General features: G+C 38.6%; 1 protein-coding gene across 9 annotated transcripts; it reads left to right on the top strand.

Annotated features, from left to right (window-relative positions):
• The first annotated feature begins 13769 nt into the window (after positions 1-13769).
• LOC144030649 (PTB domain-containing engulfment adapter protein 1-like) lies at positions 13770-69463 on the top strand. Of its 9 annotated transcripts, none has more exons than XM_077537117.1 (12): positions 13770-13956; positions 51016-51093; positions 53883-53993; positions 56713-56774; positions 60717-60788; positions 61421-61519; positions 63131-63268; positions 63379-63495; positions 64895-64981; positions 65059-65283; positions 65384-65522; positions 66478-67306. In XM_077537117.1, the coding sequence occupies exons 4-12, from the start codon at positions 56724-56726 to the stop codon at positions 66678-66680; spliced, it is 1131 nt and encodes a 376-aa protein (XP_077393243.1). In that variant the 5' UTR covers positions 13770-13956; positions 51016-51093; positions 53883-53993; positions 56713-56723; the 3' UTR covers positions 66681-67306. The 9 variants fall into 9 exon arrangements, with proteins under 9 accessions (XP_077393243.1, XP_077393241.1, XP_077393240.1 ...); XM_077537114.1 differs by lacking the exon at positions 53883-53993 and adding an exon at positions 67315-67475 and having other exon boundaries at positions 13771-13956; positions 66478-66572; XM_077537116.1 differs by lacking the exon at positions 53883-53993 and adding an exon at positions 68767-69463 and having other exon boundaries at positions 13772-13956; positions 66478-66572.
• Positions 69464-72089: the final 2626 nt, after the last annotated feature.

Genomic DNA, 72089 nt, shown 5'->3' with positions numbered 1-72089 from the left:
GTCAGGTTGATTTCTATTTGTGCAGTTCTAGCACCCTCTAGTGGCTAGTTTATTCGTGCAATTTAATTTTCATTAGGGATGTTTTGGCCTTCTATGTTTTAAAATCTATGCTAATTCCGTACTACTTGGACAGCTAAGCATTTTTTTTCTTGGCGGTAATTGACCTAAAAAGTTTGATAAGCACTGTTTTAGTGTATTAAATCCAAGAAGGCATAAAAATCACGTCCTTCAAAGCAATGCGATGCAGCTCATTTAACACAAGTCCTTAATGAGGACCTCGTCACTCGGGTCACGGTGGGAATGTTGCACTGTCTGTGTACTATTTCCTTCCTTGAACAAAAATAATAATAATAAGCTTGAGGCTTGGATAGGGCCCGACTGCCGGCCCATGCCAAACCGTGAATGCCTCATTCACCCGAAAGGAATTGGTGAAGAAGAATGTGTGCAGCACTCTTTTGTTTTTGTTTTGTTGGATGCAGGTCAGTTCACGTAATTGTCTGGTGGACTGCCAACATTCATTAGGGCTCGTTTTTGCATATTTCTTTGAACGTTTCAGACTTTGTTGTGTTGCTTTTTTTTTTTTTTTTTGGTCCATTTCTCAGGTTTGTCTTCACAGCGAACATATTCCTCCGTCATGCCTGTTCATTGGGAAATGTTGATAGAGTAGAAAATTGCCTTTGTTGGTCCCTGAAGAGAAGCTGTGAAATGAGATATCCGCGTCCACGCTTCCTCTTAGCAGTTCACAAATGCGTGGCAGCTATCGACCAATCGGATCCGAGACGAGCCTAAGGCCCCTGTTCAATAAAAAAGCAAACAAAACATCTAAGTGCATTCAGACTCAGATGATAGCGAGTGCTAACTACGTGATTAAATCCAGTGAGAGGCAAAAAGAGAAAGAACAAGTTGGGTATTGAAAAAATCTCACAGCACCAAAATATATGGAAGGCAAAAATAATGACAATTCAGATGAGTCGTAACATGTACATACACGGGCAATTTTCAAGAACTTGTGCAAATGTTTTTCATGGCGAGATTGGTTCAGGGAGGCCGAAAGGCTGTTTCATGCTTGACTGCAAACCTTTGGAGGATTTGCGGACTCCAGAGACACCAGCAGCTTCAAATCCCTGCTTGCTGCTCATCAGTCCTCTTTCAACAATTGACTTTCCTTAATAGACCTTGGAGTCACACTCTAGTACAGACCACTACAATCATATTCTTCAAATGCCCTTTTAAAACAAAAAAAAAAGCAAAAAATGCAAGGCACTGGAGTATTCCAGGCTTTTAATAAGCATATTCTTTTCCACCCCTCAATAATCATAAACATGGTGACCTGCTTAACTATGCGGAACGTCCCCTCAAGTCATTTCCATTTAATTAGCCTCAGCTGAGTAAGTCATTATTAAACCCATTTGAAATTTTACATCAGTGATCGAAACCGACGGGAGATAAAACCACGTGCAAAAACGTCCCAGAAAATGAAAGGGAGTCCTCGAGTTACGTCGGATTCCGTTACTACGCTTGCGATGTAACCCGAATTTCAACTGAAGTCGAATTTCCATGGTAATTGCTGTTCTTTTGGCTGGACCAACATTGATAGCTTTCTTCTTCTTTGGTGCCATGATGTGAAAAAAAAAAAAAAAAAAAGAGGGCGAAAAAGCCAAAGACACTCCCACAAGTGCACAAGCGCTAGCACCAGCTAATGGCTAAATAGCGGACGAGGGGAAAACACTGCGGGCTATATATAAGTGTTGTAAAGCCGACATCGCCTTGGGTCGAGTGCGCCTAAACTTGAGGACTCCCTGTGTAGTCAATCATTTGAAATAGGAGCAAACAAGCAAAGAGAATTTCATTATTTAAAACAACCACATAGCTTTGTTTGAGATAATGCCATTTAGCTGAATGCTAACAAGGCAAAATGGCATAAATGGGGGTAACAGTGTGCTTGGATATGAGTCAGCTATTCTTACAAATTTTGCTTATCTGGGTGGGGGGGTAAGTTGTGTCACGATTGAGGTGTGGTGGTGGACCCAAATGTAGGGAAACAGGGCGATGAGCCAAAGAATGTGGTTAAAAAAAAAAGTTTAATTAACAAAAACAGGAGGAAAAACAAATTAGCTATAAACTAGGACACAAAAATAAAGTCCAAAAAGGGTAAAACGAGACAAGGCGCGGAACAAAACCAGCAGCATGACAGGAGGAAAATGACAATGAATTGATGCAGACAGAGGGGAGACAAGAGACTAAATACACACATTAATTAACACAACGAGACACAGCTGGGGAAGACACAAGTGGCAGACGGTGCTGATTGGTTGACACATTAGGAGGGGGGGTAGGCAAACACAGGTGGACATACTCAGGTTTGACGAGACGGGGGAAGCCCACAATGACAACATAAGAACTCAACGAAAGAGGAGGACAAAATCAAAACAAACCAAAATCAAACCCGAGCCATGACAAAAGTAAAAAAAATCAACCCAAACCCAACCCAAACCATGACAAGTTGTGGAGGAAATAAATTGACGTCCAAGAAATCAATGGACTGAAATTTTGGAATCAGCAATTGTACTTTTGATCACCATACTGCAAATATTGATGAATATTTCCGCATGTCCAAATTATACTGCCCCCAGGTAGCCAAGGTGACTATTGAAATGAAGAAAAAATGTGGTAAAAATGTAATTCTTTGTTATGTTCTGTATCTTTTTACAAATTGCGCTTTTTTATTTATTTAAAAACATTGCATTTGTTGTTTTTAGGGAGAATAGATTGTATGAATGGCAGCACTCGAATATGAATGATCATTTTGAACGTCGTGTTTACCCGAGCGGTCGACGCAAAAGTGCCGACTGGCACATGTACAGTACGGCGTGCCAATCCCGTGCGAGTTAATAAATGCTTGAGCTGGCCTTCGTCATCATCACGCATCATAAACTGAATGACAGCAAGGAAATCTAATAGGAGTTTTATTATGGAGATTTCCATTATGGCAGCAGCCTGATTCAGTGAGCAGATCGAAGTGTTGCGAAGCCCCTCCGCCACCCACCCACCCCCCATCGCCCCGTCTTTTCCCTTCACACATTTCGTTTTGATGAAGTCTGATCCGCTGATTGCTCCTAATGAGACAATCTGCTGGCCCCTGTTGAAGAGAAGCAAAAAAAAAAAAAAAACGTCACTTGCTAATGTGAACCACGTTGCCTCGATGAAGAATTGGAATATGACCCCGCTAATATTTTTTATGGAGTGCTGCAATTTGAGAGGAAGAAGCAATTACAAGCAAACTCTCTTGTGGTTATTCAATCTTGTCTCCTCATTTTTACATCAGTAAACATACGAAACATTGAAAATATGTTTAGCAGTACTCAACCTTCAAAGCTTTTAAGAATTTACCAAGGTTAATTTGGTTTGATCCATTTCGAAATGGTTTCCAAGTCATCAGTTGCATTTACTTTTTTGGGGGGGCTGTATTTCTGTTGATTGACAGGTAAGACAATTTTCTTGTTTACTTTTGTGATGACGGACAGCAAAGACATTTTCCAATTCCTTTGTTTCATCTCGATTACCACATTTCTTGTTTCTTTAAGAAATATACAATATACAATTTATCCAAGTATTTGCGGTGACTGACTACCCATCAAATGTGAGACTATGGCCAAGCTCCGCCCCCTGCCTTTCACTGTAGTAATAGGCTTTTTGGAAGCCTCCAGAATATCCAAAAATGAAAATCGGTGCTTATCTAGCTATTTATTGTATTGGATTTTTGCATTGTTTGTAAAGGACCAAAACATTTGGACTTTTTAGGGTTTTATTTGTTTCAAGAAATCGACCCGATTCACCCCGGGTTTTCACCGGTTGCGGTTGCGGTGCGGTTGCGGTGCGGTCCGGCGACGCAAGCAATTAGATTCCATTCATTCGAATGGTGCAGTTTACACCGCTTGCGGGTGCGTTGCGTGTCGACTGCGGAAGGCCTGCGGCGTGCCGCAAGCCTTCCGCAAGGATAGACCTATTTTCTATTTTTGCCGGACGCCGCAGCGGTAGGCCTCCGGCAAATGGCAAGCTAGCACAAAACACATCGAGCGGGACAGGAAGACCGAGGCAGTTTCAAAATAAATTTCCGGTTACCTTTCAGAATAAAACACTGGCCAGCTCCTATTTCGCAAGTTTTTCAGCAAAACGTGACGTGGGCGTCGCCGGGCCATGTGCTCATTCACGGTTTAGACACCAGCGAACATGGACGAGGAGAGGTTTATATTGGAGGTGGAAAACCACAAAATAATATATGACACGGCACATCCTTTTTATAAGGACTGTAATGTATTGTGAGTTTGATGTTCGCGATTGCTTGTTGTGCCCGTCTCGCTTGCCGTACTGAGCGGCAGCCGGACGCGGAAGACAGAAATAAAGAGTGGACCCGCACTGACCCGACTCTCGTTATTAATATACTTTACAAGGACAACCAAAAAAAGGATGCTGCATGGAATCTCATAGCAGAAGAAGAAGAAAAGGTTAAATCAAAAGAAGTCCACCTCTCGTTGTGAAATGCCACATGATCGCGCGCGCGCGGTTCCGCGAGACACGTTGGGAAGTGGGCGGCGACGGAGCTGCCGAACCGCAGCTGTGCGGAGCCGGTGTGGATTGACAAAAAAATTGACCCGTCCGGAGCACGCAGTCAAGACGCACCGCACCGCAACCGCACCTCAACCGCATCCGGTGAAAACCCGGGGTCAGACATGTCCCAAATTACACGTGAAGATTTTGAATCGAATTTGGGCACTCGGCGGGATTACGACTGTGTCTTATAAGGAGAATCGCTTTCATTAGCAAGGGCAGTCCACATGCCTGCAGGACTCTGATAACAAGAACATAATTGCCAATGAGCTTTACAGGTCACTAAAAATAAAAGCGATGGGCGTTCTGCACCAGGCCCTTGGACACCCAGCCATAATAACACTTTTCAAATCTAATATTCAACACATTCATTTGGATCTGTCCTGTGGATTTGCGTCCGAGACACGTTTACAGGGGGAATACACATTTGAAGGTCCTTGCTTAACGTTTCAATAAATCACCAATCCCACAGACGGCTACTAAAGATTACAAGTCACTTGTATCCACTTTTCCAAAGCAAACACAGCACAGGGGACCCCTCGGTTTATGACGGTAACTAAAGTATATGAGGTTACAAGCAAACAAAAACATACTTTGTTGCCCATTTATAAACAGGAAGTGATTTCATTCAAATATTGACTGTATTGTAATTATGGCTTTTCGTCTGATTTTGTATTTGCTGGCGACAGCACGTTCCCGACTTGTAAATGAATTTGCCAGTGTAGAAATAGAACGTCATAAAACTAAGACTCTGTAACAATATGAGGGACTGAGTGACAAGCGGATTTAATTGAAAAAGTGGAACTGAAAGACATCGATCGGTCTTGATTTCATTTATTGAAATGCAGGGCAGTGAAACAATGCTGGTGTCTTCAAACAAAAGCTTGTTTGATGAGGCCGTCTAATACAATAAGCCAGTGTAATTACTTTGTCTAATACATTGAAAACTCTTGTCTCAGAAGCATTTTTTTAATGAGTCGTGTCTAAATACAGAAATTAGAAATGCAAGCCTGAATTCAAAATGTTAGCAAGTAGCTCATGCTAACGAGACACGGCCCCTTGTGACCACTTGATCTCCTCTAATTTGTGCTGAAATTCTTCACAGGGTTGGTTGGCAGTGCATCGCTCGCTGCTCCTGTCCTGTCCAGTCCTATTTGCTCCCACTTCTTCACAGGGTGTTACCTTTGCCTTCCCAGCCCACATCGAGATAATATCACACTCCTTTGTCAAGTTATTCTCGTCTCTTCTACTGTTGATGCAGTATACTTGTGTTGTTTTGTTCCAGCACAAAAAAAAAAAGAATACAGATGCACACATACACAAAAATGTCAATAAGTTATACAAGAAGCTCTGGTTGCGAATAAAGAAAACATTCAAGCATATTATTCTTTCCCTCTTAATATGTTTCGAAGATCTTACGAAAATTTGTAGAATGCTGTAAAGCCGTTTATTGTCCTTTAACTACTTCTGCATTTCATTACCGATTCAAACCATTCCAAGTTTAATATGTTCCATAAGTTCACACTTTGTGGGCTATTATTGTTTTCATTCCAAGCATTCAGTGTTTTCCAACAATTCAACATTTTTCACCCCAAATATCCACATTGTACTTTATCTTCTGCCGTTGTTTTTCGTCCTTTAAATACTTCTAAATTTCTTGACCGATTAAAACTTTTCCAACTTCGACATGTTCCAAAAATTCAGGCTTTTTCTTATTCCAAATATTCACGGTTTTCCAACAATTCAGCATTTTTCACCCCAAAAATCCCCACTAATTTCCAATTAGTCTTTCAACAATTTGCTTCCATTTGAAATTTTAAATATTCATCAATTTTCAACATTCCCCCAATTCCTACAAAGCAAAAATTCCACATTTTTTCACTTAAATTTTGCACTTTTTTTTTTTTTTTTAAACCAACAAAATCCCCCACTCCTTTTGAGGGTATGACTCAGGCTCCTATCATTCCTACTCAAAATTCAAAATGTTGTAATTCACCTTGTCATTTAATCTGACATATGTAACCAGTGCAAAACCTTTCCACAAGCTACATAACTCTACGTTTTTTTACACAAAATTCATTTCCAATGACATTCAACAATTCATTCCGATTCAACATTCAAAATGTTCAACTTCAGCTCAATCAAGTTCACCTTGAGAACAATTTTCAAAATTCCCACAGAGCATAAAAAAAGGCATTTTGCTCTCACATACTAGCTCCTCATGCAAGTTTGTCTCTTCAGTCGAGATGCGCAGTATCACATCAACAGACTTCCTTGACACCAATTCCAATCCTTACAGAGCTTTGGCGCAGTCATCATACATTCTCATCAAACGAGCACAAAAAACAAATTTCAGCAAATAACAAAGGCTAAGTTAAACAAACAACACATATTTGCAAATAGTGAACCGCAAATTTACTGTAGAACATGAAGTCTGACTTTGCAGTAATATATTTCCCGTTTTCAACTATGACAAAAAACAGATGCGCAAAGAAGGTTATTTATGACTCATAAAGATGAGCGCGCAGCCCCAGCATCCCTGAGCTTTGACAGCTCCCGCGTACTTCCTTTTTCTCCTACGGCCTCAAAAAGATGTCTGTTGGGAAACAAGAGGCGAAACATCCAAATAAAGATGTTTTGCGACAGGAAGACATGGCAAAAAAAAACAAGAGAAATAACAACGATGCAGCATTTACGCAGCAAGAAAGGACTGACAGCAACTCCAAGCAGCCTGCTGGCACATTGTGTCAGAGACGTATTTCTCTTCCCCTTCCGTGCTCCTATTTTGCCGGCTGCTGCTGTGTTAGTGCTCTCTATTCATGGCTTCCTCACAAGGGCATTATTTTCCACCCAGTGAAGCTATTAGTATCCTGCCACTTCACCAAGCTTCGCTCCTGCTGCTTGAACCCAAAGTACAGCAGCGGCGATTGTCGCTTCCATCGATTTTTTTGGTGGCAGAAATTCCCATTTATATTCACAAGTCGCATACTGTCGCCGTTTTACAAAGGCACGAGCCAAATATAGAAGTGTCTTTGCTTTGGTTTTGACCCCACGTTTAAACTTCGTCATTGTCTGCCGAAAAGAAAAGGCGAGTGGTCGTCATTGACCCCCTGCAATCATTGCGTAACGTGGCGACGGCTCAATCCCGCAAGCTCTCTCTCGTAATGCGGCTGCATGGATTTTAAATCCAATTACCGCGGCGGCACATCACAAGCCTTGAGAATTCCAATAACCTGTGGATAAAAACTCCAACGTGGCCTGATGTAAGCTCATTAGAGCACCTCCTACAAACGGAATATGCATCAAAATGTCCCCATATTCGTTTCCGTCTCCAAGCAAGCTTGTGCTGGTGTTCAATACGGATGCATGCATGTTGATGTGTTATTTCTGAAGTGTTTATCTGTTAATATTTTGTCCTTCACTCCATTTATTAATGTTTTTTTAATGCAAAAGTATACAGAAAGCTTTGATGCAGCTTCTGACATGAAGAGGTGGCTTAAAGCAGATATTTAAAAAAGTATTTATTTAACTCTTTGACCGCCAAAAACGTGTAATAACAATTAGTAAAATCACAATGTATGCCTCCATAAACATTAAATGATGTCAACTACTTTTTTTTTTTTTTTTTTTAATCAATGGGCAGTTCACCGTCTAAGTGCAGCACGCGCTGCCTTGTCAATGAGTTGTGGAATCAAAAACCCTCACTATCTATAGCCAGCACATGGCAGCATTGCCTCTTTTCAATGGTCTCAATGTGTCTGAAATTTGATAAAACAGAATGTTTTCAAGGATGATGTAAATGATCAAAGCCTTTGTCATATTAAAGTTTTCTTTTTTTTTTCTTTTTCTTTTTTTTTATAATGTGGCAGTAAAAGAGTTAAAAAAGAAAACGGCCAGCAGGTGGCAGCAGAATATGTTGCAACAAGCTCTTTTTGTTAGTATTTTTCACCAGGAATGTGAATATTGATGAAATTTAGCTACATTTGAATGCTAATTGCTGCAAAAAGGAAACAATACAAATACACTTTTTTTTTGTCTTGATGAAAGAAGAGACTCTAATCTTTCTTTTGGTAGGTTTCATTTTTTTTATAGCAATATAAAAAAATCATGAATGTAATTAAAATTGCAAAATGTATAAAAAAATATATATATAATGTGATAATGCAAAAGATGTTTCTGCATGGTGCTATGTGATGGACAATAATTTGATATCCACATAACAATATGAATCCCAATCTAAAATGTTCTCCATTTACTTACAAAACACTTATTTTACATGTGAAAATATTAAATGATGTAATACAACAACAATACAAATTACTATCTGTTGGAAAAAATTACTTTGGAAAAAAATCTGTTATACTCCCCAGACAAGACTAATTGATTCAAGATAAGGAAGTAAAGTAAGACTTGTCTTAAGTGTGAGTTGATATTTGGAGAGTGAGGCGATGATAAAGATAATAATTAGAAGAAAAAAATGAAAAAATAAAAGATGAGATAAAAAAATGAAAGATAATAAAGGGACTGTTGTGTTGCCATCTCAGGAATGAATATGTGGACTCGTCAGACAAACAACAAACGATTCATAGGAATCCAATTGCTGCCAAGAGTTCCGAAAAATGTGTTTTTCTGTTTTCGCTTTCCATCCCTGATTATGATTCCGTATTAACTCATCAACTCATTGGAGGTCTTCAGAAAAAAAGTACATAAACCTTTTGTCAAATTAAAAGGGAAAAATGCCAACCAAACTGATTTAAAAGATCGAAGGAACATTTGACGAACTCTTCATTCATTTGAGATTTTTCTTAAAAACAAATACTTGATGACACTCGACATGTTAAAACCAACTGCAGAAGTGTTTGTCTCGCCTAAAATAGATTGTGACTGCGGCTGTTTTATTGAGCGAGTGAAATAATAACTGAGCTCATTTACTGCAGTCGAAGGCACTCACGGATGTAAAATGCGTCTCCTGTTTTGTTTTTTTTTTCCCACATGGAAACACCACTTGAGCAACATCAGCCTCCCTTCATTCCCTTAATTTATGCTTCTGTTTTGTCTGTACTGTAAGCTGCCTTGTTTTGCGGTGTATGAAATAGAAAATATATTTTAGAGTAAGTTGTTTACATAAAACATCACACGTCTGTGTAACGTCTTGTTGCCTTATTTGGGGGATGAAACCTACAGATTGACAGTTTTGACGTTTTTTTTAAATTACAGTCAACACTACATCCCTCTCTGCTTTTAAAATAAGTGAATATGGATTCATGTGTGACCTGAGATGGAAATGCTGTTTTCCAGCTGACGGCTTATGTAAGCGCATGCTTGAATGACCTCTTTTTCGATTGTCATAAATTGCCTACTCCGATGCACATTATGGTCAGAAAACACATCAGAAACTATCGTTGTGATATATTGCTGTCAGAACACAAACACTGGCCATGTAAAGGAAGAAAACTTGTATTTACTTTTTTAGATGTGCCCTCTGGTGAAGACAAGAGCTACAATGTGACAACGTACCCATGTGACAACAAGCCCCTATCCACCCCCCCCCCCCCCCCCCCTTTAACCAATTTGCCTGGGATGCATCTTTTATTGGTCCATTCTTTGCCATGTCACGTGACAATTAAGCCCAAAACGAAAGAGACATGTGACAACTTACCCATGTGACAACCAGCCCGTCCCACTACTTAACCAATTTGCCGGGGATGCATTTTTCATTGGTCCATTCTTTGCTTTGTCATGTGACAACTAACCCCCAAAATGAAAGGCATGTGTGACAACAAGACCATGTGACAACAAGCCCATCACCGTACTTAACCAATTTTCCAGGGATGCATTTTTCATTGGTCCATTCTTTGCTATGTCACTTGACAATTAACCCCAAAATGAAAGAGACGTGTGACAACTTACCCATGTGACAACAAGCCCGTCCCCCGACTTAACCAATTTGTAGGTGATGCATTTTTCATTGGTCCACTCTTTGCTATGTCACGTGACAATTAACCCCAAAATGAAAAAGGCATGTGACAACTTACCCATGCGACAACCAACCTGTCCCACTACTTAACCAATTTGCTGGGGATGCATTTTTCATTGGTTCATTCTTTGCTACGTGACATGACAACCAACCCCAAAATGAAAGAGACGTGTGACAACTTACCCATGTGACAACCAACCCATCCCCCTACTTAAACAATTTGCCAGGGATGCATTTTTCATCGGTCAATTCTTTGCTATGTCACGTGACAACTACCCCGAAAATGAAAGAAACGTGCGACAACGTATCCATGTGACAACAGGCACCGTACTGTAAAACTTTTGCTCTCATGAAAAATAAGTTGGCTCAAAAGCAAAGGGCATTTATCTTCTAGGACAATAGAAAGGAACTGGCCTTACTGTCCCAATACTTTCTGGAGGGTTAGCGCACGAGCCGAGTCAACAACACAGTGAAAAGCGCAACATCATCAGAATTCTTTCTGAAGTTGGCCAGCGTGGTGACAGCATTGGGGTCATCACGATAATAATGCAGCTTTGGCAAACCGCAAGTCCGAGAAAGTCAACTTGACAATCTGCCAGCTTCCTACAGAGAAGGCCCGGCCGGCCGGCCGGCCGGCATGCCCACGTGGATATTTGAAATGATTATCTTGCTCTTTGAAATACAATCATTAAATAGTGCTGAGCACATCACGTCGATATAGTTCAAGACACGCAATATTGCAAAATGTCACTTAACAACTTGTTGTATGTGTTTCTCTTTCTGAATAGCACCCACTAAAGTTTTTTACTGTGATGAGTTTTTGAGGTTGTTGAGATTTTTTTTGGATGGATGTTAAAAGCATGCAAATTTAAAATGATTTGAAGAGCTAAACAAGTAAAAATACTCTATATCGAACCACTTTGGTCTGTCAGTTGCACACGTGTTATTAATAAAAAGGAAAAAAAAAATGAATCATAAACTTTTGGGACTGCAATCATTTTTGTTAAGACATTTCAGATAACTGGATCGATAAAACTAAACTACAACATTTTTCAAGTTTACTTTTATTAATATGTACAAAAGTGTGGAACTGCCAATATGGAGTTAACCATTTTTGGACTGGTATGTTTATGTTTAAACGTACTTACAAATAAAATGTTTTTTTGCAAGTACATTTGAATATACAGTACTTGTAGGCTACATGCATTCCCCCCCCATAATGCCATATGATATTGATTGTGCATGCACATACCCAGTGCATTATGGGAAACAAATGTAGAGTGCAAATCATGCACTGTAGACATAATAATAAATAATACTAAATAAATAAATAAATAAATAAATAATGAATAAACAATGGTTGCTTGATGCTTGTTTACATTGGTATAATTTAGGCCAAATGTAAAAATGTAAAAAAAACAAAAAAAAAACATTTTTACTTACTTACATACCTGCAAATATGTTTCTACGTATATAAATGCGTATTTATATGTATGTAGCCCGTAGTATTGTGACCCGTTTTGGGCTTTTTGGTGGTTCTGACCAAGCTATTTCAAAATAAGATACTGCCTACGGCGTAGTATATGAACCAAAAAAAAACCCACAAAAAAAACCAAACAAATTGGTATAGCTGTTGGTCAACAAAAAAAATACAGTCATGTCCACTTGCGAGCAAATTGTGGGTGAATGTTAAACCTGAACTGAAATTTGTTGAACTGTTTTAAGAGATAAGCTTGGTGAAATACTCACACATTGAGAGGTTGACCCACATTTTCAATTTAGCTGCCGATTATTTGTGAGTGCACCGTCCGATTCATTGTCCATTAAGCCTTTTGGTTCACCTGGAGGTTAAACCAAGGAAAGGTGCGCAAAGTCATGCGGACGGAATCACTTCCTGGTTCGAAGCAGTGTTATGACAAGTCTTTTTGTGGGCTCTCATGCAGTCGCTATCGCTTCCTTGGAGAAGGGATGAGCCATGTGGAAAAATGGGTTAATTCCGCTCAGGCTCGGCTTTTGTTGGCGGCGAAGCGCTACGCGACAGAGACTCAGCTGTATTTAATGCTACTTCCCCTACATGTCTGAAAGGGACAGCTCCAACCATGTTGGCACTTGGAGATGCACTGCAGGGAAGCTTTCATGTTGATTTTTCTTCAATTTCAAGAAGCAGATTTCGGAGCATTGGTGGCTCAAATCGTCGTGCATTGGAAAAATATTGATACATCAGGATATTTCATTTATAAATAATATCTGGTGAGCATGTCTGCCTCAGTTATAAGAGCAATGAATATGAGATATGTTTATTATTATAAGTTTATTTAATTATTTATTAATTATTAAGTATTTATTTAATTTAATTTATTAAGTATTTATTTTTTATTTAAATATTATATAACAAAATATTTATTATTTTTGTATCGATTTTTATTTATTTTTTACTTGATCAATATTTCATTTTTAATTTTCAAAGGTGTACATCAGGGTAGGATTCCGAACCCACTCATTTTTCATGTAAGCAAAAAGAAGTGGCACATGCGACTGACGTGTGTTTTGTTGTTCTGGTGTGTCCGTTGTCCAAATCATAAATAGAAATTGGATTATTTCTATAGTAAAAGTGCAAATGTGCTACAGAGTTTTAGTTAGTTTTAGTGTTAGTATTTTATTTTTCTTAATATTTATTACTTGTGGGCAATATTTAAAAGACACGGGACGTCATCTGAGGGTACTTTTCTATTGGCTGCTGCTGGATGACGTCACTTCTGCGTGACACACCTTCAAACGTCCCTATTCCTGTTAATATCAAAATAAATCTACTTAAAATCATCGCAATAAAAAAATCAACCCAGAATGCCTCATGTATTAAATTAATCACCAAATTTTGCTATAATTCTAGTTAGTTTTGTTAACTTTAATGTCGTTTCAGTTAGTTTTCGTTTTTTTTAAAAAGCAGTTTTTTTGTTTTTATTTTATTTTTGTTTTTATAACAATTTATTTTATTTTTTTTTTTTACTTTTATTTATTTACTTTTTTAAGTTAACTAAAATAATCTTGGTTGCAAGCGAAGATATCGCGACCCAAAAGCAGCAGGTTGGCGCATGCGTGTACGTTATTATTCAAGTTGCTCCGCGCCTGGAGGCTGCGTGAGCGCCTCAGTGACGTCACGATCCCTGCTCGGAGGAGGAGGAAGAGGGAGGAGAAAGAAGAGGAAAAAGAAGAGGAGGAGGAGGAGGAGAGTGAGTAGTGACACTGTTGGTTGGATGTGCCCGGCGAGCAGGGGCGGGAGACACCGGACCGGACCGGACCGGAGCGGAGAGGCTCGTTTGGGGTTTTTGTTGACCGCTGCCGCTGGGGATACTCGATCGGACGCGCGACCCGTAAGTAAAACCAGACGAACCCCGACCGGGTTCAATTCCAGTCAGAGCGTCTTGTTGTGGCAAAAAACGATGGAAAAAGTTGCAAGTTGATTGTTATTGTCGTTGCTGTTGCACAGCTTGCTGTGCACGTTTGTTGCTGAGAAGCTCAAGCGGTGACGGAAACTTTGTTGCGCAAGTCCGGTAAAGGTGGACGAGCGGCTTTTTGTTTTTGTCTCTGCACTGTATAACGGCTTCGTTATTATAGTTTCTCTCCGATTGTGTGCGAGTCGAGCGAGTGTGTGCGATTCCAAAAAAACAAAACAAAAACAGCAGATCGGCACGCGAGTGCGACGTCGAAGCATTCAGTGTCATTTTTCAACCGAAGTACACCCATCCTTTCTACATTTGAGATGATCCCGGTTCGGTTTTAGGGTCTGGGATGGGTTTGCTGCTGACACAGTGTTGAAATGGTTACTGAAACGGTTGGCTCGCAGCTGAGAGGTTCTGGACTCAAATCTATTGCTTTACAGTACAGTACAGTGACGTGAGATACGAGCTGCATTTGTTCCGTCCCTTCACTTGTATAGCCTATTCATATCCCAAATAGTCTTTGGTCATTGAAATGAATGGAAATGACGTTAATCCGTAGCAGTCTCTCCCTGCAAGAAACAAAAACATTCTTTGTGTGTGTGTTTGTGACAAATGTCATGTGAAGAACTTGACAATCTTGGCACGATTCCACTTGTATTATTTCACGATGGACATAAGCATATATACTAATTTTAGAACAATTATCGCTCTGCGTTTTTATTTTTTATTTTTTTTATTGCTGTTTGTTTAGGTTGTATCCACTCAATTCAACTCACGTTGATAATGTTTGTGTGAGCTAAATGGTGGTTACAGTTTATTTACCTTAATCGCTAATGCGCTAATGCTAGCCGCGATTGCTAACCGTTTAGCATAGGCTAATTTTGATGGTGTTTAAAAATAATGCCTACGTACGACAATTAATGAGTAGTCATATCCACTCAAATCAACTTGCGTTCAACCTTAGTGGATTAACAATAAATGAATAAATAAATAAATAAATAAATAAGGCAACATTCATGAAAAAAAAGGGGGGGGGGTGGCTTTACGATTATTTGTTTACTCAAAATAATTGATAGAATAATCAATTTGAAAAAGAATTGATAGTGACATCCCTGGCTTAGACTGACAGTGTTTTTCTTTTTTCTTAAAAAAACAAAACAAACAAAAAAAAAAAACACATTTGTGGACGTGTATGTGTCACAGACTGGTGGATATAATAAGTCTGCATACCCCTGTTGCAATTCCATTAAAAAAAAATGACACCAGGATGAATAATTTCTGCTCAACTCAAAAAAAAAAAAAATTGCGAGTAAAAATAAACCGAGATTTGGTTGCAAAAATGTGCACACCCTCCTATAATTGGGGATGTGACTGTTGTCAAAATGAACCAATCTCGTTCAAACCCATTTTACAAACACACCTTCCATCATTTCAAGTGTGTCTCATTCAGCCAAAATAAACATCAGCTGTTCTAGTAGGCTTTTCCTGCCATTTTCTATTTGCTCCCCGAGGCCTGAAGGTTTTTCACTCTTTTGAACTGTTCATAATTCACTCCGTCTCGGCTACAGCCACAACAGCATTGAAATGTTGACACCCAAGCGTAATGCTGCCACCACCACGCAACACATTAGCATGTTGTTCTTTTTGCATACTAGCATGTTGTTCTTTTTGCATACTAGCATGTTGTTCTTTCGCACGTTATCATGTTGTTCTTTTTGCATGCTAGCATGTTGTTCTTTTGCATGTTAGCATGTTGTTCTTTTTGCACGTTAGCATGTTGTTCTTTTGCACATTAGCATGTTGTTCTTTTGCACGTTAGCATGTTGTTCTTTTGCACGTTAGCATGTTGTTCTTTTGCATACTAGCATGTTGTTCTTTTGCACATTAGCATGTTGTTCTTTTGCACGTTAGCATGTTGTTCTTTTGCACGTTAGCATGTTGTTCTTTTGCATATTAGCATGTTGTTCTTTTGCACGTTAGCATGTTGTTCTTTTTGCATATTAGCATGTTGTTCTTTTGCACGTTAGCATGTTGTTCTTTTGCATATTAGCATGTTGTTCTTTTGCACGTTAGCATGTTGTTCTTTTTGCATATTAGCATGTTGTTCTTTTGCACGTTCGCATGTTGTTCTTTTGCATATTAGCATGTTGTTCTTTTGCACGTTAGCATGTTGTTCTTTTGCACGTTAGCATGTTGTGCTTTTGCATGTTAGCATGTTGTTCTTTTGCAAGCTAGCATCTTGTTTTTGCACGTTAGCATGTTGTTCTTTTTGCACGTTAGCATGTTGTTCTTTTTGCACGTTAGAATGTTGTTCTTTTGCTGCTTGTGTTTTAGAGATTTTCCGCTATATGCCGTGTTCATGCAGCCGTAAACCCGATTATCCGGCTGACATCTCGACGGATTCCTTAAGTCAGATAAGTGTTCACGTTTTTTCTGTTGTCGGCTTTTTTCTTGACTTTCTGCAAAAGGCTTCATCCATCCATCAACAAGATCGCACGGTGACTGATAACATCGTCACAAGGATTCGGCCTTCGCCATTTATTTCTTCACTGTCACCCAAAGCTCCGTGGCAGCGGGCTCCAGTGTTCCATCTTTAAGCGGTTTGATGTCAGCTCAGTGAAGCCAACAGCACGCGCTGAGCGGCAACATGAAAGCGCTTTTAATCAGCAAAGATTTTTGCATCTGTTACTTGCCGGAAAATTAAAAACGGCAAGATTAGAGGGCGTCTGACTACCGCCTGGCTTGCCTTGCCTCAGTCTAATCCTGATTTACGTCAAAACACCACAAACGCTTCTAATAAGCGAAACGCCCACCCAAGTCTGGCCTAACTGGAGATAATGAATATTTGTGAGCTGCCGGGCAAATTGTTTAACTTGTCATGAGAATCTTGATGCTGGCTGGCTCAATCAATTGTCAAGGACAGGCTGAGAAAAGCAGCAAAAAGAGCGCCGTCAGAAATCAGGCGCTCACTCAGCAATCGGCCACTCACGTTGTGTTTTAGGAGCTTTGCATGCATAATACCTTCGCTGTGGATCGTCGCTTTTGTGTATTTAACAAAGCTCTTGATTACATTTACCCGCTTAGTTGATTTTCAACCAAGATCTCCGGGAATGGTCGCAAACAACAGTTGCACTTCCGAACAGGAATGACCTCTCACTTTTTTGTTGTTTTGTGGTAGAGGTGGGCGGGTCGATCCAAATATGGACATTATCGATACAAAGTCAGTATTGCAGTATCGGCCGATACTATACCATACCGATACCTACGTTTTTTTTTTTCCCTCAACATGAAAAAGCTGTCCTGCTATTGGTTCAGAGCATTCAAGGGCCAATAGGACAACTTGGATCGGCATGCAGTGAGCATGTCACATATCAGTGAATGTCGTGCACGAGCAAAACACAAGATGCTGCATCCAAACTCCTATGTTAGTGTCGGAAATAATGGTATCGGCATGTTACTTGTAAGTACTCACCGATACCGATACCACTGTTTTAATGCAGTATCGGAGCCTCTGCCGATACCAGTATCGTTATCGGAACAACACTAGTAAAAATCATTCAATTGTAAAGGTTGTAAAGACTCAGAATGATCCATCTTCAAAAACATGCTAGCCAGTATTTGGGTCCCACAAAAGTCAGACTTCATATTTCACACGTTAGCATTTATGTATCGCATTGATGTTCTCTTGTTTGACCCAAAAAAAGATGTTCGTCGTACAGGTTTGTTACTGTAACTTTTTTACAAGACGATCACAGATTCAGGTCAGTGTTTTTTTGCCCTGACATCTTTACAAGATCTCTTCAAAGTAAATTACTGTTTCAACCTTGTCCAACATGTTCCCCGTCCAACTCAAGGAGTCCCATTGTGGCTGCTAACCGACTGCTTTCGATGGCTCTTTGACTTTATTAGTCATTCAAAGGGAGCCAGTCTTGTCAGCTCGAGACTGCAGATGACTGCGTGTGATGATGAACTGCTGGGAATTATTTTTCATTTATGATGAAGCGTATCCTCGTCCTTATTGGCTTGAAATGTTACGGTTCGTCATTTGAAGTGTGTACGTTGCAACTTTAATTAGTTTGATGGCTCCGAACGCCTCAGCTCAGGGCCAGCAAACTGCAGATGATGTTTTCAAATGTAGCTGTATTTGCATCACATGATGCGGTACGATATATATATATATATATATATATATATATATATATATATATATATATATATATATATATATATATGTGTGTACACACCGTATTTTCCGCACTATAAGGCGCACCTAAAAGCCTTCAATTTTTTCAAAAGCTGATCATGCGCCTTATAATCCAGTGCGCCTTATATATGGATCAATATTGAGCTGCAACAGGTCTCGCTTTCAAGACGCTATCGGTGACCCTGCACGATCGGTGGCTCGCATGCGCATAAGATCCCGCCACCTTGGATCGCTAGCTAATACTAATACTTTACCTCAGAGAAAATAATAAAACAGCTGTTTATTCATTTTGGTAGTGAATGGAGTTGTCAGAAAGCTGGTTTGTAATCTATTAATAAAGTTTGACTGACCTATCTGACTGTTTTGTTGACATTCCCTTTAGCGCAGCACCATCTAATGGATGCATAATGTAACCCCAGCCTCTACTGTAGCGCCTTATATATGGAAAAAGTTTTACAATATGTCATTCATTGAAGGTGCGCCTTGTAATGCGGTGCGCCTTATAGTGCGGAAAATACGGTATATCGTATTTTTGCGACAAGTGATTTTGAGGTTGTCACCTGTTCGTATGTTCATTTATTTTTATTTTATTTATTTTTTTTACCAGCACGGGCAGTTCATTCGTAAGTTTTAACACACTCAACGGCTAGTAAGACCTTTTCCCAAAGTACATTTTCCCGCTGACCTTTAAAAAAAAAAATGGTTTCATGTGTTTTTCATTCGACTGGGCTCGACGCGCTGCCGCCTCCCAGCCTGCTTTTTTTTGCTGCCCGGCTTTTTGCCATTTCAGTCCTCCCGCTTGTGCTCAATTCATCTGTCATGGTTGCCCCTGCAGTCTGGGAGGAGCAGACGGTGACGGATGCTAATCACTTTGCCTGCGAGTCCATCCGACCTCGCAGCTCAAAACAGGTCCCCCCCCCCCCCCCCCCCCCCCCCCCACACACACACACACACACACAAACTAAAGAAAACGCTGGCGACGTGTGCTACAGTGTCAAGTTCATAATCATCTGGGAAATGAAATGTTTATTTTATTCACTCTCTGATACGAATCACAAAAGTTATACCTACTGAAGTTTTTGAGGAGATCAGACGAGGGTGACGAAACATCCCGTTTTAACTGTGACAGTCCCGTTTTGACCTCATTGTTTCGTCACACTTTTACGCAGCTCCCGTCCCGGCTTATTTATTTTTATTTTTTTTCTTTCAGCCAATTGTTTGGGCCATGCGCATGTCAATCACACACTTGTCATGGCGAGTCACACTATAAACTAATTTCACCGTTAAATTCAACTTCCTATATTATTTTCACATTCACGTTTGTGCTAATCGCTAGCATGTGTTCATCATACCAAAACTATCACTACTTCCTGCTTCCATGTCTAAGACTCATGGGAAATGTAGTCCTACTAGCGTAATGCTACGTTTGCTGGTCAGACCCAACGCAAAGTGAGTTTACAACACAGCTAGCTTTCAATAAGAGAGAGAGAGAGAGAGAGAGAGAGAGAGAGAGAGAGAGAGAGAGAGAGAGAGAGAGAGAGAGAGAGAGAGAGAGAGAGCGCATCGCTTTGTTTAATGCTCTTGAACGGTCAACTAAGATCACATTTAGCATTAGCTAAAGTAAGACCACAACCGCAACCAGTTTGACGAACGGTTACATTTGATAAATAGTTCCTGGTGAGAATTTATTGTATGTTTGAGTCCCAGTTTTTAATTTTGCGATTAGATGGATTAGATGGTTCATATCATATACCAGAAACTTTATAGGCTGGATTTGTGCTAAAGAAAATCTAATTTGGTTAGGGGGGGGAAACAAAACAGTAACACATGCTTGCCGACTTATCACAATGCATTTTGTTTTCCACTTTTAACACAAATTAGAGGTAAAACATTGCAATTTACAGCCCGGTGATATTTATTATCCTGAAAGCTATTTTCAAATGCTAGAAGATAATAGATCTCGCCAGGTGTTGCGTAATTAACTTGGGAAGACTTCAGAAAGCTTTGTTAAGAATTTTGCGATGACCGCGTGAACTTTGGCGTCAGTTTAGGTTGAATTTGAATATCATATGCAATAGAATGTCTTTGGGACACTTAAAACCTGAAAAAAACCCGTATTTACACGTTATTGAGAGCAAATGAGTTAACTTGCTTAGGCGGTTATTGATAATCTATCGGGAGACAAAGTATCACAATATCGATATATCATCACACTCCTAATATGCAATCGCTGTATTAGCTAGCGAGAGGAGAAAACAGGAGGAGCTGCTGGCACGATTGATCAATTTTTATTTACCGAAAGTTCATTTCAGTGAAAGTTATTCTTGCACGTGGCTTGTTGCTTTATGTTACGTTATTACCCCCCAAAATCTGTTCCTGACACGGCCCTGATTTTCCTCCAAGTTTGTCATCCTGAAGCCGACTTGAAATAATTCTCCTTGTGGAATTAGGCGACTCTCGTTTTGTAATTTGTTATTTTTGTGGCAAAGTCCTAAATATGCACTTCAAATCGGCTGCCAAAGCACATCCTAGACGATCGCGTCTTAAAACAAAGTGTTTACATAAGCTGCCTCAGTGTGTGTTTAGTCACTACGTATGATTCAGAGCCACTTTTACACAAGTGTCCGTTTTAAACAAAAGTCATTTTCAGCTGTTTTTGGTCTTCACCTTTTCAGCCCCACATAGTTAGTTTGAGCTGATTGGGAGAAGTGGAAGGGATGGTGACCTCCCTCCGCGTTGAGCCACTTCATCAAAATGAGCCTCGGGGAGTGCGAAAATGTGTTTGGCTTGCTTAGTCCCTCGCAAGGAAGGCTATTTTGTCCCGTCACAACGCGTGACAGAGAAGGATAGCCCCTCGCCAAGATTGTTTTGGCCCGCGTCCCGTTACATGCACCCGCCCGAGTGCGAAAGCTGCCGTGAGGTCCGTCCGTCCGTCCTTCTTGCGTGAGTGGAATTCACTTCATGTTGTTTGAAATGACATTCGGTGGTGGGGCCTGGGATTCACTTTCTGACATTTCAAAGCACGAGTTCTGCCAACAAGTTCATCAGAAGTTTTTGGTTTGTGGTTGAAAGCAGCCAGCATGCAAGTCTTTGACTGTCACAGCTTGGGATGTGCAATTCATCCATCATTCAATTTCAATTTCAACTATTACACTCCACAATTACAAAATCAGCATGATGGGGAAAAAAAAGATTATTAGTACTAATTTTTTAGTTGTTTAAATTTATACATTTGCACCTTTTTAAATTTAAAAATAACTAATTTAATTAATTTTGTTTCATCCAAGAGGAACTTGCATAATTAGTGTTTCAAATAATTTTATTTGTCTTAATTTTTTTTTTTTTTTATTTAAACATTTTCTTGTTTTGTAGCAAAAAAAATCGTCCTGCTGCACACCAACCTCAAGTTTTTGCATACATAAATAAATATATGATTATAAATTATGTTTGGTCCAAAAGGAGCTTACATAATTATAGTGTTTCTATTTTGTTTTTTTAAATTGGTCTTAGGGCGGCACGGTAGTCGAGTGGTTAGCACGTCCGCTTCCCAGTTCTGAGGTCTCCGGTTCGAGTCCAGGCTCGGACCTTCCTGGGTGGAGTTTGCATGTTCTCCCCGTGCCCGCGTGGGTCTTCTCCGGGTACTCGGGTCTCCTCCCACATTCCAAAGACATGCATGGCAGGTTAATTGGGCGCTCCGAATTGTCCCTAGGTGTGCGTGTGCGTGTGAGTGTGGTGGTTGTTCGTCTCCGTGTGCCCTGCGATTGGTTGGCAACCAGTCCAGGGTGTCCCCCGCCTACTGCCCAGAGCCAGCTGAGATAGGCGCCAGCAGCCCCCGCGACCCTTGTGAGGAATAAGCGGTCAAGAAAATGGATGGATGGATGGAAATTGGTCTTAATATTTTTTCATGCGTAAACATTTTCTTGTTTTGTACCAAATAAATAAATAAATAAATATTATTATATATGGATATGATTAGGAATTCTGTTTGGTCCAAAATGAACTTACATAATTATAGTGTTTCTATTTTTTTTTTATTTTAATTGGTCTTAAAATTTTTAAGTGTGTAAACATTTTATTGGTTTGTACTAAATAAATAAATAAATAAATAAATAAATACATAAATAAATATTATAAATGGATATCATTATGAATTATGTTTGGTCCAAAAGGAACTTACATAATAGTGTTTCAATTTTATTTTTATTTTTTTAATTGATCTTAATATTTTTAAATGCGTAAACAATTTCTTGTTTTGTACCAAATAAATATTACAAATGGATATGATTATGAATTCTGTTTGGTCCAAAAGGAACTTACATAATTATAGTGTTTCTATTTTATTTTTTTAATTTGTCTTAATATTTTTAAATGTCTTGTTTTGTACCAAAAAAACAAAACAAATAATCATTTGAATAATCGTGATTTCAATTATTATAATAATTGTTTTTCTATCATTTTCCATAATTTTCAATTAATCATAACTCAGTCTTGTGGCGAGGTTGATTTGCGTTTTTCCTTACAAGAATGTGTCAGCAGATGTCATCAAAACCCGTCTGTATTTACGACCTCCAACGAATGCAAAATGAAGGTGCGATATTCAATGAGGCCGTACGAACTCAAAAATAACGGCTAACCAACAAATCCTTTATGACCCATAAAAATATTCTTAATAGGCCTACTTTTCCGCTCAATCTAACAATAAGCATTTCTTTTAAGTGTCCACATAAAAGCAAGTCGTTTTCAATGGAGTCGCTCTGATAAGCTTTTGCTGTGGCCTACTTGACGACGACGCCTTTTGGCCAAATAAGCTTCATAAATTCTTTTTTTTTTAATCAACTTTTTGGCCCCTGAAGAAAATTATTGACTTAGCAGGCGTGTAAGTGGTTGGTAGGCTGCTGAGAGTGTTTGCTGTTCGTAAGCGTAATGATTGACAGAAGTGACCAGTCAGTTCATTTATTAATCGGACCAATTCCTGCAAGTGCACAATGATTGAGCAGACAGACTCGGTAACAGTGCAGAGCCGAAAGAGAAATGAGCAACCAAATCATGGACAATTTTTTTCTATCTACAAAAAAGAGAATATCTGAAGAAAAGACGATGTCCCAAGTGTTCTTTTCTAAACTGAACAGGAAGTTCTGTTATTTTGGTTTGAAGCAGCAATGTTAGGCAAATTCAAAGTAGGGGTGGGAACCTGTCAGTACCTCACGATACGATACGATGTGCGATACAAGGCTCGTGATAACGATTATCTCACGATTTGACGATACCGTGATTATCGATATATTGGTCAGGTAATAAAACCACGATAATCTACGAATTGCCAATCACTTTTTGAAGCGCATGATTTCTGAGGAATATTAATATTGATTTAATTGGATTTCATATTGAAATAATTTTATTTATTCACTTTTGCTGTTTCACAAAAAAATGGTGTCACAGTTTATAAAATTGAAACAATTGACTATGTAACTGACTGACAATAGTGTTTACGGACACCCATTTGTTGACAGAAAGTGGTCTCCGTTAAGAAGATATTTGTATTTGTTGAAAAAAATAAATACACTAAAGTACTCACTGTGAAGAAGACGCCAATTTTAATATCGTGTCTCAGTGATACAAAAAGAAACGATTTTCTCATTGAAAAAACCTCAGTTTATGTCTCGAGTAGTTTTATTGTGGATTTATTACCTGACCAATATATCAATAATCGCGGTATCGTCATATCGTGAGATAATCGTTATCGTGAGGCTTGTATCACATATTGTATCATATCGTGAGGTACCCACAGGTTCCCACCCCCTAATCAAAGATCGGCAAATAAATGTCAGGCTGCTGTCGTTCAGTCACATGTATACTAGGGATGTAACGATATCCAAACAAAGAAGTTTCTACTAGTTTTGCAGAATTGATCAGTCTGGGAATGTCTTCCATATAAAAGTAAAATTGGTACTGCATGAAATTCTGAACTGAATCGAAAATCAATGTGAATCGAATTGAATCGGGCCCTTCTGAATCGAATCAAATCGATTTTGGAAATTTGAATCCATCCCAGCCCTACAAAACATGCTAATGTTTTGCTCACAAAATGCTAATTTGTAGCCAGAAAGGAGGTATAATGTGCAGACAAAATACAAATGAATAATATTAATATTATTCCTAGACAAATCGGGCACACGTTCTCTAGAAATTGTGAGGCAGAGGACTTTGTGCATTGCTTTTTCTAGCAAAGGGGCGCTCATTTTGCTTACCCAGATGTTCCAAATTGTTGATGGGAAAGCCACAAATGAGTATTTTGTGCACACGTTATGCCTACGTTGTGGCCACAAAATGCTATTTTGTGGCCACAAATTAGCATTATGTTGTATCTCAATTATGGCCGTGGATTACTTTTATTTACCCGGTTGAAATTCTACATGCGTGGGCCGGCACTCCTGAGACCAAACTATTCGTACGCAAATTGTTAAAAGGTCAAGTTCCTGAAATTGACGCTGTCGACGGTATCCCAACTGTTCATCATTTACTCGCTTCATCGTATTCCTCCTGATGGTTTTTGTTTTGCTTGCGTCTAATTCCGTCCCCTACCTCCAACCTGCTTTTTTTTGCCTCTCCTGTTCCGCTTCACGCTGAGTTCTGCCGTTATTGCTTCCTCCGTTCCCCCCATATGGACTCTCCGGAGGCTGCTGGCTGCCTACGCTGACTGCAACAACTCAAGGAAACGCTTCTCGAGATTTGCACAATCTCACAAGATGCCGCCCAGGTTTTTGCTGTTGTTGCATCATAAATAAATGAGTTGCAAGTTTAATTTGAACAGAAGCTGCAGCGAGTGAGTCCGGAAGACAATCGAGAATCTGCTTGTGATGTGAAATTGTGCGGTTATACTTCCATAACTGGCAGTTGATCAGTGAGCGGATGTCTGGGTCGGACACGTTAATTGGACGATGTCTCATCCGGAGGGACCGGTCACTTTTATGCCTCGCCGGTTTCAGGGTCACTCACACAATTCAGGTAAAACCCGATCGTGTATCTTAAAAGCACAGCAGCAAGGACAGGATGACAAATTTAACTGAAGAACTCTTTTCTGTGACTCAGATTTTATGTATTACGGTACAAATTAGGTAGGTGCTGTGCATCGCAGATTTTTTTTTCGTTGTACTTTCAGAATTTTGTGGTGATAACATTTCCACACGGACTCTTACCGACCACTCACGTAGCAACAAGCGCGAGCCAGAATTAAGGAAAGTGCTTTAATTCTTCGACCGCCAACAATATTTAACTCATTTGCTCCCAAAAACGTATAAATACGTTTTATTTGAAATGTTTTCAGTGTCCCAAAGACGTATTTTTATGTTTTTTTTTGTTTGTTTTTTTATTTTCATTTTTTTTATGCTAGAGCATACAGAAGGCAGCCTCTCAACTGCAGACACAGCAAGCGCGAGCCAGAATTAAGGAAAATGACGGAGAATGTCCAAAGTTTGGGTCATTTCACATGTAATAAAAGTTTACATAGACCAATATGTTTACATTGCAGTCTCAAACTGTTGCCACTAACATCAACACAGCGCGGTGTTACTTTCGTCGACGATAACTAAAAAATAATTTCGCCAACACATTTTTCACCAGTCTAAAACTAGACTAGACTAGACTAAAACCTTCATTAATAAACAACAAGTGGGTGAGACTAAATCAGTATGCATTTTCGTCGACTAATGAAGACGAGACGAAAAATGTACTTTGTACTCTATTTATTATAAACTGGACAAAAATCTATGGATATTTTAGTTCATGAACAAAAACGAGATGAAAATTATATGATTTTGTAAAATCTTGTTTTTGCTAATCTGTCACTGTGACACTATCATGTGACAGGAGGTGGATTCACGGGGAACGTTTTTTTGTCTTTTTTTTTTTTTTTTTAAAGTAAATTATAGTTATAATGCAACATTAATCCAACGAGTATAAATTCCAACAATAATGCTTATCCAACCGCTAACTACTGTTGGCTAACATACTAGCTCATAGCATGTAGCCATAGTAGCCACTGTAATTGTGTGTCAAGTTGTTTTTCCATCAAAAAGATGAGAGAAAATTTGATGTGAAATAGTTTTCGATCCAAAATGTTCAACATTGTATGCTGACAAATAAATATACAGAGGTAAAATGATTGTCCTGACTAAAACTAGACTAAATTGTTGACAGTTTTTGTTGACCAAAACTAGACGAATAAAACAATGTTTTCTTGGACTAAAATAAAGACTAAAATGCTTGATTTATAGTTGACTAAAAATGGACTGAATAAAAAATGGGATGTTAAAAACTAACAAGCGTGACACTGGACGAAAATTAAGATGAAATTTAAAAATGGATGATAAAATTAACACTAACACGGCGTCATCCTGAATATATAATCATATTCAAATGACGGACCTAAAAAAAAGTTAGAACGAATTATGCTGACATTGTAGAATTTGGTGCCTACTCTCAGTGTTAGCAGCTAGCAGCTCGTGTTAGCGGCTAGCAGTTAGCGAGTCAGACTTCTTTTCAAAAGCAATTGAATAGGCGAAAATGACTCGACATACTTTAATGCAACAGCCTGACAGTTGCAGTTCGTACTGATCGTATTATTTTTTGTTTGTTTTTGTTTTATACAAACCAGGCGTAATCAAATGTTCACTTTTAGCAAGCAAAATCACTCGTCGTTCTGTCGTCACTTCAGCTCATAGCCCAAAATCTCTCATGGTTCTCTTCAATTTAGGTGAAAAATAGGTGATTTGATTATTTAAAAATGAAAAATGTTTTTTTCTTTTTGAAATTCTGGCAAAATCCCTTTGATTTGTTGCCATTTGGGATGGACACTGGTGAGTTCACACGCAAGTCTTGAAGCAACTTGAAAGATGCCCAGTCGTAATATGATGTGATTAATAGTTTCATTAAAAAGTGGTCTCGGGAGCAAGTTGATTGACTCATTAAGTAAGCAAGACGATCGGGCTTGACGTCTCATAATGAACGTGGCTATCAATTAACCCCCACCCCCTTGGATGGTGAGGTGCACTCACTTCACTGCTTACTGCTTACGCATGTACACAACGCGTTCTTGTCATAAAGCTCGCCTATGTACACAAAAAAAATAAATAAATAAAAATACTGATCCGAACTGACATGCCGGGTTTTCTTCACTTATCTTCTTTGGAGGAGTGTGTTGAGGAGAAAACAACATCTTACTGCAACTTTGAAGTAGCACCTGACCCAGTTAACACACTAACTGATTTCTCAGGATATTTTCTGTCATGTGGAGCTTTAGCTTTCATTTTAGGGAGTTGTGAAAAGGCGCAGAAAGCAGGTTTCAACTTGGGGGATTTGTGTTTCCAGAAAGACTGCGTATTATTATAATTTTTTTTTTTGTTGCTTGGTTTTGGCAAAATGTATTCTATTAAATATATTCTATACTTCAAAGTATCTACGTTAAGTCAGCTGTCATGTGGCTGGTGGCGTTCAACAGATAACCCCCAAGGGAGTCCGACGCTTTAAAGCTCGCTAAAGATCCATCCGCGGCGCCGAATATAAATGCAGGATAAACAGAGGTGCGCCTCACCGGCACCATCACAACCGCTTGATAGATATGGGTGACACGGTTTAACTTTAAAAATTTGCTCTATAGCTAAGTCATGGTACACAACTACACACTTAAAGAGTTTTCAAATCTTAAAATATGTTGTTTTATCGTGACAAACTGCGCACAAATAGAAAATCAGGCATTTAACAGGTTTGCTCGTATTGTGTGTGTGGCCAGCTCTGGTTACGTCAACAAAGCATCACACACGTTACAATTCTGTCCCACCGCGGTTCTTGACACAAAGTCCTTCAAGGCAGAAAAACACACGTGATCGCACAAAAAAACAAAGAAGAACGGACGCTTGTGGGTTGAGGGATGTGACGATAACGGCAATATTGTGATATTAAAATTGCCATGATATCATCGAGGGGCGGGAACCTCTGGCTACCTCACGATACGTTAGGATATGCGACACAAAGCTCACGATAATGATTATCTCATGATATGATGATACCGCAATTAGCGATATATTGCTCAGGTAATAAATCCACGATAATCTACGATAAAACTAATCATAAAATAATAATAATAATATTAATAAATAAAAAACAAAATATATATATATATATATATATATATATATATATATATATATATATATATATATATATATATATATATACATAATAGGGATGTAACAATGTCCAAATATCACGATACGATATCACAATATGAAGGTCACGATACGATAATTCTCATGATATTGTGGGGAGGATGGCGATACAAAAAAGGTCACAATATTGTAAAAAAAAAAAAAAAAAAAAAAAAAAAAAAAAATACACATTATTGTGTTTGTGTACATTACAGCAATGCATATAAACAACCTACTATCTCTAATACTACTTAATATTGAGGCACTTACTTGCTAATACAAGCACAAATTGAGTTCCTACACATATTGACTCCATTCACAAGCATATTAATTGCCCCTTCATCTGACCATTAGCGTGGATTTTAAACATAGAAGGGGCAAAACATGGCTTTTGAAAATTAAACTGCACTAAAAAAAAAAAACTAACCACCAGAGGGTGCTAGAACAGCACAAATAAAAATCAACCTGACTTTTTTAACAGATGTTCTGCTTTTAATATGACATGACAACGACAATATATTGTGGCACTTTTAATAACGTGATATCACGATATTGCTGCGATTGTTACATCCCTAATAAATAATAATTAAAAAAAACTATCCTCATGAGCCTTCTTCGCCTGAAGACTTCCGTCCATTTCCCCGCCACTCTGAGGCGCTCCCCCTAGTGGCCTGCCAAGTAATTGCTCAATAATTAATGGACAATGGAGACGGCTTCATTATCCATTGGCTGTATATTAACTACAAATATCGCAATACTTGCGTAGACGTATCGATAATCCATCTGGAGACAAAGTATCACGATTTATCGATGATATTACGATATTAAAAGCAGCACATCTTTTTTCCCCCCAATTTGTACAGTTCCAGCACCCTCTGGTGGTTAGCTTATTAAGTGCTGTTTAATTTTAATTAGGTATGTTTTGGTTGAGAGTTTAAGACCCACTCTAATGGCCAGATGAAGGGAAACGTAACACTTAGTAGGACTTGATTGAATATTCCATACAGTAGCTGTGAACATGATTGTGAATTACTTGTTCGCCTTTACGTGCCCTGCAAGTTCAGTCCAAGGTGTACCTCGCGTCACACACCAAAGCTGGGTCAGGCTCCAGCTCACCCGATGAGGACAAGAGCTACAGCAAATTTATGGATGAATACCCAAATGAAGCGGCTCTCTGGATGTATATTAAAATCTTAAATAATCCGACGGATGAATAATTGACGTGGATGATTCAGATGTGACACATACGCCAATCGATTGTATTAGCTTAATGCAACCACAAGAGAAAGTCGACTCTGCCGCAGCGTGCTCGTTCATCTCCCATCGGCCGGATGCTATAAGTGATTCTTCTTGTCTCCTGCTGCCGACAGCGGACGCAGCACTCACGAGAGAGCATTTCGATGAGCGAGGCATAATAAAAAGAAAAGCTCAACATCAACAGTTAAGGCCTCTCTCGGTTCACCCTGCAAATCCGTCTGTGGAGGTGTGCTATTATTTCCCCTCCTCAGGCATCAGATGATGGGTGTGATGATAACTCCATCTTTGTTAATGCGGGGAAAGAAAAGCCGTGATGGAAGTTTTTTTCGACGACACAACCTCCGTCTCGTATCATCTGGAGTCTGTGCGATGGGATATATATATTTTTTTTATTCTTGCTGGCATGCGGTGCCCGAAATTGAAAGACAGATAGGCCTGTCAGTGACATTTATACCTCAGGAGGACCAGCTTCAGATTGCCACAGAATATTTCCACCACAGACTAATAAGATGGGAAATGCATCACCGGGACGTAGGACTTCAATCTTCTGGGGAAAAAGTTTAGATAGACGGATATTTTTTTGGACATTATATTGAACGCAAAAACAAGCTTGAAAATCGAGCCCGCCGTCGCTTCATTATTCAAAGTTTATTCACAACTGCCAGAGACGGTGAAATACGGGTTGGGGGTGTGTGAAGTGAAATATGGAAGTAGATTTAGGGCCGTTAAACGGGGGGGGCCATCAAAATGCTTCGACAAAATGAACGAGTTTGTCACAATGATTGAAGTCGCGTTTTTATTGCCTGGGAATCGGAGGCGATTGCAAGTGTAAATTCTGACTTTGTGTCAACACCCAGACAGCCGGCGTTACTTTTTCCTCTGTCGGAGAACAAATTAAATAAAGTTGAAGTACAATGAACCGAGCAGGCCTTTTAAACTATGGACACAATCGAAGGTGTTGAAGAGCAGAGGTGGGATACGCTACAAAATTTCAGGATGAGCCCAAAGTGAACTGTAACCTCGCCAGGTCAACTTAATTTGACCTTCTCGAAACTTCGGAATGTCCTTTTGTTCAATCTTACTCCACAAAAGGAGCTGAATGGCAAAATTCACTCAAGCTTTTTGACTTTTGGCATTGAAACGGGTCACATTTTGACATCATCAGGCCGTCCAGTCCTTCTAAGAGAAGAGAAAGAAGTTTAACATATAACAGTTGGAAATTGAAAAGTTTAGAGAAGGCCAAGGTGTCAAATCCAGGTCCAGAAAGTAAAAACCCTGCCACAGTTTGGACAAGAAATAAAAGCATGCATCAGCACCTTCATGTTGGCCAACAAGAGAAACTGGCGGACTCTGGCAATATTCTTAAGATGGTAAAAAACGATCTTGGCTACATTTTTAATATGAGAAATACAAGTAAGCTCAGAGTCAAAAATGACGCCCAAATTCTTCACATATTGCGAGGTTTTAAACTCTTGTAGTTTTGGTCAAAGTTTCAATCTCTGACCTTCAGGACATAAAAACCTCTGTTTTGTCCTGGTTTAGCTGCAGGAAATATTCTGCCATCCATGACTTAATATCTGAAATACAATTTAAAAGGGTATCAATAGACCCCATGTCATCAGGTGACACGGTGGAAAAAAAGTAGTAGGCCTAAGATTGAACCTTGGGGAACCCACATTCAATTTCATGGGTTCCAGAGGAACACGTATCCATACTTACAAAGCAACATTGGTGTATGCGATGGAATAAAACCAATTATAAGCTGTACCAGAGATGCCCACCAGGCTTCTAAGTCTGTTTAATAAAATGTGGGGATCTACTTTATCAAAAGCAGCACTTAAATCCCATAGCACCAAGACTGTTAGCTTTTTCAGTTCTCCATTACACTGATACTATTTATTATTCACACCAGGAGCACTTGTGGAAGAAGCAAAACTGTGGCAGTTTTTTTAACGATCCAAACCTGGATTTGAGACCTCTGATCAAAGGTCAAATTAAGTTTTTAAGCGTTTTAGGATCATCTGAAAATTTCAACCAAAAAAGCAGTGGCCGAAACATTTTTTTTTTTCCCCGTTAAAATTTATATGTTTTTCGGTAAGATGTCAGCTTTACCTGTTGGACATCTATTAAACACGACACAAAAAGGAGAGAAGACACTCAACTCGGGAACTGACTGATACAATTCACTACTGCACTCTCTAAAAGAATCCTCTCCTCACCCTCTCCTTTTATTTGGTTTCCACGCCCCTAGTTACATGGCTGTTCCAATCCTAAAAATGCAAACGCAATTAAGGCATAGTTGGAACACAGTGTACTCGTTTGTCTATGTGTTGTGCATGTGAGTGGAAGATTGCTGAGGACACGTGTGGTCAAGTTTGCAATCATTTCAAAACAGACAACAGGCGGACTTAAGTTAGATGTTCTTGTGCTCTTGAGTCATCTTCTGTTAAGATAACATATAGCTAGACTATGTGAATTTGAGTTTGGAGCAGAGCAAAACATTATTCATTGCAATCAGAAGAAATTCTTCATTGCAGCAAATGTATGATAACTTGTAATTTACAATTACTCCTCCAGAAGATCAATCATTGCCGCTCAAGTTTTTCCGTTGAATCTCGTAACGTATAATATCAAATCCGACTAACCCAAAACAAAGCTGACTTTGTTTTTGTTAGAAAATCAGTAAATGTTTGATTGTAGGCTCCAAAGTCCAATTTTTAGGTGACTCAAGTAAATGGCCAATTGGCTGCAGTGATACCGAGTGACACTTTTCCTGGCTTGTTGGCCACCAAATCCAGACTTGAAAGTTGTGAAGACATTAAGAAGATACTTGACAAGCTCTTCATTGGAAACTTTCTGCTCTTTGGAGGTGAAAGCTGCCCTTTTAGCTGTAACACATTTGCGCTTTACGCTCTGAAACCGCCAGTGCACGTTCACTTACATGTGTCACTAAAAGGTCAGGTATTTTTTTCTTCCTTTCCTGTTGACAAGATATTCTGTGACACGAAATTTTCCACCGCAGAAAGATCCGAACTAATAAACGCGATGCATTTCTGTGTTGCGGCTGCATTTTCAAAATGAATGCAGCACTACTGTACTCTTAACTGCGCTGACACTTAGGCCAATTAGTTTTCCGCTACCAACTGTAGATCACGCTCGCTCTTTTGCCACTTGCTTCTCACATTTTGACAAGGGGACTACATCAAGCACAGATTTACAGGTATGCTGTCACATCACTGCCTCGCTCTTTCTCCGACTTCTCACTGTACAGTAGATCGTTACACGTTGGTTCGCTAATTCATAACGTGCTTGTTGTTGTTGTTGCGGAATGCTGCATTTTATTGAAATCAAATCGCCTGGAAGCCTTTTAGCTTTCAGAGGAATGTATGATTAATTTCAAAATTTTCATAATTTGTGATATATTTACAGTTTAATCTATTAACTCATTGACTCGCAGCCATTTTCACTGAAGAAACCCCCTTCGCTCCCGGCTCTTTTACTGGCTTTTGACTGATTTTGCAAGGCCCACAGAATATTGTGTTCTATTGCTATAAAAAAACCAAAAAAAAAAACCATGGAGCTTACCAAAACAAAGATTGGAGTCTCTTCTTTCATCAGGAAAGAAATGTATATTTTTATCTGTTTTCGTTTTGCAGCAATGAGCATTAGAATATAGCTAAGTTTCATCATTATTTTCACAAACCTGTTGAAATCACTGGGGAAAAGAGCTTGATCCAACATGGCCCTGGTTGAGCTCTTATACTCTGCTGCCACCTGATGGCCATTTTATATAATAACTACCCTTGCTTTAAGCGAGCTTTTCATGTCAGAAGCTGTATCAAAGCTTTTTGTATGCTCTAGCATGACCCCCCCACCCCAAAAAAACACACACACACAAAAAAAACGTATACATACGTTTTTGGGAGTGCAGGACAAAGTATTAAAAAAAACATATTTATACATTTTGGGGTTTGAATAAGTTAATATAGGATATTGGATACTAGGGTTGTTAAAAAAAATCGATTCGGCAATATATCGCAATATTATAGCACGCAATTCTCGAATCGATTCAATAGGCAGCCGAATCGATTTTTAATCATCTATTTTTGATGGAAAAATATTCAACAAAACGTCATACTTATGGTTATAATTCACACCTTAAGCATGGAAAAATGTTATATTAATGGAATATTAAGCCTTAATATTTTATTTCAATGCTGTTCAAACATGAAACTGTCTGTTAAATACAGTGGCTCACAGTTATAAGGCTTACGTTTCAGATAAAGAATACATTTTCATAAAAATCTTACAGTGTACAAGTTTACTGATTAGTATTGTCTAAATTTGAGTTAAAAAAATTGCAACAATCGACTTATAAATTTGTATCGGGATTAATCGGTATCGAATCGAATGGTGACTATCATGAATCATGATACGAATCAAATCGTCAGGTCGTAGGCAATTCACACCTTTGATACATTTTCTGGGGTGGGGGGTTCAGACCCTTGCACATTATGAAATGATTTAATGAAAGGCCAACACTTGAAATAAATTTAGCCCTGCATGTTTTTTGTTTTGTTTTGTTTTTTAAATTTAAAGTCTTTTGTCCCATTCACAGGTATCACCCAATATAAAAAAACAAAACAACAACATATAATTAACAGCATGCTTTTGTGTTGTGTTGCTGTTTTGTGCATTTCAATCGACCTCCCTCCATTTTGTGTTATCGGTTGTGACAGCGGGTTTCGCGGCCAACCACAGGGAAGAGAATTGATTCGATGAGAGGTGTCGAAGCAACTTGTGAAAACACGTTTTGTCCTCGCCGAGGTTTCATTTTCTCTCCGCGGGGGTTACGAACCCTCGCAGCCGTCGGCCACTTTAGCCTCCAGCCAACCTGCCTCGTGCCAGCTCGCAGCTTCAACAGCTAGCATCCAGCTAGCATCGGCTCAGCTGCAGCCACTTTCTACATACTTGGACTCACAACCAAAACTAATATCGTGTTTCTCTTAAGTGAATGAACTCGGATTGGCTACATTGTGCTTTTCCCAAACAACTTTACATACAATGAAAAATAAGCAATGAAAAATACAATTTGATCATAAATGGTAAACAAGAGGGCACTTATGTAGTAGTTTATCTATAACACAGTCACATTCTTTCACTTCTTTGTGTTAACCTATGGAAAGTTTACCTTTTTTAACTCTTTTACCGACAAAAATGTTTAATAACGATTAATAAAATCAGAATTTAGGCCACCATTAACGTCAAATGACGTCAACTACATTTTTTTTTTTTTTTTTATATATTTTTTTTTTAATCAATGGGCAGTGTAACATCTAAGTTAAAGCGCTGCCTGGTCAATGGGCTGTGGAACCAAAAACACCCACTAACTATGGCCAGCAGATGGCAGCATTGTATCTCTTTTCAATACCGTGTCAAATATAGTGTCAAAGTCACTGTTGGTATCGTTTCAAAAAAAAAAAAAGAAAAAAAAAAGGCTTGTTTGCTCATTTTTTCAATTTTCGCTCAATGTCACTCAAATTGCTTATTTTGAAATGGTGATTACTAAAGAATGGAATAAGGTAGAAACATACTTTTATTTCTAATGAACGAATGGAATGCGATCTTTCATGTGGTACCCACGTATATGTAGTAAAAGAACGCAATATTCGTTAAAATGCGCGAAATTGGATGGTAGTGTGGGGGTTGTTTTTTCATAACTTGTGGCAGTAAAAGAGTTCATTTAAAATAGCTTACTTCAACTTTCAGGATCCAGGGTGCTTTTCTTGCTTTTGGTCCAGTAAATCCATTTTTATTGAGTCATAACAGCTAGCTAGCGCCAAGCTAACACGCCGTCTCCGCTCCGGCGTCCACACCCCAAAACAACAATTTTTGCTTCTACTTGAAAAGTTGATTTTGAAACTGCAGTGTTTTCATTGCGGATTCATATTTATGATTCATTTCATGTCATTTCATTGACATCTTTTTTACATATATTTTTATTTTATATACCTTTTCACAGTTCCCCCTGTGTTATTTTAAATTTTATACATTTAATTTAGTCATTCATAGTGAGTGGATAAAAAGGGAGAAAGATATTTTTTCTTTATTTCACATTAAATAAAAGACAGTTGGCATTTACCATGTTGACATTTTCTGTGAGAAAACCCACAGGAGGCATTTTAAATGCCTCTTAAATCTACTGAACATCTCAATGCCATTCAGGCATTGTCCGACTCCTTCGAAAAGGGGAGACACCGAAAGGTAATTTATTTTGGACGCGATTCTTCTGTGAGCGCGTTGCTGTGAAACGCAGCGTCGTCGTGTTTGCTTGACCCGCTGACCCGAGAGGATCGTTTTTACGTCCTCCGGATTCCCGCTGCTAAGAGACGTGTACGGTTGTATAACAGATGAACTTAAAAAAAAAAAAAAAAAAAGTAATGCAGAGCGTAGCGTGACGCTATCGCTAGCGGGAGGAATGTTCATTCTTGATGCCCTCCTGCATTCTTTTTTGTACCTCCTGATATTTTCGTGGCGTGTCACTTTTGATTATCTTGTGGAAACTCAAAAGAAAAAAATAAAATAAAACAGCACAGTACATCCAGTCCACACACTATTGAGCAGGCCTGGGCTGGCACAAAAAAACAAAAACAAAAAAAAACTCGGCCCTTGCATTTGACTTGATCTTCTCCCTCTCTTGGTCTAAAATAGACAAAAATACAAAATAACTGATAATCTCCCCAAAACGTATAAATACATTCTATTGTAAATATGACCATGCTCCCAAAGACATATTTATACGTTTCTTTGTTTTGTTTTTTAAGCTACAGCATACGGAAGGCTTTGAGGCAGCCTCTGAACTGCAGAGAATGCTTGAAGCATTGATACTTATTACAAAAACGGCCAGCAGGTGGCAGCAGAGTATAAGAGATCAACCAGGGCCATGTTGCAAAAGGCTCTATTCCCCAGATTTGTGAATAATGATGAAATTTAGCTATATTCTAATGTTAGTTGCTGCAAAACGGAAATATAAAAAGACTTTTTCCTGATGAAAGAAGAGACTCTAATCTTTCTTTTGGCAGATTCCATGTTTTTGTAGCAATAGAACACAATATTTTGTGGGCCTTGCAAAACAGCCAGGAGCGAAGAGGATTACTTCAGTGAAAATGGCTGCCAGTCAATGAGATAAAGAGCACCGCATTGACCCCAAAATACGTCGGCCCACCGGGCATCTGCCCTGTATGCCAGATGGCCAGTCCAGCCCTGCTACTGAGCTTACCTGTGGCAAGCTTTGACGACTGATTAATTTCATGAATCAACTTTCAGTAAAAGGTAGACTTCCCGCTGCCCTCGCAATGCCGTATAGCTCCGCCCCCGGTTACTGTGGGAAATTTATTTTCTTTTTATTTTTTTCTTCTTTCTCGTCAAGTTAGGTGAACTTGCCAGAAGTAGTCAGTTGTGAACTTTGATGGGGAGTAAACCCCAATATGAAAATATGCAATATGAAATCTCTGTAACGGCTGCCCTATTGTCCGCCATGTTGTCAGCTCGAACAGTCGCCATCAGCAGACCTCGGAAGCTGCTAAGTGAAATATATATAATTTTTTTATCTTTGACTTGCAAAAAAAAAAAAGAGCATTAGGATTTAAACCCACAGCGCAAGAAACGTGAGCTGAACAAATTCCGAAAGTTTCTCCTTGAACCGTTCTTGTTCGATTTCCGCGTTAGTGCAAATGCGTATTGATCTCCGCGCCTGGCCAAAGTGGGGGTGAAAATACACCCACGGCTACGGTTGACCGCGTCTTTTTTTCTAAACACTCCTGACAGAGCTTTTAATGAAGCTTTAACATTCTTCACCAAATTCCTGCCACATGCTGCTTTCATTCACAATCCCGGACAAGTGAATTTGTTCTTTGTTTTTTGGATGCCTCGAGCCGCAATCAAATTTCCGGATTGTGGCCAAATCGCTGAAATCTCACCCGCGTAAAACCTGCCATCACGAAGTTCTGCGGCAGATCGTCACTCTCCGCTCTCGTTTATGACTTCTTGTTTGAGAGATCAAATGATTGTTTGTTCAAGGTATTTCATATTGAGACAAGATGGTCCCCCCAGCATATGATGCGCAGTCTCCAAAACCTTCTTGGATATATTTCCCATCGCGCTTCTCCAACCCACAAACACACGCGCCCAGCAAGAAGTCCAAATAATTGCAGCCGAAAATGTGTGTGAATGTGCAAACACACTGAAATCAAAAAACGTCCCCAGCTGCTTTGCAAGGCTGCATGAAAGGATCAGCGTTTGCCACATTATATTGTTAGCTTCACTGCTAACAATCAAAGTTTGTCTTTCTGTCCCAATTCAAGTCCCCACATGGACATTAAAAATGAATCTTTTGAAACTTTTCAAACCATGCATTCTTCGATTATAACCATAATCAAAAGAAAACATTTAATTCAATGATGATGCTATGATTAACATATTGTTGCTAATTTTACTACATTCAAGCAAAGAGTTCCTTCAGTGAAATTAGCCAGAGGTGGATTCATGCAAGCGCCATTCTTCAGCAGTTTGGAGAGGTGAAAAGTCTCACAGTCAACACGAGTCCCCCATTAAAAAGTAATTTCATTGACTTTATTTGGAAAATAGGTAATAGTTGGCAACGCTGGGCATCCCTGGAACGCAGCAAACAGAAACAAATCTTCCAATCGGGAGTACTGGTAACTCTTTCCCCTTTTCAGTTCATATGAAATACAGTCTTCCCTCGTTTATCGCGGGTGTTACGTTCCAAAAACTACATGCGATAATAGAAATCCACGTTAATTTAAAAAATAAAATAAAAAAATCCCATTAATTATATATATATATATATATATATATATATATATATTTATTTATTTATTTATTTTTTCATTTATTATGTTTTTATTCATCCATTTACATTCATTTTTCCATTAAAAATGTTTTTTTACTTACTAGTATAACTAGTATACAGCACAGTATATTTTTTTTAAATTTATTATGTATGATTTTTCATTTTTAATAGGATTTTTAGTTTATTAGGAATGTTTTTACATTCATCATTTTTGTTTTGTTTTTTAATCTACAGTCATTTTTTTTGCATTAAAAGTACGTTTGTTTTTTAAATTTTTATTTAATTTTAATTTTAAACGGACAGACACCGTTGGAAAGGTCTCGTTGAGACGAATCCGCCGATGCCCGTATGTCCCCGGTTGGACGTAGGTTTCGAGAATTACGGACGCGTAAAGACAAAACAAAACCAAAAAACAAAAACAAAGTTGTAAAAAAAATAAAAAATCTGAAAAACCAAATTGGTAAACATCTGTTTAATGGTATAATCACTAGGGGTGTCACGATTCGCCAACTCCACGATTCGATTTAAATTTCGATTTTGGGGTCACGATTCGATTTTTTTTTCGATTTTTTTTTTTTTTTTTTTTTCTTCCGCTCCCCCACTTTATAACACAGAGGCATATGCTTCTGTAGGCTAAGGCTAGTCTATGATCATTGGTTCTATTCATTGTACAGTAAATCTTATTTCAAAAGATCGGCTACATATAGGTGATGCAATTTCCATATTATTTTTGTGTAAATTTATGTAATATATGATAATTGACATTAGGCAGGAATGATCAAATTCAAAGAATTTATTTACAATATAAAGTTAACCGTCTTGTTCTTACTGAAGTGTAAAATAAAAAATAAAAAAACAAAAACAAAAAGTCACAGTGGGTGCCTGCCATCTATTGACTGTTTTTGGTTACAACAGTGTGCTGTGCGTTCCTCTTAAAATAATGTGCAATGTGCAACAACAACAAAAAATATATTGTATCCAAAGTCATGGAACAAATACAGCCTGAACAAACTATATCCCAACATTTACAGTTGCTGGGCATACTGTAGCGTGGTTCAAGTACACTAATTAAATGTTTGAATCCAGCGTTTTCCAAGGCTGCAGGTCTGCTGCTATAAATAGACCTATGGATCTGGCGTTTCGCGCGAGCTGAAGTGTGTGGAAGTTTCACTGTAAATGAGGATGAAATAGTTGGTTGGACCGTTGTTTTCCCACTTCTAGTTGAATTTGATAAATCTAAATCTTTGTGATGCCTGCGTAAATGTCCCGTCATGTTTGTCGTGTTTCCCGTTGTTACGGCTGGCGGCTCGGGCCCGCCGCCGGCTCCGCTCCCCTAGTATGTATGTGTGTGTTTGTGTCGGCTGGTGCCCGTATAATGGTACTTCAGTTTGAATGCGCCAGCGCGACACTCTGATTGGAGGACTGTGCCAGCGCGACACTCCGATTGGACGACTGTGCCAGCGCGACACTCCGATTGGACGACTGTGCCAGCGCGACGCTATTGTGTATCCGTGTATTATACCCCTATTGGTTATTGTTGTTTCTCCTCCGTTCTGTCAGTTCTGTCAAATGCGGTTATTATTTGTTCACCTTCCACTTTCACTCCCTTGTCAAACCCCTGCCTGAAATTTCAATTAAAACTACTCAGATGTTAAAGTCGACCCGTGTTTATCTACTCTATATTTTCTGTTATTGTGTTACTTCCCTTCCCCTTGACGAGCCGGGCGTAACACCGTGGCCGAGTACAGTACGCGCACATAGCATATCTTGCAACTGTGGTCTTTTTATCGACAACGTGAACGTTGTCGACATAACTCACCGGGAACGCAAAATGTTTCCAAACTGGTGACGAGAGAAGCGGGAGCGGCTTGAAGCACCATTGCTGTGTCTGTCCGCGCTTGCCATCATGACTGCAGGAGAAGTCAGCTAACAAGTGCCGTTAGCTAGTAGCTGAATGGCTGCGTCTCATTTGCTTTCCTGGGAGGTGGCGGTGGCGGCGGTGGCGGCGGGCGCGGGGGGGGGGGGGGGGGGCATCGAATCGTGTGTCCTCTCTTCTATTTCGATGCTCGAAATCGTGACGTAATTTCGATCGATTTCGATAAAAAATCGAAATCGTGACACCCTTAATAATCACCACACAATTGAATACTACATAGCTCACAGTCTTTGCATGTTTTTTCAGCTATTATCTTCAAACTTGAATAATGAATATGAAAACAAATTCACTTTAAGAGATCAAAACAAAAACTTTAACTCATACATAAAATCTTGACTAATGTAAGAAAAATACTGAAAATCCCTGTAGCCTAACAAATACTGTAAATGACTTCTTGTTTTCATTCAAAATATTTTTTTCCCACTTTTCCATGAGTTGTGCTTTTTTGGCAAACGTGGTAAGGAACTCGCCCATTTGCTTGGCCGGCCACACCTGTGCATACACGTTACAAATATGGAATAATACGGGGCAGAGCAGACCAAGAAAACAAAGAAAAACAAGCATAAGGAAAGTGTGAACCAACGAGGCCACATCCGCACACACTCGCAGGTTTGAAATGCTCTCTCATGCGGAGATCAATGTCTCGCGCGCCAACAAAAACAACACCCACACCCAAAACCCTCAACGAGCGGCCGAGCCTCCGTGGACACGCATAAGAAATGTGCCCAACTACGTTGCTAACTAGTTGGCAGTGTTATCTCATTGGGATCTCGTTTTGCCATCTTTTTTTGCGTGTGAATTTGTACTCATTATTTCACTTAAAACCTCATAAAACTCCCATGACCCATACTTCAGTCTCGCCAGAGTTGTGAAGTTCAGAAGGTCAGGAGACCAGAGGAAAGATCAAAGAAAAGAAAGATAAATCAAAGTGAAATCCAGCACCAACTAAACACCACCTGGCCACCCACATGGTTACAAAACCAGAATCTTACACCAATCCAAGAAACCTCTAGATTCCAACAGAGTAGGGAGATCTCAAGAGACCAGAGGAAAGACTAAAGGAAGGAAGGATAGATGAAGTAGAGTGAGATCCACAGGCAAAAGCCTCCACTGATTCAGTGAGCAGTGAGAGGGACAAGTTTTGCCATCATTCTTTTAGTATTTTTGTAGTTGGAAATGAGCGCCGTTGTGGGAGTGAACATGGCCGATGTAACGGACTCGCTCGCTGGAGTCCATGCAGGAGATTGAAATCATCCAATGAATTGAGTTTGGTTACGATTCGATCCTTGCCATTGTCATATATTCATGTGTGGAACAGGATGACACCACCACACATTATCAGCGGAGCGCAGAATCTGTCTACCAAAATTGCGTTCACGCCACCTGTGCCACAACTTAGACCTACTTTTAGTTGGTCTAAGTTAACTTCCTGTCAGCAATGATACGATGCATTACATCACCCCAGTTTTAGCATCCTTACATTTGCTTCGATTTGCTTTTATTATCAATTTGACGGTCTTACTGATGACTTTTTTTCCCCACATAAGAACACATTTTGGGGGTTATCTCATGTTTTTATGTTATGTTGGATGCCAGGATAGTATGTATGGCTGCAACGTGTTGTAAATTTAGAATGCGTATACGTAACATTTTTAACATGAACATCATGCAAATCAACTTGCGATTATGATTGGTTAGCTAGAAATCCAATCCTGAACCAGAAGTGTTGACATCATCCAAATTTTGCGTTTTTATTGGTTTAGACCAGTGCTTCTCAAATAGTGGGGCGGGCCCCCCGATGGGGGCGCAAGGCTCTATCAAGGGGGGTGCGATTGACCTCGGGGAACATGTTTTTAAATTTTTTTATTTTGATGTTTTTTTGTTTTGTTTTTTTACTGTCCTAGAATAAAGTGCAATTGCACCTCCACTACATTAGGGGGCAGTGGAGCTCTCATTATTGGCAGCGTGTGCGCAGGGAGCATTCGCTCGGTGGTGTAGGGAATTTGTTTGCACTGAGCATGCGCGCTTTGCACATAGCAAAAAAAAAATCAGCACAAATTATTTTATATATTTTGGTTTTGCAGGTTAAAGTTTTTTTTGTTTTTTTGTTTTTTAATATTGCGCTCCTGAGTTAATGTTGGTGATCAGTTTGAATGCATTATTATTTATTGATTTTATGTAATTTTATTTTTCCGTATCATATGGTTTGACGTGGTCAGTCAAAAAAAGTTTGTAGTTTAATTAATTAAGGATTTACTTTTATTTTTGAATTTCAGATGCACTTAAAATCTTTTCTGTTAGTTAATAAAGCTATTCTTTGTTGTAAGTTGGTCCATATTTTTTTCTTTTTTTATTCTCTTATACGTTAATACGGATACAATGTTATACAAAGGTGTGCTTATAACAATTTTATAGACAAATGATACTATTTATAGTCTTGGGGTGAGATGTTTTCTTCTTACTGAAAATAATTGAGAAGCACTGGTTTAAACACACAAATATGTACACTGCAATCACCTATGGGTCCGAAGGGGTTTAAAAAAAAAAAAAAAAAAAAAACCTGTTTGGGTCTGACTCCAAGTCACGGAACTTTGCCAGGCCTGCAGCCTCTGATCCTCGGCTGAGGCTAAGGGCCTTCTGGTTGTTCCAAACAAACTGCTCCAGCGCATCAAATCTGTCACAGCTTTTAAATCACCGGCTATTTATGTGATGGTGCACCAAGCCTGCATCGGCTGTTGTACTCTCACTCCATGTTGTTGAGTTCCTTTATTGCCTGGGTTTCTCAATCAGCTGTTTTTCTTTTATTGGTAGGCTATTAGGTTTTTTTTTGTTTTTTTTTTAAATGCAGTGATGTTTTCCATTTGTTCTGTCAAAGCACGCCGTAAAAGACGTTCCTTATGCCTACTCATAACTACATCTCAGCCCCAAAAGTAGATGCACTGAGACACTCTGGTGCCTGGAATATCTCAGGCAGCGCTTCCCACTCACCGTAACAATGAGGCACTCTAAAATGGCGACAGCAGCGGAACGCCCTCGCACAGATGGGAACTTTCACCGCTTGAATGCCCGCTATGCTAATCGTAACAACCAGGAGACTGCATATTTCTCAGTTGAACTATTTCCTGGATGCCAGAAAGATCGAATACACGGCTGTGGAGCCTTCTCTGCTGAATGCAGAAGAAGGTCTAATCTATTCAATACCATCTTGGCCAACACACCCACGGGGGGCGGGACTCAGCCAGCCCATATGAAAATGTGCGACCTGATGCTCTTAACTGGTTTCAACTGGATACGTGCGCTAGAGTGCAGATAGATAGGAAGACGTCAAGCCATGACAGGTCACAGCGACACAACGGCAGAGCTCAAGTCGCCATCATTTCATTAACGAAATGAAATAAAAATGAAAACTAACTGAAACTACATTTTATGTTTACAAAAATAACAAAAACTAACTATAATTGTAGCAAAAATGTCTTTCATTTTCGTCTTTGGTCATTCATTTCATGCATAAGCCTTTGGGGACGATTTTAAATGTGATTTGAAGTAAATTTATTTTGAGTATTAACCGGAATAAGGACAATTAAAAAGTGACATCATCTAGCAGCAATAGTTCACCTTCAGATGCATCGCTCGCCTGGTGGTTTTTGAATATTGCACACAAGTAATACACACTTAAAAAAACAAAAAAACTAATACTGAAACCAACTAAAACTAAACTAAAATTAAGCATTTATTAAATAACTAAAACTAATAAAAACTAACAAACCACCCTGAAAACTAATAAAATAAAATAAAATAAAATAAAATAAAATAAAAACTAACTAAAATGAAAAATTCCAAAACTAATAAACCCTGGTGTTGACATCATCCAAATGATGAGCTTTATTGGTTTAGATATGCAAATATATCATGTCCACTGCAACCATCTGACTTTTTTTTTTCCAACCCGTCCTTGCTTTTCTACTTTTCTCAAGGTTGTGCGCACACAACGAGGCACTCGAAGTACTTTATGCATAAATTGGTAGCTAACACTGCACACAATAGAATCATATATTTTTCATCTCGTTTTTGTTCATGAACTAAAATGTCCTTACAGATTTTAGTCAAGTTTTTATGAAGTGAAGGACATTTTCGTCTCATCTTCATTAGTTGATGAAAATGCATTCTGAATTAGTCACAGTTGTTTTTTTTTAAAGTGAGGGTATTAGTCTAGTCTAGTTGTAGTCTGGTGAAAAATGTGTGTTGACGAAATTACTTTTTGTTGACAAAATTAACACTCGTTGCAACGATAAACTAAAAGCGAGCCGATTTCGTGTGATATTCACTTGAAAATGTTTTTGGTGGCGTTTCTGTTTCACCATGGCTTGTGATGTCAGAAAACAAAAAAAGGTCAGACTGCAACCTTTGAGCATGTTGGCTTTTATAGGTCACGTCTGTAGTGTAAACGTGAAAGTGGGGGGGTCTCTCTTTTTTTTCGCAACTCCAAAAGAATTCTGGTGGGCGGGGGAAGTGGAACGTTGAAGTATCGCGTGTCTGGCCAAACGTTTTCTTGTCGAGTTTGCAAAGCCCGGTTGGCCGTGCCGTTGCTCTCTCTCCAGGCTGCAGTCCTTGGTGGACCAACATCTGGCCAACAGCTGAAATCCATTAGGATCACTTCCTTTTTTGCGCTCGTCCACCCACGTTTCCAGGCACGTAAGTTGCTTCTTGTTTGCATGCTTTTGCCCAAAAACACGTCGCTAAGTTATCAGTCGAGGAACTTTAAAGATGGGTCAGGTGCTGTCTTTGACGTTGTGAAAGAGTTCCATTGGTTTGAGATAGTGTTAATTTCGTCAACAAAAACTAAACAAAAATAATTTCGTCAACACGCATTTTTCACCGGACTAAAACGAGACATGACTAAACTAAAACCATCAGTAAACAACTGGACTAAGTGCAATTTCTGGAGAAATTGTGTGGGAATGCTGAAAGATGCATGCTAATACCTGAATGCATGTGGAATGCTTATAAAGTAAATTGAGAGATAAATTATGAAACTATAACCTCCTGGTTACTGGGCAATGCGCTTCACCAACTGTGTCACCGAGCAGTATCAGACACCTGGTAATTATGATAAATTATATGTATGGAAGTGGACATGGAAAGTGATACTTAGAAAAAGTTCAATGTCTGTCCCATTGAAAATGAATGGGGAAAAGTTCATATTAAATGTTAAATTGTGCAAATACTGTAACTCAAAGCGTTCAAGGAGAAAGTAAACAACCAAAATGGTGGATAGTGGTAAAAAAAAAATATATATTTTGGTACTTAAAACTCATTTTGACCTCCAACAAACTTACCTTCTCGCAATTTTGCTTCATTTATTGTTTTTTATAAGCATTCTATACAATTAAATAGTATAATTTAATGCCGGGAGATAGCGGCATACTGTCACGTATGTTGCGTTACGTGAAGTTATGTTGAATATTTATGAATGAAGAGAGCTATCTAGTTTTATACTTGAGTAAATTGTGTTTTACTTTTCACGGTCTGTGTTTCCAATCGGGAAACCATTGTAGAGTGACGCCACTTGTAGTCCGCCGGTAAAGTTGGGGAATTTCCGAATTCAAGGGGGCGTTCCCATACACACTTCCTGGTTTGAACTCAGAAAAAAGTCCGATTTCCGACCATCCTCGAATGCAGCATAAAATAAAGACTAAAATGTGAGATTTACGGTCGACTAAAAATGGACTAAATTAAAACGGGATGAGGTTGACGAACTATGATTAAAAACTAAAAAGCGTGATTGAAACTGGACTAAAAACTGACACTAAATATAAAAATGGCTGGTCAAATTAACACTCGTTTGAGAGACATTTCACTCGAAAATCATGTTGTTCTCTTAGTAGCGTTCCTTCGCCCCAGTGAGTGCAAAGCAAAGAAAACAAAAAAAGGATCTTTGTTGATTTTCTTTCACTTGGAATGAAGTCACGACCTCGGCGCTCACTGTTGATGTTTCGAACCGTCTAATGCATTTGAGTCGAGTCCTGTTAGTGGCTCGGATCGCCGCTTTGTCTTCTCTAGACGCTAACCTGTGTTTGTTTGTGTGTTGCTTTTAATTAGCCATCTGGAGGCAGCCTCATTACCTGGATTGATTTGTATGTGTCGGGCTTGCTGTGGAGATGACTTTTTATGCAGTCAAAAGTGGGCGTGGCTTTTTGCCATTAACATTCGGCCTCCAGCTGAATTCCAAACGTTTGAGTCACCCGAGTTGAGTTGTTGGATGCAGTCGATTTTGGTCTTGTCGTGTTCGGAGGGTAAAAAGTGTCTCATTATTTGTTATCGTTTGGATTTCATGTAGCTGTCATGGGTGCAGTGTAGAATGGTGGTGGGTACGGTAAGTCGCGATACGGTCCCTACCGCACCTTTTTGGGCTACCGTTTGGTACTTTTTCCTCTCTCTCAAAAATGATCTCTTTATTTTGCTTGTCAGCAAAAACTGCTATATGTGTCCCGTATATGATTATTTGTCTACGTGTGACAGAGTAACATAAATTAAAAATGTAAACAGAAGCACTAATAGTTGGATTAAGAGTGGGTGATACTTTCAAATAACTAAATAAAATAAATTTGTTCTCTCAAGCCCATTCAGATCTACACAAACTCCATCATCAAGTTATTGTGGGAATGCTGAAAACAAACACAGATTAGCGCCTACTACTATTACTAGTACGAGTAGTAGTAGTAGTAGTAGTAGTAATTACTAGTTAATTACTTTGTAATTTTCATGTTATCCTTCAATTTACTTCGAGCATTCAGCTTAGCATTCAGCTCAGCATTCCCACGCAATTTCTTCAGAAATTGCACTTATTCTAGTTTCATTTGCATTCTTTTCAACCTTTCGTTGTGGCTTCAAGTAGTTTGCAAATAAACCATCGCAACTGCTCACATCTCATATTTAGAAGCTGAGTTTGCTCTTTATTTCTTGACTCTTCTTTTAAATGTGTTAAATTATTTTGCCTTCGCATGTTGCTTTGTAACGAGGCACGGGCTGATTACCGGTTTGACGGTTTACCGTTTAAAAAAAAAGTCAAGATTTCAATAACCGCTTATGCTGGAGGTTACCGGCGACAAGCTACTATTGTCTCTTTTTGTTGAGGTTACGGCTAATCAGGGCACAATATGATTGGCTAGGCATGTTATAAAAACCAGTGATGGAACACTGTGACATATGAAGAAGAATTAGAAAAGCAAAACAATGATAACATTTATGATACGTTTCTTCTGTATCAAATGTTCTGTATCTTGTGAAAAAAAAATAGAACGTGTTTAATTGAGGGGAAAAAAAGGTGTTTTTATTTATCCAAATATTTCAAAAAACGGTCATTTTTGAGCTGTGTTCCTATAATGTGGCCTGGTGGAACTTTGCTGCAGTTGGTAAACAGAGAGTGAGACACTCTCGAAAGTCGTCAGAGTGGTGTCAAGCCGGAGAGTGCGCGTCTTTGCGGATGTGTCGGTCCGCAACCGACAGGATGCTATTAAAGCAAAGCAAACACTGCGAGCTGCCAATCACGCCAAGTGACATCAGGCGCCGCCTGTCACGAGAAGCTTGTCGCTTTCTTTCCCGTCTGCGCGCCGTCAAATGTGACTTATGGCTCGACGTTGCGTGTCGTTTCAGGAGCGCGCTTAACATGCTGCTGGCGTCATTGGCGCCGTTTTTTTTTGTTTTTTTTTCTCTCATCGCCGCATCTTGTTATCCGTCTTTTATTGACGTAAATACATTTGTTTTAAGCGAAGTTTTTTGGCATCTTGCAGTATGGTGGATGGTGGGTGTCATTTCATGTCATGCCAGAAATGTGTTGAGAATTTGATCAACTCCCTCGCTTCAATGCATTCAAAGGCAGTGGGACAGAACAACGAGCAAATGGTACAAGACAGGGCGGCAAAAGACGGGAGCAGGGAGCATAACAATGAGCAAGATCTGCAGAACAAAAAAAGTGGGTTCACATCTTCATTTTCAGTAGGCTGGATGAGATTTGCAACAATGAAATTCATGAATTGAAATGAATTGTATGAGAAAAAAAGATTTTTCAGTAAACTAATGCAATTTTGAGGCGCAATAATTAATCGACAACTACTACATTAATCGATTTCTTTCAGGGTTCCCCCCAGTGCTTTATAGGCTAGCCCCTGCCCCACCGGAAATATGATTTACCGCGTATCGTTCGTCATCTGTACACCCTGTCGACAAATATTTTCCTGGGGGAAACCCTGTGACTACTTTCGATAATCGATTAATCATGTAAATACCGTTTTTAGTTGAAGTCCTCACAATGTCAACTTGTCAGCAGTACCATTGTCCAATTTCTGTTGACCTTCATAAAAGCTAACTTGCGTTAAATAATTGCGAAAATAAAACATTTACTCAGTGAAAAATATGATCAACAATTTTTTTTTGTTTTGATCTTGTCTTATTTAAAAAAAAAATAGGTTTGGAGATTGTTTTTCTTCACATTTTTTTATTTTTTTATAGTCCAGTCTTTGTCTGAGCTGTCACCGCTTCCTTGTGTGATGTGTCGATAAACATGTTTGTGTCAGGAGACTTTCAAAATAAAGTCTGCGTTCCAAACCCAAACTTTATTTTTGAAAAAAAAAAAAAAAGTTTAAAAACCTATTTTCCTGCATGCTATGGACTAAACCAGCAACTAAATAAATAAATAAAATTCTATAATTTGACATCACAGCGATTTTTCACCTGCAGCCAATAATAGCCGAGACTGCCCTTGATAAATTGAAAATGCCAGTCATTGCTGAGCGTATTTCAGTTTGGGTTTTTTTTAGGGCCAAAAAAGCTAATTTGTTTGCAACAGTGTGGGCTAAGAATGGTTGTTACGTGGCCAGCCAGCCTCGCACATTTTTCCCTCAGTAAAAAGATCAACAATATTGATTGCAGAGGACATATGGTGACACTGACAGCCATCTACCTACCCAGTCCTGGACAGGTCGTCCGGGCAGTCCCAACATTACTCAACTGTCTGGATACATTGAGGCAAATTTGTTTTATGAGGAGACATGGCCTTTTATTTTATCTTGTTTTATTTTATTTTTATTATTATTATTATACCTGGAAGGAATTACTTCATTGTGGGGACTTGCAGAGATGGGATTACGTCAGAAATGTTCACACTTGAGAAAAATGAATAATAGTCTTATTATTATTATTATTATTATTATTATTAATTTTTTTTAAATACTTATTCCTCACAAGGGTCGCAGGTATTATTATTATTATTATTAATCCACCCATTTTTTAAACTGCTTACAAGGGTCGTGGGTGTTATGATGATGATAATAATAATAATAATAACAATAATAATAATAATTATTATTATTATTGTTATTAGCACGTCCGCTTCCCAGTTCTGAGGTCTCCGGTTCGAGTCCAGGCTCGGACCTTCCTGGGTGGAGTTTGCATGTTCTCCCCGTGCCCGCGTGGGTCTTCTCCGGGTACTCCGGTCTCCTCCCACATTCCAAAGACATGCATGGCAGGTTAATTGGGCGCTCCGAATTGTCCCTAGGTGTGCTTGTGAGTGTGGATGGTTGTTCGTCTCTGTGTGCCCTGCGATTGGTTGGCAACCAGTCCAGGGTGTCCCCCGCCTACTGCCCAGAGCCAGCTGAGATAGGCGCCAGCAGCCCCCGCGACCCTTGTGAGGAATAAGCGGTCAAGAAAATGGATGGATGGATGGATTATTGTTATTATTATTATTATTGGAAGGAATTTCAATGTGGGGACTTTGGTAATTGTAGAGATGGGATTATGCCAGAAATTAGTAGAGTAGAGAAAAATGAATAATAGTCTGCATATTATTATTATTACTATTCTTAATAATAATAATAATAATAATAATAATAATAATAATAATAATAATAATATTAGTAGTAGTAGTAGTAGTATTGATATTATTATCATTATTATTGTTATGATGGTCATCATTATTACTATTATTATTATTATTATTATTATTATTATTATTATTATTATCCAGCCATCCGTCCATTTTCTTAACTGCTTACGCTTCACAAGGGTTGTGGGTATTATTATTATTATTATTATTATTATTACCATCCATCGTTTTTCTCAGCTGTTTACTCCCCACAAGGGTTGCAGGCATTATTATTATAATCATTATTATTATTATTACTGATATCCTACAAGGATATACAAACACAATTTCAAGTATAATAAACAATTCCTTTGTGCAGCCTCATTAGCTTCCTATTTTCCAGGTTAGCATTTCTCTTTGCAACAAAATGCCCTGACTAGTTAAAAAAAAAAAAAAAAAAACTCATTTTTGAAAATGATGATGTTAAATACAAGGTAGTCTCGTAAGTAAATGCCAAAGTTCCTCCGAGGAAAAACGTGCACGGGGTCTATAATTGCACCGCTGCAAGATTTGGAAAGCTGACAAAATGTTTTTGCTCTTTTCACGAGCCCGTTAGTTTGGCTTGAATGCGTTTTTTTTTCTTCTCTCTGCTTACCTTAGGTGGAATATCTGAAGACGTTCGGGAGCAACAGCGGCATTCCTTTTCCACCATGAATCGTGCCTTCAACAGGAAAAAAGGTGAGCAGACACGGACAATTAACTTTCAACTGCACAAACTCATCTGGACAGGAATCAGGGGAAAGAATGTACGACTCTGATATGTGTTCAACTGATTCATCTGGGATGTATTTTTGCTTAATCGCGTGACTTAACAATCGAGTCCAGACTGAAGTAACGACGAAGCGACATGAAATGGTTTTCATACCACTGGAAAACAAAACCGGGCACTGAAAAGGAAAAACATCCGATGTGATTATGAGTTAACTTCACAGGAATGTTGAGTTTTTTTTGGAGGTGACCGTGCCCAAGGGCAGAGCAAAGAAAATTTGGGGCCCCATTTTGTGGGAAAAACAGCTTGATGCGCTCGCCACCATCTGTCCCTGCATGCTCTTCAGCTGGAACTCATCAGGGCAGGAGCACTTTTGGAGAGCGTTGTAGAAATTGTACAGGGCCCAGGTGGGCCCACAAGGCTGATAATGATGTTTTGGGTGGCATAATTCACAACACCCCCCAACATCGGTCTTCTCCGTAATGAGTTTGCAAGTTATCATCAAGTACGCACGGGAATATACCCCAGTTTGGACCTTGTGACTGTACAATGTTTGTCTACAAGATTCTGTCATTTTGTTTATTAACTCTTTTCCTGCCGTCGACATTAATTAACTTTAACGGAAATCCAAACGAGAACCGCCATCAACGTTAATGGACGTTTTTTTTTGTTTGTTTGTTTTTTGCCCTCCAAGTGCCTTGGTCGTTTAGTTTGCGTTGTAGCCTACTTGTTTAAAAAAAATAAAATAAATAAGCGTACGTATGAAGTCTGTTTTAAAAATAGCCCATCAGTGACTGGATACTGTGTCGAAGAAAAATTAAAACAGAGGAAGAATAAACATTTATTTACTTATAAACTTAACATGGTACATGTTTCTAAATGTACCAATTTCTCGATATTTTGTAGAATGTTACACGAAAATCAATACTGTTATTTCCCCAAATATTTAAAATAAGCACATTTTACAGCTGTAATTTTAACACTTTGATATTTTTACTCATATCAGCCCATGTCTATTTATAAATTTTCCCGGTGTGCCACCGAAAGAGGTAGGTAAACCAGAAGAGCTGCTAACAAAAACATTTTTTTTTTTGCCATCCAGCATAGTAAACATATCATTTAGGTATACATATTACTGTTAGAATTAAAAATGTAAGTAAATGAATGGAAAATATGGGGATATGTATCGCCTTGAAGGTCATGTATTGGAATACATATGTATCGCGATACGTATTGTATTGTGAGCACTGTATCGTGATACGTATCCTATTGTGGGGTTGTTGGCCATATCCATCCATCCATTTTCTTGACCACTTATTCCTCACAAAGGTCGCGGGGGGTGCTGGATCCCATCTCAGCTGGCTTTGGGAAGTAGGCGGGGTACACCCTGGACTGGTTGCCAGTTTGTTGGCAATACCCAGCCCTAATTCTGAGCTTGTGTCAACTAAAGAAAGTATTACAGTACATTGCACACTTTGGGCTGTTGACAGTGTTATCTAGCCTCAAAACTACTACTATGTCAAATTTAAAAAAAAAAAAAAAAAAAAAGGGAGAGGAAAAAGCATATTAAATCATTTGCTCCCAAAAATGTATAAATACGTTTTATTTTAAATATTACCAGTTTTCCTAAAGACTTATTTATTTATTTATTTATTTATTATGTTTTGATGCAACCTCTGAACTGAAGAGAACGGTTGAAGCAATGGTAGTTATTACAAAAATGGCCAGCCGGTGGCAGCGGAGTATAAGAGATCAACCAGGGCCATGTTGCAACAAGCTCTTTTTCCCACAGTTTTAAACAGATTTGTGAATAATGATGAAACTTAGCCATATTCTAAAGCTAATTGCTGCAAAACGGAAACAGATAAAAAATATCCTTTTTTTCCCTGATGAAAAAAAAGAGACTAATCTTTCTTTTGGTAGGTTCCATGATTTTATAGCAATAGAAGACAATATTCTGTGGGCCTAGCAAAATCAGTCAAAAATCCAGTAAAACAAAGGGATTGCTTCAGTGAAAATGGCTGCGTGTGAATGAGTTCATTATGTTAGGTGAAGTCTAGAAAAAAACTTTTTTCGTTATAAATACAAACATGTAGCTGTTTATGTTAAGTGAAATAATAAGCGAGTAAAAGTCCCTGAGAAAATGTCCAAGTGACTGACAGGCGTGACCGAAGCAGCCTTGACAATAGCCTCGCGCGTCACTTTGCCGAGACTACAATTAGTTCCCGAAAGCATTCATTACCGAGACTGAAAGACAAAGCGAGAGCGTAATATTAGACAAGGACAAGGCTGACCTCAACAAAAGGCATCATTAAGGACGCCAGATCATTCAGGCAGCCGATTGCGAGGGCGCACAGGGAGTCCAGCCAGCCTGGGAAGAAGAAGAAGAAAAAAAAAAAAAGACGAGACACCATGAACCAGACAACGGAAAACAAAAGGATCCTCACGGGAACACAATTCAAACAGCAAATTAAAGCAAACGGAAAAACAATCCAAAGCAGAATAATGTCTAAGATAAAGACGATTTGTGGAGGGAAGCGTTTCTTAGCTATATTGGTTGGCGCGCGAGAGGAGATGGTCCCATGGATGCATTACATCTTCTTTGTTTGTCTCTGCTGCCCTCTTTTCCTGATTGGTACGCAATACTTGTTGGGCTTTACCTACCATTGAAGTCAACTGGAAAAAAAAACAAAAAACATGTTGAATTCCCATTGTGGCCATTTACGTTTTTTTGTCTGTTTTTTTTTTTTTTTCTAAGCGGTCCTGTTTGGCAGCTTAGTGTTGCACAGGGTGGATCCGTTCGATCGAACCCCAGGTTGGTGATGATTCTTGGCCGTCATTGGCTGCGATTGATCACGCGGCGAATTTGGTACGCTCAGTAGTGGACTGTAGTGATGGTACATCATGTGATTTCTGTATTATTGTAATCCCATCATACTGTGTCGAGCAAAAAAAACAAAAAAAAAACAAAAAACAAAACAAAACAAAAAAAACTAAGTGGCCGGCCGAAGGAATACGTGCAATTGTATGGTGTTCCACAGGGTTCAATTCTGGAGCCTCTGCTGTTTTCATTGGGTTCCATTCCAGTGTTAATTTTGACAAAAAAAATAATAATTTAGTTTTAGTGATAGTCTTTTGACTAAAATTAATTAAAGTTTTGGTCATAATTTAGTCCTCTGTATTTTAGTTTCAATCCAATTTTAGTCGACAAAATTGACAGTTTAATCTCTTTTCCTTCAGCATACATTTCAACTTTTGTACAGAAAATGATAAGACACCTATTTGCAACTGTAGTTTAACACGCAAGACACATTTAATACAACGGTGTCTTTATTAATTGTTTCAATGAAACCTGTTGAACTGACAATAATATCAATTTGTATATACTCCGTGTTTGATGTCCTCTCTCACACGGTCTCATCTGTGAGCCTTTTCATCATTATTAACTCATTTGCTCCCAAAGACATCTAAATACGTTCTATTTTACATATAACCAGTGTCCCAAAGACGTTTTTTAAATGTTTTTGTTTTATGCTAGAGCATACAGAAGGCTTTGATGCAGCCTCTGAACTTAAATAACGGTTGAAACAATGGTAGTTTTTACAAAAACGGCCAACAGGTGGCAGCAGAGTATAAGAGATCATCCAGGGCCATGTTGCAGCAAGCCATTTTCCCCACAGTTTTAAACAGATTTGTGAATAATGATGAAACTGAGCTATATTGTAATGCTAATTGGTGCAAAACGGAAACAGATATAAATATACTATTTTATTTTATTTATTTATTTTTTACTAAAACCAGCAGGGACTGAAGGGGGTTTGCTTCACTGAAATGGCTGGGAGTGAATAAGTTAAGTCAAAGGTTTGGCTTGCAATGTAGAGTTCATCGCTCAGACTAACGAACAAATAAGGATCTGCAAACGAACACTAATTATGATAAATCCGTCGGCGTGAAATTTGCAGTGGGCGGGACAGTTGATTTGTTTTCACCTTGTAAGTGCTCGCAACAAGTTCGGCAAGCGCCACGCGGGAGTCGAGCGCTTGTAAACACTGATAAGCTGCTAATGGATGAATTGGAAAATAAAAAGGAGCTCTTATCGCTCACTGATAAATGGTCGCGTTTGTGCTGCACAATGACTAATAAGGATTGGCGATATCTGAAAAGTGACTCGACTGAACGGTTTCGAAATGTGCTGAAGTAGCAACCTGAAGCGATGCACGACATCAGGACACATTCTCCAGCGAGTGTGCGTATTATCCGCCCCACGCAAACCTGTTATTTACGCAATTAACTCATTCACTCCCAACCATTTTCACAGAAGCAATCCCCTTCACTCCCGGCTGTTTAACAGATTTGGACTGATTTTGCAAGTCCCACAGAATATTGTGTTCTATTGCTATAAAAACATGGAAACCACCAAAACAAAGATTAGTCTCTTCTTTCATCTGGAAAAAAAAAGTATGTTTTTTTTATCTGTTTCCATTTTGCAGCTATTAGCATTCGAATATAGCTAAGTTTCATCATTTTTCACAAATCTATTTAGAACTGTAAGTATTTTGCTGCCAGCTGCTAGCCGTTTGTGTAATAACTACCATTTCTTCAACCTTTCTTTGCAGTTGAGAGGCTGCATCAATGCCTTCTGTATCCTCTAGCACAAAAAAAACCCCAAAACGTATAAATACGTCTTTGGCAAACTTAAAACTTTTAAAATAGAACATATTTTTACGTTTTTGGTAGCAAATGAGTTAATCATTTTATACTGAGTTCAAACATACTTTTCTTCAGTCCACCTGATCTAAGACATGTGAGGTCTGTCAGAAATGTTCAAGGATTGCAGCATCACATAAGATATATTTCAGATTCAAAAGGACAAATTTTCCTCTTGGAAGTCATTGTACTGGAGTCTAAGAACTTTCTCACGTTGTCAGTGTTGTCTATAAGATGGGTTGGGTGAGTGGGAAATGAATCCACACAACTCTCGCCTCTTCCTGTGCGTCGATTGAAGCAAACACTTTTATTAACTAATTTGCTCCCAAAAACATATAATTACGTTCTATTTTAAATGTGTTAAGTGTCCCAAAGACATATTTATTTGTTTTGTTTTGTTTTTTTATGCTAGACAATACAGAAGGCTTTGATGCAGCCCCAACTGCAGCGAATGGGTGATTAAAAGTGATAGTAATTACAAAAACGGCCAGCAGGTGGCAACAGAGTATAAGAGATCAGCCAGGAACATGATGAATTCTAAGCAGATTTTTGAACAATGATAAAACTTGCTACAAAACGGAAAACATTTCAAATGAAACGTATGTTTACTTTTTGGAGAGCAAATGAATTAATAATTTTCCACTTCAAACATGCATTTTTTTTTTTAAGTGCAACATGGTGAGCTTTAGGTCACTATACCTGGCTATTATTCTGTTTCACATCACATCACAGAGGTCGGCCAAAGTCGGTGTTGACCACAATCAGAAGGGTTTGCCAGTGGAAATTTGAAAGAGGTCGACCTAACCGTTTTCCATGTAACCCTGCTTTAACCTCAACTAAATGGGTACTAATGTAAACTGTGCGTGTGTTTTTGTGTGCAGAGAAATCATGGATGCACACGCCCGAGGCTCTGGCCAAGCATTACATTGCCTACAACGCCAAGGTATAGTTCATCGCCTTGCTTGTTGTTTTCCTTTTATAGCAGTTTTAAAGCTACACAATTATAAACTAAAGGACAAGAAGTTGGTCATGGTACATTTCCTGTAAAAGAAGAGCACCATATTTGAGGAATATGTCCAGTAAAAAAAACACAATTTTGGAATATTTCCCAGGTGTCATATATACATGTGCTGCTTTAAAAAAAAAAGTTCTAATTTACTACAGCTAAAATTATTAGTTTTTCTCCAGTTATAGTCATGATTTTGCTGAAAGCATCATTTTCAACTTAATATAAATCAAATGCATTCATTTTTCCCAAGCCAAAAAATAACATTGCTGTAATTTTGTTACAGCTGAATTTATCGGGTATTCTCTTGTTCGAGTCATAATTTGGTTTGAAGCATTATTTTTAATTTAAGACAACCCAACATTTATTTTACTAAAGCAAAACAATAATAATAATAATAATTATTATCATCATCATCATTATCATCATCATTGGTACTAATGTAAACTATGTAAACTGTAATAATAATAACAATAATAAGTGACAGCCAAGTCAATGTCTACTTTGGAATAAACAAACTAAATTGCTGTAATTCTGTTACAGCTACATTTATTAGGTTTTGTTTCAGTTATAGTTATATGATTTTGCTGAAAGCATCATTTTCAACTCAATATAAATCAAATGCATTCATTTTGCCCAAGCCAAAAAATAAATAAAAAATTGAAAGTTGGAATTTTGAAAATGTTACAGCTGAATTTATCAGGTTTTCTCCTATTTGATTCATAATTTGGTTGAAAGCATCATCTTACCCAAAAACATTTATTTTACTAAAGCGAAAATAAACAAATAAATAAATAAATAAATAAAATAATCATAAGAAGAAGCGGCAGCCAAGTAAATGTCTCCTTTGGAATAAACTAACTAAATTGCTGTACCTTTGTTCCATCAAAATTTATTAGTTTTTCTCACATTTTAGTCATGATTGGTTTGAAAGCTTCATTTCAAATCAAAAACATTTATTGTTCCAAGTTTAAAAAAATAAATAAATAAATAAAAATAATAAGTTTGTTGCATTTTATTACTTTATACCAAGTAAACAAAAAAATTGTAATAGATTTTCTTTGGTCCAAAACCATAACATTTAGTTGGTGTAAGCCACTCTAATATACACACAATTTTTAACCACACAAATATTACATTTGCAATCACGTAAAATATTTTTCACTAGAAATAAAACGAGTCCGCTACGGTGGGAAAATTGTCAGTCCTGCTTCAAGTGCCGTTTCTCACGTTTCCAAAATAGACCAAACGGCGTCGTAAAAAGCTTTCAATTAAGAAACGCAAACGGCACGGATAAATTTGAGTGGATCGTTACTTTGAATGGACCATCGCGAGATGCAAATCTGTGCGCTTCCTGTGCATATTTTTGCCTCATTTGCGCCTTCGTAATCGCGAGCCGTGACGATTCGGAGACGGAGGGCCGGTTTGTTTTTTTCTGTCGGATGAGTCGGTGATGGATGAGCCTCTCATCTCTTTTTTTTTTTTTTTTGTCCCCTTAAACGGCCCCAGTTGCCGAGAGAAGGCGGCGGTCAAGAGTCGTCGCTTCTCCTTTTCTATTTTGAGCATTTGTCAGTTAGTACGTGGAAATATATTTGTCATAGCGGTACGGAGCGTTCACGTCCTCACAAGAGATGTTTTTCTTGCACCAAGTGGTGTTTGTCTTTGCAGCAACGTATTCCCTCTACCCGTTTACAGCATGGCCGGTTTAATTAGATGGACATCTTTGGAACGGATCGTCTTTTTTTATTGCTGTTAGACTTCAGAAATCCTATTAGCTTTTATACTACGACCTGGAACACTCGGGCAGGAACCGGGAATTACTTTCATGAGTAAAAAAATAAGGACACGGAGGCATCTTTTATAGGGTTAAATAGGGCATGCAGGAGAAGAATCCACATATAGACGATGGCTTGATGCCGCATGAGTGCAGGATCATTAGTTGGCAAGCCAAGCGGCAAAACTAAACTAAACCCGGGGAATGATTCACACAGGTTTGAAGCAGAGTGGCGAGCGATCGACGTCTGCTCGAGGTGTCGTGTCACACTCTGAGACATTTTCCGTTTCCTCAACCTTTAATGGGGCCCAGCACCCCGTGTTTATGACGCCTGATATTGGAAGAAGTTGCCAGTTAAGCTCACTGATGTGCTGGCGGCTATCTCCTGCATGCTGCACACATTTGTGTTGAATGGCGCCATCTGTTGGAGAATGATAGAGGTGACGCAGAAGATTCCCTGGTGGTTTGTTTAACGTCGGTCTTGTTCAGGCAGGAGCCATCCGCGAGGCGCAAATTGAATTGTGAGATGTTTTCAAAGGCGTGCGCAGAGGAATGAGAAGGAGGATCAGCTGTTTTGCCGTTTTGTGTCTGCCAGGATTGTTGAAGGTGTTATAATCCGGACATCTGTTCAGCGCCAACACTGGTCCACGAGGGCCGGAGTGCCGCAGGTTTTAGATGTTTCCATCCTCTAGAAATCTCAACTCATATCATCATCAGCAAGCAAGCTCTTGCAGAAGCCGATAGATAACGATCCTGATCTTTAGAATCGGGTGTGTTGGAGAACGGAAACATCTCTGGCCCCCCGAGGACCAGGACTAGGGAAGCCTGATCAGGTCTCTTTAGTCCACCTGATCTAAGACGTGTGAGGTCTGTCAGAAATGTTCCAGAATTGGCATCAGAGAAGATATATTTCAGATTCAAAGGACACATTTTCCTCTTGGAAGTAATTGTATTGGAGTCTAAGAACTTTCACGCGTTGTCAGTGTTGTCTATAAGCTGGGTTGGGTAAGTCGGAAATGAATCCAGTATGGTAATGGTTTTCTCATACAAGAACTGTCAGATGCTCAGGGCGTTGTGAACAGGCCTGAATTTTCCTGACACAATTCTCGCCTCTTCCTGTGCGTCGATTGAAGCAAACACTTTTATTAAACCAATTTGCTCCCAAAAACGTATAAATACGTTCTATTTTAAATGTATTAAGTGTCCCAAAGACTTATTTATATGATTTTTTTATGCTAGAACATACAGAAGGCTTTGATGCAGCCTCTCAACTGCAGAGAATGGGTGATTAAAAATTAATTACACAAACGGCCAGCAGTTGGCAGCAAAGTATAAGAGATCAACCAGGGCAATGATGAAAACAAGCTGTTTCCCCACAATTCTAAGCAGATTTGACTTCGCTATATTCTTATGCTAATTGCAGATTAGACAAACAGATACAAATATAACATTTTTTTCCAGATGAAAGAAGAGATTTTAATCTTTCTTTAGGTAGGTTCCATGTTTTTATAGCAATAGAACACAATATTCTGTGGGCCTTGCAAAATCAGTCAAAATCCAGTAAAACAGCCGGGAGCGAAGGGGGTTGCTTCAGTCAAAATGGCTGCCAGTGAATGAGTTAATGTGCGGTTGAAGAACCCGCAGCAGACGATGCCCCTGACATTGAAGAATACGATCAACGTAACTTTGAGTTTGCACCTCAAATGCCCTGCTTTTAAAGCTCAGGCAAGTTGGTTGGTTTCGGTTTCCTACTCCAAGAGCTATGAGTCATCATGGGTGCCTCTCCCTTAGCATGTCCGGCCTCGTTGGTCTCGTCATTCCTTGACGACAGACAATCCACGTCTGTAGAGTAATGAGGTCACCGTCGCGTACTCCAGGACAGAAGATTTGCAATTTGGGTGTGAAACATCTTTTTTGTGACACCAGTCCTGGAACTTTTCTGGCACAACTTGTACAAAATGCTCATGCAAAATTCAACTGGCTCTTCGTCACATACGGTAATAATTCATGGGCCACGTTTAGTTATCTGCTGTGTCTGAAAAAAAAAACAAACCCAATGAATATCTTCAAAATTTGAAATTAATGCGACTCGTGTTCTCTTGCAGTTCCTTGGTAACACTGAAGTGGAGGCCCCAAAAGGAACAGAGGTTGTCAAGGATGCAGTGAGAAAGCTCAAGGTAAAAGGGTTGACACCAGTCTCTCTCGCCTGAAGGAGCAAAAAAATAAATAAAGTGTCTATAGTGAAAGCTACAGTAAGATCAAGATTAAAAACCCCGAGCAGACGGTTGCTCTGATAAATATTATCCCGTCCGCCACGGGCAAGGTGCCTTTGCACTTTACCTTACCAGCATGGATGATATTTAGTGACTCGATAAAAGACATTATTTATCTACCGTAAAACTGTTTCAAGATTCTCAACTTGAATCCCAGAGTGATTTTTTTTTTTTTTTAAGTACAGTGTACACAGTTGAGCCAATAAATCAAGAAGGTGTACCTGCTGAGCTGCATTACTGATATGGAAAAACATACGTTGACGCTAATCTTATTGCTCAGCATGGTTTTATCAAGACAGTAAAGAAGAATACATCGTAGAATGGCCGTACGATTTGATCTTCTTTTTGTGATCACACACACAAGTGCCAGACTGCTTTCCAACACCGCTTCATCTCATTATCGTCATTAGCGGATAATGGGAAGGTCTGAACCAGCCGATCCGAGCGCCATGACAACAGCCCATTTGACTCGCTTGTTTTTGAAAATTGCTTATTACAGCTGATGAGCTAACAGAGGTAAATTGACCTCTTTGAAGTTTCAGAGGCACATCAAGAAGTCCGAGGGACAGAAAACCCCCAAAGTCGAGCTGCAGATTTCCATATATGGCGTGAAAATTCTCGATCTCAAGACAAAAGTAAGTGCTTCAACCGTGGACATGAGTCTTGTTGTTTTCCTTTCCCGTTTTGTCTTGTTTTGTTGTTACTTTGTCGGCAACTTCAGTCGACAGGACCAAATGTAAGCCCCTTGAAGGTGATGAAAACAAGTAAATTAATTGGGTTCATTCTTATTCCATGCAATCAAATGAATCAGAAAATCATGTTTGGACAAGTTGGGACACAGAGAACCAGTGGTGTCAAGTCCAGATCAAGAAAAAAAAAAAAAAAAAAAACCCTGCCACAGTTTAGCCACAGGGGCTTCTACTCAAACACGTCTTCCGGCCGCCCTCCGACCCGTTCCTGCTCCGGCAACGCACGTCTTGCGGCCGTCATCAAGCCCGCACCGGCAGCGCAAACCACGTGACTGCCATCAAACCCTGCTCTGGCAGTAGAAGCCCTAGCTGCAGCACCTTTCCAACCTTGCTTGAATGATGCAAGCCTAGCGACCGCCCTCTGGCCTTGATGTAGTGGCGCATATCTTGCGGCCACCCTACATTCCTGCACCAGAAGCTTCTACTCAAGGACCTGTGCATAAAGACAAACTGTGGTCGGGTTTTTCTGGACCCGGATTTGATACCGCTGCAAATTTTAGACTCGACTTCCTCATTGAAACACCCCCACACCACAGAATAGTCAGCGAGGATAATCTTTTAGCGGTAATTGGTCATTTGTTGATGATTTTGATCGGGAATCAGCCTCTTAGTCACCGTTCACACGAAACCCCGTTTCAATGTAACCGCACCGCAAGTTTTTTTTTTACCGTTTGGGCAGTTCGTCCACACGGTGGCTCGGTTTCGGAGCTTGAAACCGATCACGTTTGAACCTGTGCTCCAGAGTGGAAAGGTTTCAAAACGGGCACCGGTACGCTCCAATGTGGCGCACAAACCGACAGTCTGTCAACAACAATGGCGGATAGCCATGTCTTTGTCATTTTGCGCAACCTCTTTAACTTGTTTATGATTTTACAGCAAATTGTTTTGCGTGATGTTATACTTGAATCACCCGAAATTGTCACTTCTCCTGTGGTTTGTTCGTCTCACTGATCTGTATATATTACTGGATAGCCAATAGTGCATACACGCCACAGGGCAGCCATCTTATTTCTCCCATCTCGCGAGCAGACTACTGTTTACTTTGAAAAGCCCTTTTCTTTTATCGCTCAGTTCTTAGGCCCCTGTTGTTTTTACTAAGTACTGTCTCAAATGTTCTCTAATTTCGATACTGTGTAAATGTATAGGATCGTATGGCGAGAAACGTTTCTTGGGAGGAGTAATATGGCGGCCTCGCGGCTTCAAAAGTCTTGGCCTATCGGCTATTCAGATCCATGGTTCGTCTTCTTCGCTGATTCTTCTTCTACACTTCCCGTTATAATTCCCTGTGGCAGCGCTACAGTGCCACTCCAGACTTTGCATATATATTGCAGCCGTTAAACGTCATAGGCGTCTTCTTTTGGACAATCTTGAGACGGTTCTGTCTGCACAAAATTTGTTTGAAGAAAGACACCGGCTTTGCTTCCGTGTAAACAGGCCCTTGATATGTGCCCGTACCCACTTTGGTAACTTATGGCATCGTGTGCTTTGTTTTTCCAGGATGTGCAGCACAACTGTCAGTTACACAGAATATCCTTCTGCGCGGACGACAAAACGGACAAACGGATATTTACGTTCATTTGCAAGGACTCCGAGTCCAACAAGCACCTGTGCTATGTGTTTGACAGCGAAAAGTGTGTAAGTGTCCAAGCTGTTGCCAAGCGGATGTCTTCACTCGGAGCCTAATTGCCAGTCGACGTCGGGTCGATCGTGACATTTAGCTGAATATCATCCGTGTGACACCGCAGGCCGAAGAGATCACGCTCACCATCGGCCAGGCCTTCGACTTGGCCTACAAGAAGTTCCTGGAGTCGGGAGGCAAAGACGTGGAAACCAGGAAGCAGATTGGGAGCCTGCAGAAAAGAGTGCGTCTTCTCGCCGTACTTCCTTTCAGCTTGTTTGCCGTTTTATTAATGAGCGTAATCGACTTTGACGTGCACCCATCGCTAATTGCCCTTTAACGATGTGTCATCGAGTGCGGGACGCATCTGAGTGAGCTCTTTGGTTAGCTTGTTTGGCAGCTCGGCAATCATTTGTGGATAAATGATGATTAAGTCAAGCACATTTAAATACCGTTAGGTTTCAACACCAGTAGTGCAGTGGTGTTAATTTCATCACCGAAAAACTAAACATAACTAATTTTGTCAACACAAACTAGACTAGACTAAAATAAAACCCTCATTAATAAACAATAATGGGACTAAATCAGTATGCATTTTCGTCGACTAATGAAGACGAGACGAAAATGTACTTCACTTCATAAAAACTCAACTAAAATCTTGACATTTTAGTTCATGAACAAAAACAGTTAGAGGTTAAAAACAAAACAAACATTCATCGATTCGCTTTTGACAGCTCTAGACTAAAACTAGACGTTGACAGTTTTTGTTGACTAAAAACTAGACGAATAAAATTTAGTTTTTCTTGAACTAAAATAAAGACTAAAATATTCGATTTATAGTCAACTAAAAATGGCATTACGCCCCTCCAGTCGAAAATTACGAGTCCAAGTGGTTCTTGACATATTTTGCGGTTCAGCATGCCGTAAGAACTGTACAAAATACAGAAAACACCACTTTAAAGAGCTAAATAACACAAACTAATTCTCAAAGCAAACAAAGATATTCACATTCAAAACATAACATAACATAACATAACATAACATAACAGCCATATAGGCCTGTAAACATCCCCTAACTAAGCCTGCTAACATGCTAACAATGATAGCATGCTAACTGACTACCTCCAAAAGACAACGTAAAGCTAACACAAAGAGTGAGAATGCTTGCAAATATGTTACCTGATTGGCCGCATGTATTAGAGAGGAGTAGAATAGCTTCTTCCAACAGCCACCAACAGCAGCTCTTCAGGATGGCTTTCCATTGTCTGACCAGGAATGATGAAGCAGTGCGCCAGTCATTAGCGTCCCCATACAACATAACAAGCATTGGTTCCACTATAAAAACAAACCCTGAAAACAACTAAATTCTTACAAATACATAAAATAAGTCTTTATATTTATGATGTAATTAAACTAAATGTATTTTTTATTTTAAAGCTAACTACTGACAGCTACAAATGGACTAAATGAAAACAGCATGAGGTTGACGAATTATATCAAGAACTAACAAGTGTGATTGAAACTGGACTAAAACTGAGACAAAATTTTAAAATGGTGCATAAAATTAACACTATAGTGCAGTGGTGGACCAGCTGCCGGCTGATACAATTTGTCACCGCTCCCCTCCCGTGTTTTCCCTGCAGATTCAAGAACTGGAAACAGAAAACTGCGAGTTGAAGCAGCAACTCCAAGATCTGGAACAGCAGTTGATGATCGCGCACGTCCCCCTAGTAAAAGACAAACGTCCGCCCATCTTTACTCGCCGCTCGACTAATCGAGCGCTGCCGTCTTTTTTTTTTTTCCTCAGCCGTTGTATCTAAATGACGCTAACGAAGCGTACACGCTGCAGAGGCCTTCTTCTCTCTTCTGGTGTCACGACGTCAACTCCTGTCTGGAGACCTCCTCTGTCACCCTCACGCCTATGAGCTCGCCAGACTCCAACCTGTCCGCTGGCCTACTAACACCGCCGCCTGCCAAAACCGCTTTCCTTGCTCCTAAACCTCCCGAGGGATGCGGCGACGCGCGACCTCGCGTAAACTCACCCCTTGTTTTCTTCTGCCTTTTAACTTTTTCTCTCTTACGTGTTCTCCACGTATTTAGAAACAAGCTTATACCCGCCATTTTGTCAACAGGCCGGGAGCGTCTCCATGCAACCGCAGTCGACGGATATTTTCGACATGGTTCCCTTCTCACCCGGCGGGAACGTGCTGGGGCCCACGCAAGCTAGCAACGGCTGCCCGATACCTCCGACCTCGCTGGCGCCAAACTTAGGTACGGAGTAAGGGTGGGAACCTCTGGTTACCTCACGATACGATACGATATGCAATACAAGGCTCACGATAACGATTAGCTCAAGATATGGCGATACCACGATTATCGATACATTGGTTAGGAAATAAATTCATGATAATCTACGATAAAACTATTTAAGACCATAAGCTGATGTTTTTTCAATGAGAAAATCGGTTATTTTTGTGTACCATCACTGAAACACAATATTAAAACCGGTGTCTTCTTAACAGTGAGTAATTTAGTGCATTTAAAAAACAACAACAAATATAAATGTCTTCTTAACGGAGACAACTTTCTGTGAACAAATTTGTGTCTTTCTTAATTAACTCATTCAACCCCAGAAACGTATAAATACGTTTTTTTAATACGTAGTCCTTCATTCCCAAAAATGTATTTATAAGTTTTGTTTTTGTTTTGTTTTTTTCGTTAGGTTTTGATGCAGCTTCTGATGTGAAGAGGTCGCTTAAAGCAATTGTAGTTATTACAAAAAACGGCCAGGTGGCAGCAGAGTATAAGAGGTCACCCAGGGCCATGTTGCAGCAAGCTCTTTTTCCAAGTGTTTTCAACAAGTTTTAATAATAAATAATACAAATAATGACAAATAAATGTCTTCCACAAGTCAAAGTAAGCTGATGGAGTCTTCTTCGCCGTACATTTCCCCGCCACTCTTATGAGGCACTCTCCCTAGTGGCCCGCCAAGTAATTGCTCAATCAGTAATGAACCAAGGAGCCGTTATAGTGGCTGTATATTAACTACAAATATCTCGATACTTGCGTGGACGTATCGATAATCTATTGGGTGACAAAGTATCACGATTTGTTGTGATATCGATTTATCGTCACACTCCTAGTACGGAACCCCCTGGTGGTTCCTTTTTATAAAAACACAAAGTAAAGTTTACGTTTAAGTTTTTGAATGTTGTTGTTGTTGAAGGGAAAGACCTGTTTGGGGCGGAGCCTTTTGATCCCTTCACCTGTGGCTCGGCCGACTTCCCTCCAGATATTCAGTCCAAGCTGGATGAAATGCAGGTGAATTTTTTATTTTTTTTTTCCACCAGGTTCTTTGCTTTGTATGAATGTGAATGCAGTGAGCACAGTCCGAACAAATGGATTTTTTTATGGTTATGGAAGTTGTAGGCTAAGTTTAAAATGTTAAAATCGGAGTTTGTGGTCACTCTTTTAGACAACTTCCTGTTCTATTTCGGGCATACGTCCTTGAGACTTTTTTTTTTTTGAGAGTCCTGTGGTGACTGTCAAAATGTGTTTACTTGCATGTTTATGCTACAAAAACTGTCAGGAAAGATACTCATCAACACAGAAATCCTCTAACGGTAAACATACAACACCAACAACCAGATTTCAGTTTAGCATAAGCACAAAAAAAACAACCCAAGCACACAACTAACACATTCACAAGGCCAATTTGCAAAATTCAAAGCAGCTGCCAGCAACGAGCCCTTTTTAAAGCCCCCGCTGCTGATTGCTGTTTCGTGATTGGCTGTCAGGGAAACAAACCGACCAACCACTTCTTACGTGGAATGGTATCTCACCACCGATAGGCCTGCGCTCTTGTCCAATCAGAGCAGCGCACACGTCTCACCGGGCCACTCCTTCCCAAGCTGAAAATTGCTGACTATTTCCACCAGGTGGCGACGTTTGAAGAAAGAAACGCATTCTTGACATTCCTTGGAAGCGTTGCCTCCTAATTCTTGACACGCTTGACAGTTTTACAACTTGTAAACAATTTGTCTTTTGTCCTCTTTGCTTGCAGCGGCAAAGATGGTTTGTACTTTTCTCTCTCTCTGCCTTCGTTCCATGTGACGTTGGGTTGCGCTTTCTTGTATGTGATGGCATGATGGCTGCACTTTCATGAAGGGGTTCGAAGACTTTTTGGGTCCAGGGACACAAATATATATACACACACACACACACACACACACACACATATATATATATATATATATATATATATATATATATATATATATATATATATATATATATATATATATATATATATATATATATGTAATTGAAAAGTTGCCTATTTTCATGCAAAAGTCATAATATTCTGAAAATAATTCAGTTTTTTTTTTTTGTTTTTTTTTAAGGGGAAGTGGGAATTGCAATGTATTTTTTTTCAACAAAAAAGTCATGCTCTTATAATAAAGTATTTTTCCACAAATAAATTGTAATATATAATAATATATTTTTTGAAAATATAATAATGTAAATCAATCTATTATTATTATTATTATTATTATTATTATTATTATTATTTAATAATTGACACTGGAGGCAAAAATAATGTTTATTGTATTAGTTTTTATTGTATTTATTTATTTATTTATTTATTTTATTTATTTTTTTATTGTTAACATAGTGAGTTAAATAGATCCATAAACTTGATTGCTATCTTTGAAAAAACAAATGGATAATAAAAAATAAATAAATAAATAAATAAATAAATAAATAAATACAAATTATTGACCCTGCAGGCAGAAGTTTTGTTTTATTTTATTTTTTTTATTATTTTTTTACTGTTTAATATAGTGAGTCAACTACATGCATGCATTTCTGAGAAACAAATTGATAATTAAAAAAATATAAATTAAAAAAATAATAATAATTGACCCTGCAGGCAGAAATATATTAAAAACATATTTTATTTCTTATTTTTATTTTTATTTTTTAATGGTTAATATAGTGAGTCAAATAGACACATTAACATGATTGCTATTTCTGAGAAAGAAATGTAACAGAATGATTGATTATTTGTCTTCAAACAGTATTTATTTTATTTTATATATTGATATTGTATTTATTTGTCCAGTTGATGCATGCTACACCTTTGATTTAAATTGCATGATTAAGTCTTAAAGATTGTGGAGGATCAAAGCTGCCAAAATTCAAAATAAATAAATGACTAAATAAATAAATAAATGACTAAAAGTGAAAATAAAAATAATACATTTCTATTTATTTTTTTTATTAGATGTTTTTTTATATCCATTTTTATTTTCACTCTTAGTCATTTATTTATTTATTTAGTCATTTATGTGTTTATTTAGGCATTTATTTATCTTGAATTTTGGCAGTTTTGGTCCTCCATAACAGTTGACTTTTTTTTTTTTTTTCTTGTCACATCAACATTTCTGTGTGGTTTCAATTGCGTTTTGCACGAGTTGCAAAACATTGTGTTAAATCCCGTTGTACGTTCCAGGAGGGGTTCAAAATGGGACTAACACTAGAGGGCGCCGTCTTCGCTCTGGACCCGCTCGATGGCCGCTGCTGATTGCCCGCCTGAAGATGTTTTCTTCTCATCTTCTTTCCATTTTTTTTTTTTTTTTTTTTTGTACAAGTGCCAAAATCCGAGTTGAGATGTCCACCGTTGACGTTTCTTTATGGATTTGCATTTAGATTTTTTATTTTTTTTTTCAATACCTGCAGAAGTATTCTAGAAAGAGACATATTTTTGTACAAACTTGGAAGGGATGATTTGGACTACATTTGCTTGCACAGTGCGAGACTTGTATATATACGTATAGCTTACACAAACTTTGTGTATACGCGTTATTTTTCAACCGGTTTGCCAAATACAAGATAGCGATGAAATACATGAGAAATGACACTCGTAACATGACATATTTTACTTATCATTAACGCACACGTTTAAATGTAGTACTGCTTTTTTTTTTTTTTTTTTTTTTCAATTCCACATGAATTTTCTCTGAGTTTATTGCTGTCTAACTTCTTGCACCAAAAGGCACTTTTTGGACTGGGGAGGGATTTACTGTATGGAATGTCAATACAGCAGTACAATGTCCATTATTTTTATTGTTGCTTTCTTTGTTTATTAATACTGTCACACTTATTAAAATAAAATGTTACTGGGAAAAAAATAAAAATAAAAAAAAGTCCTTTTAGTCTTGCCTGAATGCTGTTACCATCCTAATATATATGAGGCCAGTCAAATCGATTAGTTTGAAAATATAGAAGGGAAAAAAAAACGCGTTAATTTAATATGCACAATGAATTAGTCGGATGGTCTTTTTTTGTCTTTCAAAAATATATTTTTTTTAAACATAGCTATGAGGTTGACCAGTTTGAAAATCCGGAGTTAGGAAATAAATTAAATATTACATTAAATAAAAAAAAAAATAAAAAAAAAATAAATAAATTTTAAAAAATTTAATAAAAAAATAAACAAATTAAATAAATATATATATATATATATATATATATATATATATATATATATATATATATATATATATATATATATATATATATATATATATATATATATATATATATATATATATATATATATATATATATATATATATATATATATATATATATATATATATATATATATATATATATGTATTAGGAATTAAATACTTTCTGCAGGAATATGCAAGGTGGTTTGTGGACTCACTCTAGGAGTACTCAAAAAAATGATTAAATTACATCTTCAAAGTGTACAAAATATTGAGATGGCATCAACTTTTTATTTATTTATTTTTTTTAAGCCAATACAGTACACGTTATGTACAATTCAGTTGTATTCTTGTGTAACATTTATTCAGCTACAATTTGTATTTCATTTTTATGTGTGACACGTTTTAAGCTATTATTTAAGTACAGTTATTATTTTCCTATATTGAAATGCATTCCAACTGTGCTTATTGTCACAGTGGCATGAACAAAAAATAAAAATGTAATTTTAGTCTGCCTGATTTTTTGAAGAACTCTTGATCCTGCCTCGTAACTGCATTTTAATGGTGTCACTTTTATTTATATATTTTTCAAGGTGGTATTTGGAGTAAAACGTAAAAACAACCACTGAGCTATATTACATACATATTAATGACGTCGCATATTCTTACCTTCATCAATATACAGCACACTTGTGGCTGTGTAACAGGCTTGGTCATATTCAAATATCACAATATATTATTAAAAACATCGCAAGCAGTTTTGTCATCTGAAACAACAAGTCAGAGTGAATGAGTTGCAATGTTTATTTCAAAGGATGGAACGCAAATGCATCCCGTGTGGGGGAAAAAAAAAATGGCGTCCTCATTTCGTCTTCTCTGCCTCAGCGATTTGTCAGGCAGTCAAACTTAAAAAAAAAAAAAAACCAACTATAATAAATATATTAAAAATAAGCACCAGATGATCACAATGGAATTATTTAACCCTCCTGTTACGTTCAATAATCTTCCTCACGGGTCAATTTGACCCGACGCGTGTTTATTATTCAAATGTTTGAAACCAAAAAATAATCCCAATTGTGTGCAATATTTATCGTCGACTGCCCTTATTCCAACGGGTCAATTTGACCCGCAACGTTAACGGGAGGGTTAAAAACACATTCAACAAGCTCAAGTTACAAAAAAAAAAAAAAAAGTAAATACTAAATACATATCATTATCAATACAGTTTGTCAATTTGTGTGCAAAAAAAAAAAAATACTAAATGAACATTTCAACAACAAACTTTGCCTTTCCTAAATTAATGTGACAAGAGTTTTTGGGGATAACAAGCATTTTGTTTAATTTGTTGTATAGCAGGAGATACAAAGCAAATCTATAAATGTTAAATGTTTTCAAGATAATATATTAACCCTGGATACTGAAAAGGAAGAACTGACATGCATTTATTAAAAAAAACACAAAAAAAACATAATGATCTGTGTTCATTATTGCAAAAATTAGAAATAAAAAAAAATGACAAAAGCACCACACATGACTCACATTGACATCATATTCATCATCTCTCCGTTGGCGAGATGGAAAGACCTCGATTGGCGTCTGCCCTGCCCGTACCGCAAGAACTAGTTAGCGTCATGCTACTTTACAAAACAGCACCCACATGTGAGAAGAACATGTTTCTAAATGTACGGAGGGATGTCAGTCTCAGTGACGAGGTAGCTAACAAAGAAAACGTTTTGGGGGGCATCAAGTTCAAATGGGGGCGGGGCAAAAAAAATTGTCAAAACGGTTTACACACGTAAAGCTAATCGGGATGTTTAGAATGCGGTGGTCCGAAAATAGGGTCCAAAATGGGATATAGCTGAAAAAAAAGTAAATAAAAATGCTCATTTTGAGATTGGTGTTGGAACAGAGTCCTTGCCCGTATTTATTAGCGAGTGTTTATGAATTTCTCATCAGGGTTCCTTCAAGGTCACAAATATTCACCAAACGTTCGCCAGCAGTTGTAAAGGCTGTTCTTGTTGCAAGGAAATTTTTGCACGCTAGAAATTTTCTTGCGACAATTAAAACTGTTGCCGACCATTACAACTGTTGGCGAACGTCTTGGCGACCTTGAACGAAGCCTGCCAAAAAAAAAAAATCAATATCCGCTACACTCGCAAAAGTTCGCCGCTCAGTGGGATACGGAAATGTTCTTTTTTGAGATTATCGAACGGATGAAATCTGTGCATACCAGGCTTTAGATCCAAAATTTCATAGTTGAACAAAACAAGCAGTTAATGTGAGTTGCGGGGACTTAAATGGGACGTTACCAAAAAAATAA

This window comes from Festucalex cinctus, chromosome 11 (genome assembly GCF_051991245.1).
Source record: "Festucalex cinctus isolate MCC-2025b chromosome 11, RoL_Fcin_1.0, whole genome shotgun sequence".
NCBI classification, from domain to species: domain Eukaryota; kingdom Metazoa; phylum Chordata; class Actinopteri; order Syngnathiformes; family Syngnathidae; genus Festucalex; species Festucalex cinctus.
Note: the sequence above shows the minus strand (reverse complement) of the source record. Positions and strands in the feature narration are given on the sequence as shown.

Coding starts and splice junctions, on each gene's coding strand:
- LOC144030649 (XM_077537120.1), top strand. CDS start 51,066: ATGAATCGTGCCTTCAACAGGAAAAAAG. Junction 56,775..60,716: donor ACATTGCCTACAACGCCAAG/GTATAGTTCATC, acceptor GTTCTCTTGCAG/TTCCTTGGTAACACTGAAGT. Junction 65,523..66,477: donor CTCGCTGGCGCCAAACTTAG/GTACGGAGTAAG, acceptor TTGTTGTTGAAG/GGAAAGACCTGTTTGGGGCG.